Source organism: Oncorhynchus tshawytscha, linkage group LG16, assembly GCF_018296145.1.
Source record: "Oncorhynchus tshawytscha isolate Ot180627B linkage group LG16, Otsh_v2.0, whole genome shotgun sequence".
Taxonomy (NCBI): domain Eukaryota; kingdom Metazoa; phylum Chordata; class Actinopteri; order Salmoniformes; family Salmonidae; genus Oncorhynchus; species Oncorhynchus tshawytscha.
The window spans coordinates 43,095,540-43,167,628 of NC_056444.1; the positions used below are offsets into that span (position 1 = coordinate 43,095,540).

At 43.3% G+C, this 72,089-nt stretch overlaps 2 protein-coding genes across 4 annotated transcripts; both read right to left on the reverse strand.

Annotated features, from left to right (window-relative positions):
* Positions 1 to 5,488: 5,488 nt before the first annotated feature.
* On the reverse strand, positions 5,489 to 31,560 carry LOC112215707 (serine/threonine-protein kinase PRP4 homolog). The gene is made up of 15 exons (XM_024375003.2): positions 31,442 to 31,560; positions 25,671 to 26,888; positions 25,247 to 25,405; positions 24,753 to 24,917; positions 24,569 to 24,650; positions 24,120 to 24,327; positions 17,658 to 17,725; positions 17,372 to 17,465; positions 16,955 to 17,102; positions 16,458 to 16,595; positions 16,077 to 16,230; positions 11,427 to 11,541; positions 8,030 to 8,181; positions 7,796 to 7,882; positions 5,489 to 7,507 (listed from the first exon to the last, which is right to left on the reverse strand). The coding sequence occupies exons 1-15, from the start codon at positions 31,501 to 31,503 to the stop codon at positions 7,304 to 7,306; spliced, it is 3,054 nt and encodes a 1,017-aa protein (XP_024230771.1). The 5' UTR covers positions 31,504 to 31,560; the 3' UTR covers positions 5,489 to 7,303.
* Positions 31,561 to 42,287: 10,727 nt separating this feature from the next.
* LOC112215708 (cyclin-dependent kinase 13) lies at positions 42,288 to 58,124 on the reverse strand. 3 transcript variants are annotated; one of them, XM_024375006.2, is made up of 15 exons: positions 58,011 to 58,115; positions 55,703 to 57,279; positions 49,052 to 49,615; positions 48,778 to 48,948; positions 48,476 to 48,615; positions 47,598 to 47,768; positions 47,208 to 47,397; positions 46,933 to 46,989; positions 46,682 to 46,783; positions 46,462 to 46,539; positions 45,641 to 45,757; positions 45,390 to 45,521; positions 44,614 to 44,813; positions 44,020 to 44,472; positions 42,288 to 43,849 (listed from the first exon to the last, which is right to left on the reverse strand). In XM_024375006.2, the coding sequence occupies exons 2-15, from the start codon at positions 56,842 to 56,844 to the stop codon at positions 43,164 to 43,166; spliced, it is 4,203 nt and encodes a 1,400-aa protein (XP_024230774.1). In that variant the 5' UTR covers positions 56,845 to 57,279; positions 58,011 to 58,115; the 3' UTR covers positions 42,288 to 43,163. The 3 variants fall into 3 exon arrangements, with proteins under 3 accessions (XP_024230774.1, XP_024230773.1, XP_024230775.1); XM_024375005.2 differs by lacking the exon at positions 58,011 to 58,115 and adding an exon at positions 57,560 to 57,662; XM_024375007.2 differs by lacking the exon at positions 55,703 to 57,279 and having other exon boundaries at positions 58,011 to 58,124.
* Positions 58,125 to 72,089: the final 13,965 nt, after the last annotated feature.

Sequence of the window (72,089 nt, forward strand, 5' to 3'; positions counted from 1 at the left end):
AAGCTGACGTTAGATTGTCAGAATGGGTAACGTACTTTGTAGGTACACAATCATTTCAAGTAGGTACACCTCAAGATACATTTCCTTTAACTAGCGAAATCCTTTATAACACCTAGTAATTACATTGTACAGATATTACATGTACTCTGTGGGGTACTAGTTTGTTTATCCTCACACTTGGATGCCACTTTCCAGAAGCTTTAACATAAGGACCAGGTTAAAGGATGGGTAATGTCCTGAAGTATATAAGTACCAGTGGCAGTCAGTGCAGTTTAAGATGAGGGAGGACAATTTTGTTTTTCATGAGCATGGCCTTATTTCTATTACAGCATATCAGATGACTCTCATTCATACTCCATTCACCCAGTTCAATGTAACAGCAATAGGTTTAGGCTATTCGATGATACTCAAATTTTTCCTATACCCATCATGAGGTTGCTAAAATCTAGCCTATGAATTAAAGTTTACAACATAGGTGCGCACAGGTCGAGCGACAAATTTGAGGTGACAGACAGTGACATTCAATACCGCCTTGCACACTCTTTGCCATTATCTATCTGATATAAGGGTGTAATCATAAGTCCAACAGTTGCAAATTAGAGTTTCTATTGGACAAATGTAGGGGTTTGTCCCCATTTTGTTCCGTTTGCTTCCGTGTTAAGAAACGTTTTCAACAGAATCTGCAAAATTAATACACCCCTAATCATGCGTAAACACAGTTCACTTTCATGGCAGCCACGTTGTATTCCTTTTCGCATCCATGCGCTCTCCTTCTCACCTGTTCCCTTCGCTTGTGGACTTCAATGCACAACACATCAGCTGTATGTGATCAGGCGAAAAAAAACATTTCCAAGCCAAACCGCTACACAGAGCCTACATCGTTGTCACCATATTAGCTAAGGTAACGTCATAGTCAGCATACGTAGCTACTGGAACTAATGCATTAGTAAACCCGCTACAATCATGCAGTAACGTTACAGTGTACAGTTACACCGGCAGGCCCCGGTGGCAATAAATTAGTAATACCAAAGCTTACCTTGACTTGGAAGACTTCCAGTGTTGTGTTGGAAAGTCACAGCCAGCTAGCTAACACAGCAACCCTCTGTTTGAGCAGGATGCTCCAGTAGGCTAAACTAGCTAGCTGCATTTGCTAGCTAAGTAAGTGAAACTGAAAATGAAAAAAAATGCTTCTCCTTCATTTTGGAAGAAATTAATTTGTTCCAAACTGTTAAACTATTGTCTTTCTCTTTGAGTCAACTACCCACCACATTTTATACACTGCAGTGCTAGCTAGCTGTATCTTATGCATTCAGTACTAGAATAATTATTTGATCCTTTGATTGGGTGGACAACATGTCAGTTCATGCTGCAAGAGCTCTGATAGTCTGGAGGATGTCCTCCGGGAAGTTGTCATAGTTATTATGTAAGTCTATGGAAGGGGGTGAGAACCATGTGCCTCCTAGGGTTTGTATTTAAGTCAATGTACCCAGAGGACGGAAGCTAGCTGTCCTCCAGCTACACCATGTTGCTACCGTACAGAGTGCTGTTGAGGCTACTGTAGACCTTTGCGAAATAGTGTTTTAATCAGTTATTTGGTGACATGATTATATTTTGTGTAGTGTTATCTAAAATGGATAAATTTTTTAACGTTAAACATTTTATGATATTCACTGAGGATGGTCCTCTCCTTCCTCCTCTGAGGAGCCTCCATTAATAAGTACACATTAATTACAAGTAAGTACCGCTCAAGATACACAATATTTAGCTACATAAAATGAAGTGTAACATCTAGTAATCTAATATTATTTATGCAGATATGCCATGGTGTTTATCCTCTCACTTGGATGGCAAGGAGGTTCAGGTTGTCATAATGGGTAACACACACATTAATTCAAAAAAAAAAAAAATCATAATCTGGGATGACCCCCATATGGTAGACCCCAGTCAGTGAGGTTGACCTATATTGAGTGCACAATTTGAAACACCTGCTTTTTCCATGACATAGACTGACCAGGTGAAAGCTACAGTATAGTGTCACTTGTTAAATCCACTTTAAATCAGTGTAGTTGAAGGGGAGGGGACAGGTTAAAGAAGGATTTCTAAGCCATTCTTTGATATGGAATAGTTTTGGTAGAAAATCCCTAATCTTCTCTAATACACTGAAATTCTTGTATTTTGACCAAAGGTTTTCCCTCTGAAGATTCCCTGTGGCTCCAGAGATCACAGGCAATGGATCATCTTGTCCCCTTGTGAGAGACTCTCGGATTGACCTCCTCGCCATTTCACAATGCCCATAATTTACCAATCCTTTAATGTGGCAACTCAACCCATTAGCACCCATTTCAAATCCTTTCGGTGCCCTTGACATAAGTAGAGCTATGCTTCATTTTATTTCACCTCTCCCCTGGACTTTGTAAGACTTCCTAAATGCTCTCTGCCTTTTAGAAGCCAGTGACTGAACACGGCAATCACGAGATGAAATGGAAGACTCTCAAAAGGGTAGCATCAGAAGACTGGACACGTGAGATGGGCACTTTGACTTTGAAGCTCCCAGGCTGCAAATGTTTCAGACAAGAACAGTTCCCTTCAGAGTCATTTCTATCCCCTTTTGACTCTGTCTCTAGTTTTCCTCAGTCTGTCTGAAATGGTAGGGGTGTCAGGGGCCAGCCTGTCAGGGCCCTGGTTGGTGCTCTCACAGGGAAAGAACTTCAATGCTAAATGGAGAGAAATGGGGATACCTGTCAATCTGAATTCATATTTTCACAGGTCTCCTCTTCCTCAGTCAGCATCCAAACCTTAAGAGAAACTCAACTTGTCTTGCATAGAAAATACAATGAAGCCCCCTATCCAGTTATCGATTTTCCTTAGCCACAGCACCACAAAAATCAATTCGAACGCAATGCTCAATACAGGAAATAGATATTGGAGAAAATACACTGTGCTGTACATTTGTATTGTACTTGAGAAAAGAGGAGCACCAAAACAATATTGAATATGAAATATTTTATTACTAAAAGTTTTGGTACACTGAAGGTGCTCTATTTACATCAGCTGAAACTCAATTCTTTACATAAATCACATTTTTTTCCCTCCGTGAAAAAACAAATGAATCAAACATAAAAATCTTTAAAATGAAGACGATGATAACAATGGAATATACACTGTTTATTAGGTACACCATCCCATTCCCAAAATAGATCACGCCTATAGACAGTGAGTCATGTGGCAGTGGCTTGATACAGTGCATTCGGAAAGTATTCAGACCCCTTCCCCTTTCCCACATTTTGTTACGTTACAGCCTTATTGTAAAACGGATTAAATAAAAAATGTTCCTCACACTATACCCCATAATGACAAAGCGAAAACAGGTTTAGATTTTTCTGCAAATGTATTAAAAATAAAAATACCTTTATTTACATAAGTATTCAGACCCTTTGCTGTGAGACTTGAAATTGAGCTCAGGTGCATCCTGTTTCCATTGATTATCCTTCAGATGTTTCTACAACTTAATTGGTGTAAATTAAATTGATTGAGGCACAGATCTGGGGAAAGGTACCCAAAAATTTCTGGAGCATTGAACGTCCCAAGAACATAGAGGAACCACCAAGACTCTTCCTAGAGCTGGCCACTAGGCCAAACTGCACAATCGGGGGAGAAGGGTTTTGGTTAGGTAGGTGACCAAACCCGATGGTCACTCTGACAGAGCTCCAGAATTCCTCTGTGGAGATGGGAGAACCTTCCAGAAGGACAACCATCTCTGCAGCACTCCACCAATCAGGCCTTTATGGTAGAGTGGCCAGACAGAAGCCACTTCTCAGTAACTCACATGACAGCCCGCTTGGAGTTTGTGGAAAAGGCACCTAAAGGACTCGCAGACCATGAACAACAAGATTCTCTGGTCTAAAGAAACCAAGATTGAACTCTTTGGCCTGAATGCCAAGCGTCATTTCTAGAGGAAACATGGCACCATCCCTATGGTGAAGCATGGTTGTTGCAGCATAATGCTGTGGGCATGTTTTTCAGAGGCAAGGACTGGTAGACTAGTCAGAATCGAGGGAAAGATGAACGGAGTAAAGTACAGAGAGATCCTTGAAGTCCTGCTCTGGAGCAGGTTCTCAGACTGGGGCGAAGGTTCACCTTCCGACAGGACAACGACCCTAAGCACACAGCCAAGACAAAGCAGGAGTGGCTTCGGGACAAATCTCTGAATGTCCTTGAGTGGCCCAGCCAGAGCCTAGACTTGAACCCGATCGAACATCTCGGGAGAGACCTGAAAAATGCTTTGCAGCGAATCATTGTTCTTCCTCTGTCAACAATGGTTACCTGCAAGGAATCACGTGCCATCATCATTGAGGGTTTCAAGGATATTGCTGCCAGTAAGATTTCACCTAAATCAACCATTTATCGGATCATCAAGAACTTCATGGAGAGCGGTTCAATTGTTGTGAAGAAGGCTTCAGGCCGCCCAAGAAAGTCCAGCAAGTGCCAGGACCGTCTCCTAAAGTTGATTCAGCTGTAGGATCGAGGCACAACCAGTACAGAGCTTGCTCAGGAATGGCAGCAAGCAGGTGTGAGTGCATCTGCACGCACAGTGAGGCAAAGACTTTTGGAGGATGGCCTGGTGTCAAGAAGGGTAGCAAACAATTCAATTCTCTGATATAGACTGATATTCTGCAAAAGGTACAGGGATTGGACTGCTGAGGACTCTCTGATGAATCCCCTTTCCAAATGTTTGGGGCATCCTGAAAAAAGCTTGTACGGAGAAGACAAGGTGAGCGCTTACCACCAGTCCTGTGTCATGCCAAGAGTAAAGCATCCTAAGACCATTGGGGTTGCTTCTCAGCCAAGGGAGTGGGCTCACTCACAATTTTGCCAAAGAACACAGCCATGAATAAAGAATGTTACCAACACATCCTCCGAGCGCAACTTCTCCCAACCATCCAGGAACAGTTTGGTGACGAACAATGCCTTTTCCAGCATGATGGACCACCTGGCCATAAGGCAAAAGTGATAACTAAGTGGCTCGGGGAACAAAACATTGATCTTTTGGGTCCATGGCCAGGAAACTCCCCAGAGCTTAATCCTAGTGAGAACTTGTGGTCAATCCTCAAGAGGCGGGTGGACAAACAAAAACCCAGAAATTCTGACAAACTCCAAGCATTGATTATGCAAGAATGGGCTGCCATCATTTGGCTCAGAAGTTAATTGACAGCATGCGGGGGCAGATTGCCGAGGTCTTGAAAAAGAAGGGTCAACACTGCAAATATTGACTCTTTGCGTCAACTTCATGTAATTGTCAATAGAAGCCTTTGCCACTTATGAAATGCTTGTAATTATACTTCAGTATCCATAGTAACATCTGACAAAAATATCTAAAGACACTGAAGCAGCAAACTTTGTGGAAATTCATTTTTGTGTCATTCTCAAATTTTTGGGCCATGACTGTATATAAAGCAGGCAGACAGGCATCGAGGCATTCAGTTACTGTTCGGTTGAACGTTAGAATGGGCAAAAAGAGTGACCTAAGCGACTTTGTATGTCATATGATCGTCGGTGCCAGGAACGCCGGATCCAGTATCTCAGAAACAGCTGCCTCCTGGGCTTTTCACACACAACAGTGTGTAGGGTGTCCCGAGAATGGTGCGAAAACAGCTCATTGGTGAGGGGCCGAAGGAGAATGGCAATAATCGTGCAAGTCAACAGGCTGGCCACAAGCAGACAAATAATGGCACAGTGTGGTGTGCAGAAGGGCATCTCGGAGCGCAGATCTTGTCGATTCCTGTCACGGCTGGGCTATTGCGGCAGACGAGCACCCCGAGTTCCACTCCTATCAGCTAAAAAGAAGAAGAGGCTCCAGTGGGCACGCGATCACCAACACTGGACAATTGAGAAGTGGAAAAATAGGGCCTCCCGAGTGGCACAGTGGTCTAAGGTACTGCATCGTAGTGCTAGCTATGCCACTAGAGATTATGGGTTCGAGTCCAGGTTCTGTCACAGCTGGCCGCAACCAGGAGACCCATGGGGCGGTGCACAATTGGCCTAGGGTGGTCTGAGTTAGCGATGAGACAAGACTAACTACCAATTGGATACCATGAAATTAGGGCGAAAAAGGGGTTAAAAAAAATATAAAAAGAGGTGGGAAAAAATCCTGAAGCGTCATGCTGATGGCAGAGTCAGGATTTGGCATACGCAGCAGGACCCATCCTGCCTGGTGTCAACGGTACAGGCTGGTGGCGGTGGTGATGCCATTGCGTAGCAAGGACCAACATCCCTGTGGAACGTTTCAGACTTGTAGACCCACGCCCCAAATAATCCAGGCTGTTCTGGAGGCAAAGGGGGATCCGACCCGGTACTACATGGGTGTACCTAATAAACTGTGTGAACACAACATAGGAGAGCAATGAGGGAGAGTGGTGGCTTCCACAAGCTGGCATTTTTATGTGTTTTACACACAAGGCTCATGCACGAGGCTGAGAGCCTATAGCCAGGACCATGTCAGAGAGAGAAAAAGTGAGAAATAAAGAGAAGTTGCGAAATCATTGGAGTCAATCGAGGCTGTTCTGTAAAATAACACAACGACCGTGCTTGAAATGGAACATTCCTATTTTTCTGAGGAGAGTCCATTCCTTAAGCACAGGCCTGGGACCTGTGAAATTGGGCTTGTGCTGCCATTACATATGGGACATAATTGCTGCTACGCACACAGAGCATTTACATTACACAGGCCTGCGCTACACACATCTAGGGCACAATGAAAGAATACACATTCAAAAGCATGCATCGTAGCAGAATGAGCTATGTTTGTAATCATAAAAAAGAAACTGCAGAAGATGTGCCATTATGTATCATCTTCTTGATGCGACTAGTACACGACCCAAATTTCTAGACTGATGAACACTGATTCTTCCAACAACGCAATAGACATATTTACAGTAATTATATTCTGTCAATGTCTGTCATTTCATTGCCAGTTAAAACATTTTTTTGAATGTCAATTTTCAATGACCTATTTACAATAAAACTAGATACCAGGTTATAGTACCCATCAATCAAAATAAGGGGAGGGAAAAATATACATCCATAACATTCTTAATGAGGAGTCTGGTCTTGTCTTTTTGGCTGCCATACTGCAGTATTTGACCTGACATCGCTGCTCTGGGTGGTGGTATAGTAGCCTGGTCCCAGATCTGTTTTGCCAACGGTTGTTGTTGTCATGCAATTGACATCAGAATGACCATAGTTGGCGAAACAGCACAAATGGATCTGGAACCAGGCTAGTGGTATAGTGTGAGCTGGTCTGAGGTCAGATTTTCTCCTGGATGAAGGGGTGCTGCAGGGCCTGATTGATACTGATGCGTTTGGCCGGGTCCAGCATCAGAGTGCCGTCGATCAGGTCTTTGAGGATCAGGACCTTCTTCCTCTGCTCCTCGGGCAGCCGCTGGCCCCCCACCATGTCACACAACAGGTCCTTGGTGGGGTTGATGGTGCTCATCACTGTCACCTTCTCCTGTGGACGGGACGGTGAGGGGTGGATGGAGGGAGGTGGAGGTGGAGGGGTGGAATGGCGGTAGGTGGAGGGGGTGGAAGCAGAAGTGAGATTTTTTGTAAGATAGTGAAACCATTCAAAAACCATTAAGCAACTGAATGAGCCTTCATGATTAGTCCTGGCAAACCTAGCAAGTTATTTATGCTTGAACCACAGACTGAAGATCGATAGAATCAGGGAACCGCTTTGCCCTCTTTCTTAGATTGTTTCCTGAAAACGTAGCAGGTGAAAAGTAAAACATATACAAACCCTTTCAGTCACTTTATCTACTTCAATGTAGAGGAAGTTGAGGTTCTGATCAAAGTGCTGGTCTTTGAACAGGCCTTTCCGGATCATCTGAGAAGAAAGGAAGAAACATTACATCATCTATACCTTACATCACAGTGTACAATGCCCCAGGTTATGACTTCCTCTCAAAATCTAAATTTGAGAAAAATGTTGAGGCTAGGAAACCAGCCAGGTCCAGTAATGTGGACAGTTTACCTTGTTGGGCATCTTGCCCTTGAGGTCCATGGCAAGTTTTATCATGTGGTTGTTGGAGGAGCCGGGGAACAGGATCTTGCCAGTGTAGAGTTCGTATAGAGTGCAGCCCACCGACCACATGTCTATGCTGTAGTCGTACGGCTTCCCAATGACTGTGATAGAGAGAGACATCATAATGAATGTGATCCAAATATGTGAGACCATCATTCAGCGATAAAAACTGGTGAGGGCCCAAAAAGGTGAGAAAAAGAATCTGCAAGGAAACACTCAAAAAAATCTGTGTAAACTGCAATTTTCAGAGTGGGGTTAATCACAAAACCAACATTTCACTAACGATGTGATACTAGGTTAAGTATCACGATACTAAGTGGAAGGGATGCACTATATATCGGTTAACATATCGGAATCGGACGATATTAGCTAAAAATGGCAACATCGGTATCGGCCCGATTTAACGGCGATGTTAAAAACCAATGTCAAAGCTACCGTGCAAACCTATATAACGTAGGTACGTGACGTAATGACGCCACGTAAAATGTTGCGCTACACGTGCAACACAGCATTTCTAACCTAGCCCACAATGTCGGTTGTGTGGATCGAGCAGTCAACAAATCGAGCAGCCATTTGAAAGAGTAAGACATTTTCAGCGATACAACTGAAAAGGTGAAAGCCATTAAGCCAAAATAATGGAATTCATTGCACTTGACAATCAACAGTTCTCTGTCGTGGGTGATGTTGGCTTTCGCCGACTGGCCGAGCACCGGTACACACTAACGTTACCAAGTGCGCTATTTTCAGATGTTGCCCTACTGGAGTTACACAGTAATAGCGTCACTGCTATTAGCTTCACGACATACATACTATGGAACGCCGTTTGGGTCTTTGCTTGTCAAAAAAAGATTCAGTAGCACCGTCAAAGCTGTATAAAAAAGTCTGCAAACAAACAAACACCGGCCACAAACGATGTGTTTAACCGTGTTGATAATAAAGCAGCATTTGTTCGACCGCAACTTCTGGGGTAGCTAGCTTTAGCTTGGTACCTAGCTAGCACCAATACAACCAGCCTGAAAACAATGACCAGTAGAAACTGTAGTAATTTTCATTATTCTTTGCAATGATTCAGGAATCTTTGTGAGCAAGTATTAGCTGGGATGTCACTTGTTCCCCTTTGAAATTGAACTTCAGTTCATGAAAATAAATAGCTAGCCAGCTACTTAACCCTGTTACCCAAAGCTAACTTTATAAGCAGCCAGCTAGCTGCTATAAGATAGCAGCTGCCTAAGAATTAGGTTCAATAGTGGAATTTGCAGTTTGCCTTCAAAATAAAAGTATATAATTGACAGTGATGCAAATGAATATAAATATTTTGATGGCTAACTGCAAAGTCCACTATTGTGGCTAGCTTCACATAGATGGGTCCGACCACCATTAATCAAATAAGAACTGTCTTTTAAATTAGGGTTATTTTAGATGATGACACCTAGCTGTATAGTTAGGCAGCTAACTATAGCTACTGAAACAGATTATGTCGTGTTATTTGACGCGTATCTTTTTTGACACGCAAAGACTCAAAAGGCATTCCATAGAAATCCTGGTTGAGGATGAAACGACAAAATTGAACAATGAAATAGCACAGCAAATAAATGAAAGAAATAGGTTTTGATTATGTTTTACTGGTAATGGGGACATATGTAAATGCCAACAAAATAATGTTTTTGTTAGTGTGGTGTGTGTGTAACCATTATTTAACTAGGCAAGTCAGTTAAGAACAAATTCGTATTTACAATTACGGCCCGAACGACGCTAGGCCAATTGGGCGCTGCCATATGGGACTCCCAGTCATGGATGTGATACAGCCTGGATTCGAACCAGGGACTGTAGTGACACCTCTTGCACTGAGATGCAGTGCCTTAGACCGCTGCGTCCATGTGTGTGTGTTAACTATTTAACTGTACTAGAATGCTTAAAAGGCCGCTAAAATTTGAAATATCGGTTATGGTAGCGTTTCTTTTGGCGAGGAAATGATCGGTATCTGCCAAAAATGTCATATTGGTGCATCACTACTAACTAGTATTGTGATACCACAGGGTTTGCCCTGCCACCCTGTTCCCGTGTTCTATATGTTCTGCACACAAACCTGTCCCTGATATTCACACCAATACAACAAATTTAATTTAACTTCACACTTTTTTAGTGTATATTAGAAATCGGCTACTGCAGAAAATGGCTGATTTGCTCATATCCAAAGACCTACCTGTGATTGGGCAGTAAGGAATGTAGAAAGGAGTATAAATGCATAATGATCTTAATTTTCATTGTGGCATTAAGGAAAAAACACACTAGGCCTATTTGAAACCAACTTTACACACACACAGACACACACACACACGATGAAGCACTCATTCTGATAGGACATACTGTATATTATTTTTCGATTTGTAGTTGACGTATAGGGATGCATTCTGTGCTCAGTAATGAATTTTGATATGAGAAACATACATTATTTAGTGATCACACAGGGACAGGGCTGGTTATAGCAAGATTTGGTTGCCCCCCCCATCATGTGTTGGGCTGGGGCACTAGGCGGCCGCTTATGAATGCACAGGGAGAAGAAGTCAAGAAGATCTGCTCACGCCTATTTTATAGCTCAATGGGTGATAAACTTTTTGTCAGACAGATCAACACAATTCACGTGGATGATTTATCTCCATCTCTTCATTCAAAAACTCAATCATGGACACTTACTGACAGTATTTATATGTATATATTCTTATTCCATTCCTTTACTTTACTTAGATTTGTGTGTATTAGGTAGTTGTAGAATTGTTAGATGACATGTTAAGATATTGCTGCACTGTCGGAACTAGAAGCATTTCACTGCACTCGCAATACCATCTGCTAATCATGTGTATGTGACCAATAAAATTTGATGGGACAGTTGTGGCTGCTTCGCGTGATATATTGTTGTCTCTACTCTCTTGTCCGTTTTTGCTGTTTTCTCTTTCCAATAATGTTTGTACTATGTTTTGTGCTGCTACCATGTGTACTAAGTTGTTGTCTTAGGTCTCTCTTTATGTAGTGTTGTGGTGTCTCTCTTGTCGTGATGTGTGTTTTGTCATATATATTTTTATCCCAGCCCCCGTCCCAGCAGGCCTTTTGCCTTCTGGTAGGCCGTCATTATAAATAAGAATTTGTTCTTAACTGACTTGCCTAGTTAAATAATGGATACACACACACCACACTAACAAAAAAGTTATTTTGTTGGCATTTACATATGTCTCCATTAGTTAAATAAAGGTTAAATAAAAATATATTTTGAGATCAAAGCAGGTTTAAGGTGAAGAGTTTTACATCCCTGATTATTACAGAAAAATCTTCATAGTCAAACACAACTTACTGATTTCGGGAGCTCTGTAGAATCTGCTGACGAGGTACGGTGTGATGTCGTTGTCCGCCACGTGGGATGCCGAGCCAAAATCGCAGAGTTTCAGGATGGTCTTCGACTCATTCACCTTGTGGGGAGAGATAGAGAAACAGACACGATCAAACCAGGATCTTATTCATTAGGGCAGTGTAGCAAAACGCTTAAATAAAAATAAATTTAAAAAAAACTACAGAAAACGAGAAAGAAAAAAAACCAAGTGATTCTTATAGGACGAATCCAGGCAGTCCCTCCCTGTTTCAGTCCGCTTTCTTCCAAATCAAAATCAAATCAAATCAAATTTTATTTGTCACATACACATGGTTAGCAGATGTTAATGCGAGTGTAGCGAAATGCTTGTGCTTCTAGTTCCGACAATGCAGTAATAACGAACAAGTAATCTAACAAACAATTCCAAAAAACTACTGTCTTATACACAGTGTGAGGGGATAAAGAATATGTACATAAGGATATATGAATGAGTGATGGTACAGAGCAGCATAGGCAAGATACAGTAGATGATATCGAGTACAGTATATACATATGAGATGAGTATGTAAACCAAGTGGCATAGTTAAAGTGGCTAGTGATACATGTTACATAAGGATGCAGTCGATGATATAGAGTACAGTATCTACGTATGCATATGAGATGAATAATGTAGGGTAAGTAACATTATATAAGGTAGCATTGTTTAAAGTGGCTAGTGATATATTTACATCATTTCCCATCAATTCCCATTATTAAAGTGGCTGGAGTAGAGTCAGTGTCATTGACAGTGTGTTGGCAGTAGCCACTCAATGTTAGTGGTGGCTGTTTAACAGTCTGATGGCCTTGAGATAGAAGCTGTTTTTCAGTCTCTCGGTCCCAGCTTTGATGCACCTGTACTGACCTCGCCTTCTGGATGACAGCGGGGTGAACAGGCAGTGGCTCGGGTGGTTGATGTCCTTGATGATCTTTATGGCCTTCCTGTAGCATCGGGTGGTGTAGGTGTCCTGGAGGGCAGGTAGTTTGCCCCCGGTGATGCGTTGTGCAGACCTCACTACCCTCTGGAGAGCCTTACGGTTGAGGGCGGTGCAGTTGCCATACCAGGCGGTGATACAGCCCGCCAGGATGCTCTCGATTGTGCATCTGTAGAAGTTTGTGAGTGCTTTTGGTGACAAGCTAAATTTCTTCAGCCTCCTGAGGTTGAAGAGGCGCTGCTGCGCCTTCCTCACGATGCTGTCTGTGTGAGTGGACCAATTCAGTTTGTCTGTGATGTGTATGCCGAGGAACTTAAAACTTGCTACCCTCTCCACTACTGTTCCATTGATGTGGATGGGGGTGTTCCCTCTGCTGTTTCCTGAAGTCCACAATCATCTCCTTAGTTTTGTTGACGTTGAGTGTGAGGTTATTTTCCTGACACCACACTCCGAGGGCCCTCACCTCCTCCCTGTAGGCCGTCTCGTCGTTGTTGGTAATCAAGCCTACCACTGTTGTGTCGTCCGCAAACTCAATGATTGAGTTGGAGGCGTGCGTGGCCACGCAGTCGTGGGTGAACAGGGAGTACAGGAGAGGGCTCAGAACGCACCCTTGTGGGGCCCTAGTGTTGAGGATCAGCGGGGAGGAGATGTTGTTGCCTACCCTCACCACCTGGGGGCGGCCCGTCAGGAAGTCCAGTACCCAGTTGCACAGGGCGGGGTCGAGACCCAGGGTCTCGAGCTTGATGACGAGCTTGGAGGGTACTATGGTGTTGAATGCCGAGCTGTAGTCGATGAACAGCATTCTCACATAGGTATTCCTCTTGTCCAGATGGGTTAGGGCAGTGTGCAGTGTGGTTGAGATTGCATCGTCTGTGGACCTATTTGGGCGGTAAGCAAATTGGAGTGGGTCTAGGGTGTCAGGTAGGGTGGAGGTGATATGGTCCTTGAATAGTCTCTCAAAGCACTTCATGATGACGGATGTGAGTGCTACGGGGCGGTAGTCTTTTAGCTCAGTTACCTTAGCTTTCTTGGGAACAGGAACAATGGTGGCCCTCTTGAAGCATGTGGGAACAGCAGACTGGTATAGGGATTGATTGAATATGTCCGTAAACACACCGGCCAGCTGGTCTGCGCATGCTCTGAGGGCGCGGCTGGGGATGCCGTCTGGGCCTGCAGCCTTGCGAGGGTTAACACGTTTAAATGTCTTACTCACTTCGGCTGCAGTGAAGGAGAGACCGCATGTTTTCGTTGCAGGCCGTGTCAGTGGCACTGTATTGTCCTCAAAGCGGGCAAAAAAGTGATTTAGTCTGCCTGGGAGCAAGACATCCTGGTCCGTGACTGGGCTGGGTTTCTTCCTGTAGTCCGTGATTGACTGTAGACCCTGCCACATGCCTCTTGTGTCTGAGCCGTTGAATTGAGATTCTACTTTGTCTCTGTACTGGCGCTTAGCTTGTTTGATAGCCTTGCGGAGGGAATAGCTGCACTGTTTGTATTCAGTCATGTTACCAGACACCTTGCCCTGATTAAAAGCAGTGGTTCGCGCCTTCAGTTTCACACGAATGCTGCCATCAATCCACGGTTTCTGGTTAGGGAATGTTTTAATCGTTGCTATGGGAACGCGACATCTTCAACGCACGTTCTAATGAACTCGCACACTGAATCAGCGTATTCGTCAATGTTGTTGTCTGACGCAATACGAAACATCTCCCAGTCCACGTGATGGAAGCAGTCTTGGAGTGTGGAGTCAGCTTGGTCGGACCAGCGTTGGACAGACCTCAGCGTGGGAGCCTCTTGTTTTAGTTTCTGTCTGTAGGCAGGGATCAACAAAATGGAGTCGTGGTCAGCTTTTCCGAAAGGGGGCGGGGCAGGGCCTTATATGCGTCGCGGAAGTTAGAGTAACAATGATCCAGGGTCTTTCCACCCCTGGTTGCGCAATCGATATGCTGATAAAATTTAGGGAGTCTTGTTTTCAGATTAGCCTTGTTAAAATCCCCAGCTACAATGAATGCAGCCTCCGGATAAATCGTTTCCAGTTTGCAGAGAGTTAAATAAAGTTCGTTCAGAGCCATCGATGTGTCTGCTTGGGGGGGGATATATACGGCTGTGATTATAATCGAAGAGAATTCTCTTGGTAGATAATGCGGTCTACATTTGATTGTGAGGAATTCTAAATCAGGTGAACAGAAGGATTTGAGTTCCTGTATGTTTCTTTCATCACACCATGTCACGTTGGCCATGAGGCATACGCCCCCGCCCCTCTTCTTACCAGAAAGATGTTTGTTTCTGTCGGCGCGATGCGTGGAGAAACCCGCTGGCTGCACCGCTTCGGATAGCGTCTCTCCAGTTAGCCATGTTTCCGTGAAGCATAGAACGTTACAGTCTCTGATGTCCCTCTGGAATGCTACCCTTGCTCGGATTTCATCAACCTTGTTGTCAAGAGACTGGACATTGGCAAGAAAGAATGCTAGGGAGTGGTGCACGGTGTGAAAAATTGCAAAAAACAGCATTCCATTGTGAGATAGAGCATTTGATTGTCGATAGATAGGCCTAGTGCACGGTTCTGACTATGTCTACCTGGTGGCCGACCTGCCTATACTGTGAAGCTCCCCTCTCTCTTCGTCCCTCGCTATGAAAACATACGATTGTTTGTGTTCTTGGAAGTACAGCAATTAATAAGGCTCCTCCGTTTCAAAATGACTGAATCTTAGGAGTCGGTTCCTTGCAGAAGATGCATTTTCTTTAGACTAAATGTCTTGTTAAGTCACGGTATTTAACCAACTTTGAAGTACATTTTTAGGAGAGAGTGGTCTGCATGCAGACAGGTCAAGATTATTTGTAATTTTTTAATTTCACCTTTATTTAACCAGGTAGGCCAGTTGAGAACAAGTTCTCATTTACAACTGCGACCTGGCCAAGATAAAGCAAAGCAGTTCGACACATATAACAACACAGGGTTACACATGGAATAAAATAAACATACAGTCAATAAAACAGTAGGAAAAAGTCTATATACAGTGTGTGCAAATGAGGTAGGATAAGGGAGGTAAGGCAATAAATAGGCCATGGTGGCGAAGTAATTATAATATAGCAATTAAACACTGGAATAGTAGATATGCAGAAGATGAATGTGCAAGTAGAGATACTGGGGTGCAAATGAGCAGGATAAATAAATAAATAAATACAGTATGGGGATGAGGTAGTTGGATGGGCTATTTACAGATGGGCTATGTACAGGTGCAGTGATCTGTGAGCTGGGTCTTTTAACTTCTGGTCGCCTATTGATGGACATTAGTCCCGCTTCAGAAGCAGCATTCCTTTTTCAGATAAGTAAAATGCCCGTTCAGTGGTGTTTCGAAACTATATCCAGAGAAGGTTTCGCGTTGGCATTTAAAAAGCCGTAGTATACCCTTATAGACAAACAAACATACCGTAACCAAGACGCTTTCAATGGTATATCTGACAGCGGAAGATATTACTTTATTGCCCGGTACCTAGCGGTCATACATGCGTAATAGGACCATTATTCTGCATTGTGAATTAATGTGGAATTTTATTATTAATTTTTTTTTTTAAACTGAAAACCGTAAAAAAAATGCAGTTTAAAAGTTCAGCAAAATGTTCCATATGTCACATTCCTAATATAGTGATAGTATGGGCCTCGTACCAAGATGTTGTCGGGCTTGATGTCAGCGTGGAGGATGTTGCACCGTTTGAGGAGCTTGAGGGCCAGGAAGAGCTGCTGGGTGTAGGAGCGGACAGCCTTGATGTGGAGGCCCACATCCTTACCATACTTCTTCAACACCTCGCGCAAGTTCATACTGGGAAGAGAAAGACATGAGTTACAGCCAGTGAAGCCGTGTGCTAGATGACAAACACGTTGCAGTGTGCCATTAAAGCCACTAAGGACATACGGTGTGTCTGAAAATGCACCCTATTCCCTTTAAATTGCATTAATTTTGACCAGAAGTGCCCTATAATAGGTCGCCATTTAATACATAGCCATAGTGTGGTGACAGTGCAGTAGTGGTAGTCTCCCAGCCAGTACCTGAGGGGCTCAAACACCAGACACAGGTGCTGCTTGTGGTAGAAGTGTCTGAAGAGGCGCAGGCAGTGGAACTTGTCGTCGGGGTCGGCGTCGTTGAGCCTCTTGAGGAACTCCAGCTCCTTCAGGCCAGTCTTCTGCCTGGAGACCCAAAACAAAATCAGCAAGGTAAGCATTGATTGTTTTTTATTTATTTGTATAAATAAATCAGATAAATTCCCCTCGTTCAAGGAAACCCCGGATGCTTCACATAGATGTAGATGGAATACTTATAATGAGAGTCCACATTCAAATGTATGGGTGGTAAAGGCAATATGCTCCCATAACAATAAATGAAACAGAGACCAGACAAACCCAAATGGCACCCTATTGCCTATATAGTGCACTACTTTTGACTAGAGAGCTATGGGCCCTGGTCAAGAGTGCTGGTCAAAAGTAGTAGACTATATAGGGAATGGGGTGCCATTTGAGTCCTGAGGCTTGCCTGCATGAGGACCTACATGAGCTCGTTGTTGCGGATGATCTTGACAGCCACATCCTGTCCGGCGCGGGCCGTGTCCCTGCCCCTGATCACATTGCTAAACATTCCCTGGCCTGTGTAGCCATACACGTCGTAGCGCTTGTCCAGCGTCTCCCCGATGTTCACACCTAACATACAGGTGGCACACAGAGGGAAGAGATGAGGGGCATGTTTATAAAGTGTTGGACATTTCTCAATGAGATATCCAGTTTCCAGGCCTAAAATAACACTATATTGAATGATCGTGAAATCAAAGGACCACACTGAATACTGTAAGACTACATGGACTGTTTCCAAACAGGGCTGATTTATAGAGAAAAGAAAGCTCAGCAGCCTTTAATTGATGAATTAGTGAATGACAGTAACATTTGTACAGTGTACAGTCAAGGGCACTTACGGTAGTAACCCTCTGCGTCGGTCCAGTTGTCCCGGAGGTTGGGGTTCTCTTTGAAGTCCTTCCCCCCCACACCTGCTGCTCTCATCCTGGCACTCTGTACAGAGATATATATGACCAATGGTTCAACCACAACATGACCAAACATTCAACCACACTCACATAATGATCTACTGCAACAGACAGATCATTCAGAAGATAAGGACGGGCTTGCGTGTCTAGTCCAGAGTTGCACTCTAAAGATCAGAGATACAAACATGGAGGGGAATGAGGCACCTGTAAGACTTACATCAATGGCTGCTTCAAACATGTCGTCCGATTCTGTAAACATATCAGGGGCTGAGGGCTTTTTGAGTCCTAAAGGAAAGAGGGAGGAGGAAACAAGATTTTGTTTTAAAATGTTACATTTGTGAGTTATTAGTAGAAACATGCTCCGACTGGCACATGTTTTGGCCTAAAAATATGACCTGAAGGAATGCAACTGAATGACTATAGGGGACCGAAGACTAATTTACAACCCCTGCATTGGTCAATGCTAGTCGTATGTGTTAAGTCACTACTGCATTGTCAGCTTTCTCCCAAGCAGACAGATTAAATTTCAGATCAACTTTATTATCCCACTAGGGGGAAATTCATTTGGTCATGTGCTTACATGAAAACACAGAAACTACACAATAGAATCATTACGGCACTGTCAGCAATTTTCATGCTGCAGGCGGGAGCGGGCAAATACTTTTGTTGTCCGCCAGATTATTTGTAAACGGTCGTCTATCTGATTTGTATGCGTTATCCTACGGAATTGTATTAAAAGCACATATTTTTCCGCATTATTCAACTTCAGTAGCCTAACTCCCTAATAGCGCGCCTTGTATGTGTGGTCTCAGGGAAATAGAGTAGGCTGTCTATACGAGCGGAGAATCACGTGGCTGTTAACTTAAATATGATTACACTGTAGTTTACTGGTGTCTGCAAATAAATACTGATAATGGAAAGTGGAAGGCGCTCAACCAACATGAGTCGACGTGCAATCAATTTTTTAAATCATCATTGAAAAGGCAAAGGCACAACGCACACATAGGTTAGGCTACTATGGTGAGTGAGTGTTGCGCCTTTTCATTTTCAATAAGTATTGACTACCCATTTATTTTGTCTCTGCCTGAAAATCGTGCTCCTAAAACCTAGGCTATATCCTATATGCAAAACGTAGCAAGTGTGGCTGTCATCATTCCTGCTGCTTCCAGTTCAGTAGCCATACCTGCGAGACCAGGTGCGTGTGTGTGGTCTCAATTAAGTATAGTAGGCTATAGCCTATGCATGGTCATAGAAACACAGGTCAGTTATCTTTCCAGGGACATGTACTTCCTAAATATGATTTGGCTATAGTTCACTACATTGCTTGGAAATAAATATTGATCATCATATTTCTCAGTCTGAAAACATCCCACTCCTAAAAGTTTGGCTATAAAAATAGCTTGAAAGAAATTAAGTCTGCTCCCTTCAAACTACATCTATCATATGACTGTTACACCCCAGTAATGCAGAAAGCCTAATATAAATGGGCCACGTGAGAATCTCAACCTATTTCTTAAGGTATTTTTGCACATTTGATATTGCCCATTGGACGGAAAATTGCTGGCAAGTGAGCTGTGTCACATAAGCCCTAAAATAACATTGCGCGACAGCGGTTGGGAACAGTTCTTTTTTATTTGTTGTATTTTTCTTATATTTTCCACTAACTCGATGACCCCTTCCCTAATTGGACTAAACTAATGAACAACACTTAGGCTTCTACTTCCAGTTCATACATACTATATACATTTTACGGACACAATCTATTATATAATAGTTATACGTTGTTTGTTTTTACACCTATCCTTCCGCTACCCTCAACCCCTCCCATCTATCTCTGAAGACCATCCAGTTTCTATTTGCCATATATTATATACACACAAAAAATATATAAAATACAGTTGAGTCGGAAGTTTACATATTGGAGTCATTAAAACTAGTTTTTCAACCACTCCACAAACTATAGTTTTGGCAAGTCGGTTAGGACATCTATATAGTGCATTCCAACAATTGTTTACAGACTGATTCTTTAATTTATAATTCACTGTATCACAATTCCAGTGGGTCAGAGGTTTACATACACAAAGTTGACTGTGCCTTTAAACAGCTTGGAAAGTTCCAGAAAATAATGTTATGGCTTCAGATGCTTCTGATAAATGATGTCAATTAGCCTGAGTCAATTGGAGGTGTACCTGTGGATGTATTTCAAGGCCTACCTTCAAACTCAGTGCCTCTTTGCATGACATCATGGGAAAATCAAAAGAAATCAGCCAAGACCTCAGAAAAAAAATTGTAGACCTCCACAAGTCTGGTTCGTCCTTGGGAGCAATTTCCAAACGCCTGAAGGTACGATGTTCATCTGTACAAATAATAGTATGCAAGTATAAACACACTGGGACCACGCAGCTGTCATACCACTTAGGAAGCGTTCTGTCTCCTAGAGATGAACGTACTTTGGTGTGAAAAGTACAAATCAATCTCAGAAAAGCAGCAAAGAACCTTGTGAAGATGCTGGAGGAAACAGGTACTAAAGTATCTATATCCACAGTAAAACGAGTCCAATATCGACATAACCTGAAAGGCCGCTCAGCAAGAAAGAAGCCACTGCTCCAAAACTGCCATAAAAAAGCCAGACTACGGTTTGCAACTGCATGCACATGGGGACAAAGGTCATACTTTTTGGAGAAATGTCCTCTGGTCTGATGAAACAAAAATAGAACTGTTTGGCCATAATGACCATCATTTTGTTTGGAGGAAAAGGGGGGAGTCTTGCAAGCTGAAGAACACCATCCCAACCGTGAAGTACGGGGGTGGCAGCATCATGTCGAGGGGTGCTTTGCTGCAGGAGGGACTGGTTCACTCCATAAAATAGATGACATCATGAGGCAGGAAAATTATGTGGATATATTGACGCAACATCTCAAGACATCAGTCAGGAAGTTATCATCAAGGAACCCACCAGGTACAACCCTAACTCTGTAAACAAGGGCACCCTCATAGACGTCATCCTGACCAACTGGCCCTCCAAATACACCTCCGCTGTCTTCAACCAGGATCTCAGCGATCACTGCCTCATTGCCTGTATCCGCTACGGAGCCGCAGTCAAACGACCACCCCTCATCACGGTCAAACGCTCCCTAAAACACTTCTGTGAGCAGGCCTTTCTAATCGACCTGGCCCGGGTATCCTGGAAGGACATTGACCTCATCCCGTCAGTTGAGGATGCCTGGTCATTCTTTAAAAGTAACTTCCTCACCATTTTAGATAAGCATGCTCCGTTCAAAAAATGCAGAACTAAGAACAGATACAGTCCTTGGTTCACCCCAGACCTGACTGCCCTCGACCAGCACAAAAACATCCTGTGGCGGACTGCAATAGCATCGAATAGTCCCCGTGATATGCAACTGTTCAGGGAAGTCCGGAACCAATACACGCAGTCAGTCAGGAAAGCTAAGGCCAGCTTCTTCAGGCAGAAGTTTGCATCCTGTAGCTCCAACTCCAAAAAGTTCTGGGACACTGTGAAGTCCATGGAGAACAAGAGCACCTCCTCCCAGCTGCCCACTGCACTGAGGCTAGGTAACACGGTCACCACCGATAAATCCATGATTATCGAAAACTTCAATAAGCATTTCTCAACGGCTGGCCATGCCTTCCGCCTGGCTACTCCAACCTCGGCCAACAGCTCCTCCCCCGGCAGCTCCTCGCCCAAGCCTCTCCAAGTTCTCCTTTACCCAAATCCAGATAGCAGATGTTCTGAAAGAGCTGCAAAACCTGGACCCGTACAAATCAGCTGGGCTTGACAATCTGGACCCCCTATTTCTGAAACTATCCGCCGCCATTGTCGCAACCCCTATTACCAGCCTGTTCAACCTCTCTTTCATATCGTCTGAGATCCCCAAGGATTGGAAAGCTGCCGCAGTCATCCCCCTCTTCAAAGGGGGAGACACCCTGGACCCAAACTGTTACAGACCTATATCCATCTTGCCCTGCCTATCTAAGGTCTTCGAAAGCCAAGTCAACAAACAGGTCACTGACCATCTCGAATCCCACCGTACCTTCTCCGCTGTGCAATCTGGCTTCCGAGCCGGTCACGGGTGCACCTCAGCCACACTCAAGGTACTAAACGATATCATAACCGCCATCGATAAAAGACAGTACTGTGCAGCCGTCTTCATCGACCTTGCCAAGGCTTTCGACTCTTGTCAATCACCATATTCTCATCGGCAGACTCAGTAGCCTCGGTTTTTCGGATGACTGCCTTGCCTGGTTCACCAATTACTTTGCAGACAGAGTTCAGTGTGTCAAATCGGAGGGCATGCTGTCCGGTCCTCTGGCAGTCTCTATGGGGGTGCCACAGGGTTCAATTCTCGGGCCGACTCTTTTCTCTGTGTATATCAATGATGTTGCTCTTGCTGCGGGCGATTCCCTGATCCACCTCTACGCAGACGACACCATTCTATATACTTTCGGCCCGTCATTGGACACTGTGCTATCTAACCTCCAAACAAGCTTCAATTCCATACAACACTCCTTCCGTGGCCTCCAACTGCTCTTAAACGCTAGTAAAACCAAATGCATGCTTTTCAACCGATCGCTGCCTGCACCCGCATGCCCGACTAGCATCACCACCCTGGATGGTTCCGACCTTGAATATGTGGACATCTATAAGTACCTAGGTGTCTGGCTAGACTGCAAACTCTCCTTCCAGACTCATATCAAACATCTCCAATCAAAAATCAAATCAAGAGTCGGCTTTCTATTCCGCAACAAAGCCTCCTTCACTCACGCCGCCAAGCTTACCCTAGTAAAACTGACTATCCTACCAATCCTCGACTTCGGCGATGTCATCTACAAAATGGCTTCCAACACTCTACTCAGCAAACTGGATGCAGTATATCACAGTGCCATCCGTTTTGTCACTAAAGCACCTTATACCACCCACCACTGCGACTTGTATGCTCTAGTCGGCTGGCCCTCGCTACATATTCGTCGCCAGACCCACTGGCTCCAGGTCATCTACAAGTCCATGCTAGGTAAAGCTCCGCCTTATCTCAGTTCACTGGTCACGATGGCAACACCCATCCGTAGCACGCGCTCCAGCAGGTGTATCTCACTGATCATCCCTAAAGCCAACACCTCATTTGGCCGCCTTTCGTTCCAGTACTCTGCTGCCTGTGACTGGAACGAATTGCAAAAATCGCTGAAGTTGGAGACTTTTATCTCCCTCACCAACTTCAAACATCAGCTATCTGAGCAGCTAACCGATCGCTGCAGCTGTACATAGTCTATTGGTAAATAGCCCACCCATTTTCACCTACCTCATCCCCATACTGTTTTTATTTATTTACTTTTCTGCTCTTTTGCACACCAATATCTCTACCTGTACATGACCATCTGATCATTTATCACTCCAGTGTTAATCTGCAAAATTGTAACTATTCGTCTACCTCCTCATGCCTTTTGCACACATTGTATATAGACTCCCCCTTTGTTTTCTACTGTGTTATTGACTTGTTAATTGTTTATTCCATGTGTAACTCTGTGTTGTCTGCTCACACTGCTATGCTTTATCTTGGCCAGGTCGCAGTTGTAAATGAGAACTTGTTCTCAACTAGCCTACCTGGTTAAATAAAGGTGAAATAAAAATAAAAAATAAAAATAAAAAAGCTTGGTCGCAAATGGGTTTTCCAAATGGACAATGACCCCAAGCATACTTCCAAAGTTGTGTCAAAATGGCTTAAGGACAACAAAGTCAAGGTATTGGCCATCACAGTGGCCATCACAAATCCCTGACTTCATAGACAGAACTGGAAAAGTGTGTGTGAGCAAGGAGGCCTACAAACTTGACTCAGTTACACCAGCTCTGTCAGGAGGAATGGGCCAAAATTCACCCAACTTATTGTGGGAGGCTTGTGGAAGGCTACCCGAACGTTAGACCCAAGTTAAACAATTTAAAGGCAATGCTACCAAATACTACAATTCTGACCTACTGGGAATGTGATGAAAGAAATAAAAGCTGAAATAAATCACTCTCTCTACTATTATTCTGACATTTCACATTCTAAAAATTAAGTGGTGATCCTAACTGACCTCAGATAGGGATTTTTTACTAGGATTAAATGTAAGGTATTGTGAAAACTGAGTTTAAATGTATTTGGCTAAGGTGTAAGTAAACTTCCGACTTCAACTGTATATGCATTTTATGGACACAGTATATTTTACATTAGTTACCTTGTTATTAGTCCCACCCTTCAGCTCCAGTCAACCCCTTCCATCTGTCTCTTAACACAATCCATATTGGATTTCTATTTGCCATATATTTTTCAACTGTTCTGTGATGTTTCACAAAAGTTCTGAACCTTTCTATTGTCATAGTTTATACAGATTGTAAATTAAAGATAAAAATGTTTGCTTAAAAGTATTAATATTGATTGATTGACTATGACTTTTTAGATCACCCAGTAGCGCTTTCTGCAGAGTTAGCTCCAAGTAAATGTTGCAATTGTACAGCCATCCCTGGACATGCAACCAAAAACAAGCAACATATGGAGAGTACCAAAACATATAATCTAATGATTCTGTCTCTTCACAGCAAAATCTGCAGAGCTGGGATGGTTGTATCAACCATATACTGTAGGAAATAGGGCGCATATATTTTCACCTTGCCTGACCCTTTACTCACCATCCTTCTCCTGTGTGATGAGGCCTTGCTTGGCCTTGATGTTCTCCTCAAACGTGTCCAGGTTCTCCAGCTCGTACTCCTTCACGTCGGCCGCCACGCGCTCCAGGATGTCGTCTGGTGAGGGCGAGCGGCTCCGCGTGCTACTCTGGGGGCTACTGGGATCCGACGCCATAGACGTCATGCTGTCCTCGTTGCCGCCACGGTATTTCTGCGCAGAGAGAAAGGTGTCAGGCATAGAGAGGTCACAACAATGGAGATCCGGAAAAATAAGATATTGGTTTGGATGTAGGACAATTTCAGCGGTGTATCATGAAAAATCAAATCGTGAAAATTCCCATATCTGAGTAGAAAAAAATAGAGGATGTGTCTGTAAACAAACGAAACACTGGACTTGGGGATCCCTGAAACAGCTATGGACAGTCCAACAGCAGAGTGAGAGAGGAACTGACCTGGACGATAGCTAGACGCTGCTGGCGGCGCTGCTCTATGAGGGCCTCTTCATCCACCTCCTCACCGTCAAAATCCTCGAACCTGAGCACAAAATAAACCCACTTACAAGAACACACAATCACCCAGAGAATTACCATATTGCCGAGTATAGCATTTGTGTGTGTGTGTTCTCCCTCTACTCACACTTCCTCTTCGGAGGACTCCTTGTCGGCCTTCATGCCCTCAGAGAGGCTGCCCTTGAATTTGTCCTCGTCCCGGCCATGTCTCCTCCTCCTCCTGTCCCGGTCCCGGGAGTTGGAGCGCCTGCCGTACTGTCTGAGACGGCCGTACCTGTCCCTCTCTGGTGACCTGCAGCGCAGAGCAAAGGAAACGCTCTGTGTTGTTCTGAATGGTTTGTTAAACACTTAACAAACCCTTAGACAACCTTGGCTTACGAGCCTCCTACTCTGACATCACTAAAGCTTCATCAATAGAGCCAGACAGAATCTGAAAGGGAATCAGTCGGAAAGGAACTAGCTATACGAATCTAGTATCTTCAATAATAATACAGTATTATTACTATAATTATTTACAGGCATCATCTCAATACATTTCTAAAGGATTGAGGAAGAACTCTTGCAGATTCCATTTTGCCCAGCTCATCCACACACACAAAGTTTCAGCTCGTCTCGTCTAACCTGCGTCTCAGTGGAGATCTACTCCGTCTCCGGAAGGGCGAGGGAGACCTTCTTCTGAAGGGAGAGCGGCTCATCCTGCGACCTTGGGGAGCACCTCTGGGGCTGGTCTCCCGTGACCTCGCTCTACCCCCTGGTCCTGCTTCTGGCCGTATTCGCTTCCTGTAGGAGAGAGAAAGCTTAAAAGATCAGTGGTAGATAGTAGCACATTCTTAATGCCCAATCCTAAAACACAAAAGTAATAGTTGTCCTTGCCATGTACAGACCTCTACTGCTGTTCATTACGGGACAAGAAACAGGCACTGCATAAACATTTCATAATAATATAGGCTTAAATAAATGATGGCTCATTAAAAAAAATAAAAACATTGGGACTCAAAGTTGGAGAAATAGGGGGTGGACTGCAGGTTATTCCATAGTAATGGACCTTAGTGGTGAGGAGCCCTGTCTGTCAGCATCCCTCCTCCTGGCGTCTATGGAGCGACTGCTGCCTCTCCTGGCTGGGGACCTGGCTGCTCTGGAAGGAGAGCCCTGTTTGGAGGTAGAGGCTGAAGCTGATGCCCGGTGGGGGTCTCTGGTGGAGCGTGGGGAGGTGCTGCGTCTCCTCTGGGGGCTGCTGAGCTCCCTTCCTCCTCGCCTTTGGGGAGAGCGATTCTCTTTCCCTGACGAGGTGTCCTTAAACGGGGACTTGGTCGGCCTCTTGTCCGGCTCTTTCTCCGCCTCCGATCGTCCTGGACGCTCCCGTGATCTGGACTTCCGGCTGCCATGCACCGCGTTTGGCCTGTCATCGTTCTGGGGCGAAGAGCGTTTATCCAAGCGGCCGCACCTCTGCTCTGATCTCCTGCTAGAGGGGGAAGGAGACTTCTTGCTTCTCTCTTTGGACCTGCTCCGGGAGCGTTTCCTCTCTTTTGATTTGCTGCGGCCACGGTCTTTGGCGGCGGTGTTTTTGGTGCCTTTGGTCGTTTTGTCTGACTTGGACTCCTTGCCAGTCTTCTCCCTGGACTTGCTCCGACTGTGGCGCTTGGAGCTGGACTTGCCTGCTTCTGTGGTGTCCCGTCTGGATTTACCACTCCTACCCCTGGGGGAGGGGGGCTTTGCCATGCTGCCCCTCTGGTGCTGCTCCCCATTCCGGACCCCCCCATCTCTATCTCCCTCCTCAGAGCCAGAGTTATAACCCTGTAGGATGAGGCCCATGCCTGACTGCACCTTGCCCCCCTCCATCATCTGGCTGTCTAGCTCTGCTTTGATCATGGCCCTCTGTTTCTCCAACTCCTCCAATAAAGCCTTGTCATCAGATATAGGGGATATGTCCGTTTTTCTGTGGCTGGAGGAGCTGTTGATGCCAGGGGCGGATGGAGAGGAGCCATCTTTACGTTTGTGTTTCTTGTGTTTGTGTCTATGTTTGCGCTTGCGGTCCTTGTCCTCTTCGGAGGCGTGTTTGTGTTTTTTGTGCTTGCTGCGGTGTTTGTGCTTCTTTTTCTTGTGTTTGCTGCCACTGCTGTAATGTTTGGACCTCTCTGCTGTCTTTTCTCCATTCATTTCAGCTGCCCCCTCTCCAACCTCTTTATCGTCCTCTTCATCTTCAGAATTTTCAACACTCTCCTCCTCGCTCCCACTCTTCTCATTGCTCTCCAAATCTTCTTTCCTGTGGAGATAAAAAGAGATTGGCCAAAGATATAATTTAAAACATTAACTTTTTTTTAACATGGTTAGCGACAACATTCATCGACCAAAACATTACTATCCTGCTTCCTGACTTTACCGCCATTGCTAATGTTACTTAGCCTACTGCTAGCTGGGTGATTCTCATGAAACCAGTTTTAAACATATCTGTAGAAAATTGAGTTACAAAACTATGATGCATATGCAAAAAACTATCATTCTGAAGACTAAGATGTCAACTTTTTTGCCAAAGTGTCTTATTTTAAATAAATTAATATGCACATTTTTAACCCAAAATTCTCATTACTGAAATACTTTCGGATTAAATTCACAGAACATTTTTATAAAATGTTACTTTCGAAAAACCTAACTCACTTGAATAAAACACTAAATATGTTGCTGAATTTTGTCCATAAATCATAAAAATGGTATACTCGTTGAAGTTTACATTAAACTATAATATTTATTAGGTAAAAACACTGACTGTGGACATGTCTCATTATACCGCACTCCTCTTGTTGGTGGATAATTTTTGTAGCAGGTTAAAGCTTATCTCCTGCAATTCTACATATTTTGTCATGGGGTGCAGATTTTTTTTGTCTGTTTTAAAGGCAATTTCCTACAATTCTACATGTCTTGTGTGTTCATGTGATATTTGAGTAAGTCAATTACAACAAAATGGGCTAGTTGATCTGTACATTTATGAAATGTTATAAATAGGTCTGTAATAACTGACATGACAAGGGGAAAACTGATGATGCACTACCCAATTTAAAACTTGCACATTCTACTATTACAACTTTCAGGAGTAAGTTGAAATTTTGTTCAAGGTCATGAACAGTAAAAATCACGTTTTTCATGAAATTGGATGATATTTGGATGAAACCAAAATAAAGTGCAATAGGGCGACGCACAATTGGTCCAGCGTCGTCCGGGTTAGGGGAGGGTTTGGTCGGGGTAGGCCATCATTGTAAATAAGAATTTGTTCTTAACTGACCTGCCTAGTTAAATAAAGGATTTTTTTAAAAAACAAGTATAATTACCAAAGTATGAAAAATCACTGTTGCTTCTACATTGATGAAGTTTGATCATAAAGTTACTGGTCCTCTTCCCCATGTCAAACACTTGGATTCAGGAGGCGGGATTATTAAGGGGATAGGGTGAAATCACCCCAACTCTCATTTTAATACATCAATGGTAACATGATATTCTCTTACCGAATTTAAACAAGTACAGCCTTGTAACCAACATCGGAGAAGGCGTGTTTGCGGAGGGGCGTGGTTTATAAGCTAGATACTGTAGCTACTCTACTGGTGCCAACATTTGACTGTAGGGTGTCAGCAAATATAATGAATCATGAATGAATAATGAATATGCCAAATCTAAGGTGCCACCAACTTCCTGTGTTATATGTCTCCCCTTTCATCTGTGTCTGGTGTTAGACAGTTACTGGCTAGCTAGGTCTTCAGCCAGCATGGAATAAAAAGGGGGTGACGGGTAGTTCAAAACTCTGACACAGTTGTCATGTCAACACATCTGTCAGTGCTGCTGTGAACCGCATCACAAGAGACATGTCATTAATATAAGCTCCCCGCCCTCTCAGTCTCTTTTCAAACTTCCTGGTAGTTAGCCATGAGAAAGCAGTACTTTCCCACATTTTTTGGGGCATTTCTATCTCCCAAAATATTTTCCCCACGGGTGTACCCCAGAGTTTCTGAACCACTAATCTAGAAGGGTAGTCCTTAGATGAGCACAAATTGTTAATTTAATCACTTATATGCCTTCAAAATGAGATTCTTATTCTCAAACACCCCCTTGGACTTCTCATTACCAGCATGGCAAAAAGCTCAAATTGTGAAAAAATCAGAACCATTACCTTACCAACATGGAGGTGTGAATGGGTCAATTGTTTTCTGACTCATAATGGCTGTCTCCTATTATTTGCATATTGAGTTAAGGTACTCATTACCAAAACACATTTCTCAATACAACATCATTTTTAGGTCAGTTTAGATAATAAGAACCTTAATTTCAGTAATGATAATAAATTAAGTCTCATTTATAGTCAATTGGTGAGCTGTACTGGAAACTTTATCTATTTACTAGGCCCATTCCTTAAACCTTGATTTTTTTGTAAAAACAACATTTGATTACGTACAAGAAATATAACTTACTTTAAGCCACAATCGGCAGTTCGTGTTTCAGCAAAGAGCAACCCAAACACTTAAAGTAGGATATCCACCATTTTTACATCTGTACTTGTTTTCACACTCACCTATAGTGGCAAGAAAAAGTATGTGAACTCTGGAATTATCTGGAATTCTGCATAAATTGGTCTTAAAATTTGATCTGATCTTCATCTAAGTCACAACAACAGACAAACACAGTCTGCTTAAACTAATAACACAAATTATTGTACTTTTCTTGTCTATATTGAATACATAATTTAAACATTTACAGTGTAGGTTGGAAAACGTATGTGAACCCCTAGGCTAATGACTTCTCCAAAAGCAAATTGGAGTCAGGAGTCAGCTAACCTGGAGTACAATCATTGAGACGAGATTGGAGATGTTGGTTAGAACTGACCTGCCCTATAAAAAACACTCACAAAATTTGAGTTGCTTTTCACAAGAAGCACTGCCTGATGTGAACCATACCTCGACCAAAAGAGTTCTCAGAAGACCCAAGATTAAGAATTGTTGACTTGCATAAAGCTGGAAAGGGTTACAAAAGTATCTCTAAATGCCTTGATGTTAGTCAGTCCATGGTAATACAAATAGAGAAAGTTCAGCACTGTTGCTTACTCTCCCTAGGAGTGGACGTCCTGCAAAGATGACTACAAGAGCACAGCATGCTTAATTGGATTTATCTTCATTTAACTAGGCAAGTCAGTTAAGAACAAATTCTTATTTTCAATGACGGCCTAGGAACAGTGGGTTAACTGCCTGTTCAGAGGCAGAACGACACATTTGTACCTTGTCAGCTCGGGATATGAACTTGCAACCTTTCGGTTACTAGTCCAACGCTCTAACCACTAGGCTACCCTGCCGCCCCATGAAATTTCTGGAACATGCTAACATCTCTGTTGACGAGTCTACGATACATAAAACACTAAACAAGAATGGTGTTCATGGGAGGACACCACAGAAGAAGTCACTGCTGTCCCAAAAAAACATTGCTGCACGTCTGAAGTTTGCAAAAGAGCATCTGGATGTTCCACAGCGCTACTGGGAAAATATTCTGTTGACAGATTAAACTACAGTTGAGTTGTTTGGAAAGAACACACAACACTATGTGTGGAGAAAAAAAGGCACAGCACACCAACATCAAAACCTCAAAACCATCAAAACCTCATCCCAACTGTAAAGTATGGTGAAGGGAGCATCATGGTTTGGAGCTGCTTTGCTTTTGAAAATATATGCATGTGATTACAGTACTTGTACTGAAATTAAGGGGTATTTTAGTAAATTGCATTAGTGATTTTAGTATTATGCAAATCATTTGGGATGAACAAATTACTAAATCTCAGAGAGATCAGTAGAGTTTTTCAATGGCAAACTATCCAACACTCGTTACCGAAACATGCAGTCTCCAAAACCTGCTCATCATTACCATAATGCACCATTTGTTTTTGAAATATTAGGAAAAATAAAACTTTGGCTTAATCTAATAGTTTTACTTTTGTTCTTTATCCAAATATGTGTACATAAAAATAAACATGTATACACAAGTGATGACAAAATATTAAAACCGCTATGTTACGGTAATGAGAAATTACAAAATACATAAAAATAATTGTATTTTTTATATTTTTTATTTTCAGTGCTATGTTTAACTCAGGCCTTTTCATTACGGGAAAAGAAAAATATTAATGTAAAAAAATATATAAAATATGGATTTGTCTAACTTTTTTGGACTGAAAACTGTTAGTGTAACGTTACAGTATGGAGCATTTTTGTATTGGTAGTTGTGGAAATGTAGGTAAAATGCATAACTTTAAAAACAAAACAAAAAAACATAAGAATAATCATGAAATAGATAAGTACATATCCTAATCTCAGTGATCCAATATAACATTTCGTGAAAAATGTCAATTGTTTGGTCAAATGTCAAGTTTTGTGAGAATTACCCAGCTAACGTGTTAGCTTGCTCGCAAACACTGGCTAGCTTGCTACCTTAACTTCTTACTGATGCAATTGGTATTGTTAGCTAGATAGTTAGCGAGCAAAATAGCTAGAATATAAAGTCACATGTTATGGCACTAGGGTTTGGATGGTTTATGGTATAGTTTATCTGTGGTTTATGTATGGAAAACATGTAAACATGTCAGTAAACATGTCAGCAAACACGTTCGACCACTCGGTGCTCGCTAAGTCGAGATGGCAGGCTAGCTCTATATAGTTACCAAGCTAGCTAGCCTAGTACTGTTTTAATGCTGAAGAAAACAGATACAACGTTGACTTGCCAAAATCACTGAGCCGAATAAACGTACAACAAATAAATTGCATGACTGTGTAATCTTCTAAAATGTCTTACACGTGTTCGTTCCCATTATTATTCATTCTTGTAGACTCGATTTCCAGCTCTACGTCGGCCATTTTCCTCAGCCGGGGAAGGCGGGGGTCCTTCCTTCAAAGTATTGTACACTGTACACACAACTGCAATAAATTGTACATCTGCCCTCTACAGCACCGGCGACGTACTGTGTTGACTGAAAATGCAAACGTTCTACTTCTGTTCACCAGGGGACAGTGATGTATCAGAGTATGCTGACAGTGACAAGGAGAATGAGGTACATTCTCTACTAGTCTTAGCCTTTGACTTTACCCAAGTGTTGGTCTATTTTTTATTTATTTCACCTTTATTTAACCAAGTAGGCAAGTTGAGAACAAGTTCTCATTTACAATTGCGACCTGGCCAAGATAAAGCAAAGCATTTCGACACATACAACGACACAGAGTTACACATGGAGTAAAACAAACATACAGTCAATAATACAGTAGAAACAAGTCTATATACGATGTGAGCAAATGAGGTGAGATAAGGGAGGTAAAGGCAACAAAAAAAAGGCCATGGTGGCAAAGTAAATACAATATAGCAAGTAAAACACTGGAATGGTAGATTTGCAGTGGAAGAATGTGCAAAGTAGAAATAAAAATAATGGGGTGCAAAGGAGCAAAATAAATAAAGAAAATAAAATAAATACAGTAGGGAAAGGGGTAGTTGTTTGGGCTAAATTATAGGTGGGCTATGTACAGGTGTAGTAATCTGTGAGCTGCTCTGACAGCTGGTGCTTAAAGCTAGTGAGGGAGATAAGTGTTTCCAGTTTCAGAGATTTTTGTATAGTTTTTCATAGTTTAAAAGCAGAAACCTAAGACCAGGGTAATCTCTCAGGTGTTCCCACCACTGGGATTTGTCACTCACAATCCATCTCTGATCTAATAATATCAGCCCAACACAATTGACACAATGTTATTACATCTGACTGCTACCATCTGAGAGGTCAAAGAGCAGAGCAAGGTGATCATAATCAAGCATTTATGTACCACTTCACAGTTAGTGCTTGACTTGGACTAAAATAGGTGGCGGAACTCAGAGTTAAACCCTGTAGGTTGTTATTTTTAGCTAATAGGTTTATATTTAGCTAATATGTCAATATTTAGTTAATAGTATGTAAGAGGTGCAGGAAATAAAGTAGTAAGGTGTCCGTACTCAGTTCCGGTGAGCTCCTGCCCAAGTTAAGCACCGTTCACAGGACAGTTACAGTCTAAGTTTGAGGTTACATATAAATTATCTTAATTTTAGCCAGTTTGTTACAACAGGTAAATAATCCTGCAGCAACAGTAAATGTAAATTATTATGTGGATTATAGTTAATGGGCATTTTTGTAGGGGTAGATACATGTTTCATAAGGAAAAATCAAGTCTCAAATAAAGTGGAAATTACAAATGTCCGAAGCCTTTAACCTCAAATACACTACCAGTTTTAAAGAAGTCCTCCAGCTATTTTTGAACTTTTACTGTTGAAAAGCAATATCCCAAGTATAAATACAGTAAAGGACACACACTAAAGGGTAAAAAATGTATATGTTTTGAGCAAAATATAGTTTTTTAGACAAACTTCAAGGAGTAGGGCATTCAATGAGTTGGTCAGATAGGAAAGCGTAAATGTTTTTAAAAAAAGTGATGTCATCAGCCTCCCCTTTGCTTGAAGAACAATAGTGGAGCAATAGAGAACAAAAGAGGAAAGACTGGAGTGCCACTTTAAATTTCCTGCATTGCAAGAAAGTTCCCCTGCAACAGGGTGCAACAGGGTGATCAAATTAAAATCCTACATCTGTAGGTTCAAGTTTTTTTTAAATCTAGGTTCCTGCTGTTCTAGGGAGTTTTTCCTAGCCACTTTGCTTCTACATCTGCATTGGTTGCTCTTCTGGATTTTAGGCTGGGTATTTCAAATCATATAAAATTTTATTTGTCACATACGCCGAATACAACAGGTGTAGACCTTACAGAGAAATGCTTACTTACAAGCCCAACAATGCAGTGTTAAGAAAAAATAAATACAAAATAAATAAAAGTAACAAATAATTAAAGAGCAGCAGTAAAATAACAATAGCGAGGCTAAATACAGGGGCTACCGGTACAGAGTCAATGTGGGGGGGGGCACCGGTTAGTTGAGGTAATTGAGGTAATAAGTACATGTAGGCAGAGTTATTAAAGTGACTATGCATAGATAATAAACAGAGAGTAGCAGAAGCGTAAAGGGGGGGGCAATGCAAATAGTCTGGGTACCCTTTTGATGAGCTGTTCAGGAGTCTTATGGCTTGGGGGTAGAAGCTGTAGAAGCTGTTAAGAAGTCTTTTGGACCTAGACTTGGTGCTCCGGTACGCTTGCTGTTCGGTAGCAGAGAGAACATGTGTCAAGTTCTGGCCTTAGTTCCTTTGTTTTGTCTTTGTTTTAGTATGGTCAGGGCGTGAGTTGGGTAGGTTGTCTATGTTAGTTTGTCTATGATTTTCTATTTCTGTGTTTGGCCTGGTATGGTTCTCAATCAGAGGCAGCTGTCAATCGTTGTCCCTGATTGAGAACCATATTTAGGTAGCCTGTTTTCCATTGTGTTTTGTGGGTGGTTGTTTCCTGTTTAGCGTTTTTGTTTCACCTTTCAGGACTGTTTGTTTGTCGTGTTTGTTGTTTTGTCTAGTGTTGCATATTTCATTAAATAATATGAACACTTAACACGCTGCACGTTGGCCCTCCTCTCCTTCCCCAGACGACAAGCGTTACAGAACCACCCACCAAGAAAGGACCAAGCAGCGTGGTAACGGGCAGCAGCAGCGGCCAGGAATCGCAGGACTCCTGGACATGGGAGGAGATTCTGGACGGCAAGGGACCATGGGCACAGGCTGGAGAATATCACCGCCCCAAGGCTGAGCTGGAGGCAGCGAAAGCTGAGAGGCGGTGGTATGAGGAGGCAGCACGGCGGAGCGGTTGGAAGCCCGAGAGGCAGCCCCAAAAATGTCTTGGGGGGGAGGCACACGGGGAGTGTGGCTAAGTCAGGTAGGAGACCTGAGCCAACTCCCCATGCTTACCGGAGAGCGAGAGGGACCGGGCAGGCACCGTGTTATGCCATGAGGCGCACTGTATCCCCGGTGCGTGTGCATAGCCGGGTGGGGTACATTGCAGCGCCTCGTATCGGTCAGGCTAGAGTGGGCATCGAGCCAGGTGCCATGAAGCCGGCTCAGCGCATCTGGTCTCCAGTGCGTCTCCTCGGGCCAGTGTACATGGCACCAGCCTTACGCATGGTGTCTCCGGTTCACCAGTACAGCCCAGTGCAGGCTATTCCACCTCGCCGCACTGACCTGGCTACGGGGAGCATTCAACCAGGTAAGGTTGGGCAGGCTCGGTGCTCAAGAGCTCCAGTGCGCCTTCACGGTCCGGTCTATCCGGTGCCACCTCCACGCACCAGCCCTCCGGTGGCAGCCCCCCGCACCAGGCTGTCTCTCGGTCTTCTCCCTACAGGTGCTCCCGCCTGTCCAGCGCTGCCAGAGCCTCCCATCTGTCCTGAGCTGCCAGAGCCTCCCATCTGTCCTGAGCTGCCAGAGCCGCCAGTCTGTCCTGAGCTGCCAGAGCCGCCAGTCTGTCCTGAGATGCCAGATCCGCCAGTCTGTCCTGAGTTGCCAGAGCCGCCAGTCTGTCCTGAGCTGCCAGAGCCGCCAGTCTGTCCTGAGCTGTCAGTCAGCCAGGAGCTGCCAGAGCCGTCAGTCAGCCAGGAGCTGTCCGGCGCTGCCGGAGTCTCCCGCCTGTCCGGCGCTGCCGGAGTTGTTCTTCACTCCGGCGCAGCCAGAATCTCCCGTCCATTCGGGACCCGTGGCTAGGGAACCCAGTCCGAGGTCGGCGGCGAGGGTCACCGCTCTTAAGAGGCCACGGAGGAGGTTAAGGAGGCGGAGAAAGACTATGGTGGAGTGGGATCCACGTCCCGCGCCAGAGCCGCCACCGCGGACAGACACCTACCCAGACCCTCCCCTATAGGTTCAGGTTTTGCGGCCGGAGTCCGCACCTTTGGGGGGGAGGTACTGTCACGTTCTGCCCTTAGTTCCTTTGTTTTGTCTTTGTTTTAGTATGGTCAGGGCGTGAGTTGCGTGGGTTGTCTATGTTCATTTGTCTATGATTTTCTATTTCTGTGTTTGGCCTGGTATGGTTCTCAATCAGAGGCAGCTGTCAATCGTTGTCCCTGATTGAGAACCATATTTAGGTAGCCTGTTTTCCATTGTGTTTTGTGGGTGGTTGTTTCCTGTTTAGTGTTTTTGTTTCACCTTTCAGGACTGTTTGTTTGTCGTGTGTGTTGTTTTGTCTAGTGTTGCATATTTCATTAAATAATATGAACACTTACCACGTTGCACCTTGGTCCTCCTCTCCTTCCCCAGACAACAAGCGTTACAATATGACTAGGGTGGCTGGAGTCTTTGAACATTTTTAGGACTGTCTTCTACACAGCCTGGTATAGAGGTCCTGGATGGCAGCAAGCTTGGCCTCGGTGATGTACTGGGTCATGCGCACTACCCTCTGTGGTGCCTTGCGGTCAGAGGCCGAGCAGTTGCCATACCAGGCAGTGATGCAACCAGTCAGGATGCTCTCAATGGTACAGCTGGAGAACTTTTTGAGGATCTGAGGACCCATGCCAAATATTTTCAGTCTCGTGAGGGGGAATAGACTTTGTCGTGCCCTCTTCATGACTGTCTTGGTGTGTTTGGACTATGATAGTTTGTTGTTGATGTGGACACCAAGGAACTTGCAGCTCTCAATCTGCTCCACTACAGCCCCGTCAATGAAAATGGGTGCGTTTCCTGTAGTCCACAATCATCTCCTTTGTCTTGATCACGTTGAGGGAGAGGTTGTTGCCCTGGCACCACTAGTCTCATTATTGTCAGTGATCAGGCCTACCACTGTTGTGTCATCGGCAAACTTAATGATGGTGTTGGAGTCGTGCCTGGACATGCAGTTGTGAGTGAACAGGGAGTACAGGAGGGGACTGAGCACGCACCCCTGAGGGGCCCCATGTTGAGGATCAGCGTGGCGGATGCGTTGTTACCTACCCTTACCACCTGGGGTGGCCAGTCAGGAAGTCCAGGATCCAGTTGCAGAGGGAGATGTTTAGTCCCAGGGTCCTTAGCTTAGTGATGAGCTTTGAGGGCACTATGGTGTTGAACGCTGAGCTGTAGTCAATGAATAGCATTCTCACATAGGTGTTCCTTTTATCCAAGTCAGAAAGGGCAGTGTGAAGTGCAATATTGATTGCATCATCTGTGGAATTGTTGGGGCAGTATGCAAATTGGAGTGGGTCTAGGGTTTCTGGGATAATGGTGTTGACGTGAGCCATAACTAGCCTTTCAAAGCAGTTCATGGCAACAGTTGGTAGTTATTTAGGCAGGTTACCTTAGTGTTCTTGTGCACAATGGTGGCTATGGTTGGCTGCTTGAAACATGTTGGTATTACAGACAGGTTGAAAATGCCAGTGAAGACAGTTGCCAGTTGGTCAGCTTATTCTCGGAGTACACGTCCTGGTAATCGTACTGGCCCTGTGGCCTTGTGTATTTGTATAGCACTTTGTGACAACTGCTGATGTAAAAAGGGCTTCATAAAATACATTTGATTGATTGATTATAGGCCAACAGACAACACAGCTGTCTAGAAAATGAAACAAACCTTATACCATAGTGGAAGTGTGAGTACATTAGGGCACTATACTACTAAATCATTTTTGTTCCCTTTTCCTAAAAACTGGAAGTGAAAAGAATACAATCTTGAAATAAGCTCGGTCAGTTCTTAACCATAAGAGAAATATCTCAGAGCTGTTCCCCAAAAAGTCCCAAGATAATACTGAATGGCCATGAACCAATGGGGTTTGAATGCTTACTTTCCATATCCATTATTGAAAAACCCAATAAAACCCCCCACTGCTGCTACAATTCATTTAGACTTTAATCTATCCTCAACAATACATGGTGTCCAGTTAAACTATGGATTGGGGTGATGCTTGCAGGGCAGAGGAGACGGAGACACAGGATGTTTCTCAATATGCATACTACTGTGTTCCACACGCTCATGCTCCAAGTGCATTCTTAGAGGACGTTCTCTTGAGTACGTTGTTGTGAGGAAGAGAGTGTGGAGAACACTAAAACATTTAATTTGAGAAGCGCTCGCACTCCCCCCTACTGTATTACCTCACGCTGCATCTCCCCATTCACCGAACCTTCTTCCAGCCAGGACAAAGGCAACATTAGAGACGAAACAAGATATACACAAAGTAACCATTTTACTTCATAATTATCAGCTAGATACTGTATATCTGAATAATAATAATGTAGCTAATCAGATGATTTAACAGGAAATAATGACCTAAAACCAATGTTATCCAAGGTAGCTTCAAAATATGTACAAACGGAATACGCAATCGAGAAGTGTCCTCCATGCTCCGTTTCGCATACTTTGATTTGGACTCATACTCATGACTTTCCAGTTCTCCAATTTGCATGCTCGGAGCAAGGTAGTATACATTTTGAGAAACAACCACAGAGTATTCATCCCAGCTTGGGCTACATGAGACCCAAACCTTTGCCATGATTCTCTTCCCCTTTTTGAACATTCAAATGCTGCTCATTGAGAGCACCTCCCATGGCATTTGAGGGGCCCTCCCTCCACAATTTCATTAAATCAGTGCCTGTCTCTACTAACCCCCTCCTGTCCTGCAGTCCCAAGCTTCTTTTGCTTTCTCAAATGATTTTTGGGACATTCTCACTTAGAGATTTGACCACCATGTAGTGTAAATAAATGGAGTGCATTTAATGTGTCTAAATAGGCAGAGGTCCAACTGAAAAAAGGGACACGTTATCCCTAGGTAGAGATGAAGTCTTAGCCAAATACATTTAAACTTTTTCACAATTCCTGACATTTAATCCCAGTAAAAATTCCCTGTCTTAGGTCAGTTAGGATCACCAATTTATTTTAAGAATGTGAAATGTCAGAAAAATAGTAGAGATAATGGTTTATTTCAGCTTTTATTTATTTAATCACATTCCCAGTGGGTCAGAAGTTTACATACACTGTCACACCCTGACCATAGTTTGCTTTGTATGTTTCTATGTTTTGGTTGGTCAGGGTGTGAGCTGAGTGGGCATTCTATGTTACATGTCTAGTTTGTCTAGTTCTATGTTTGGCCTGATATGGTTCTCAATCAGAGGCAGGTGTTAGTCATTGTCTCTGATTGGGAACCATATTTAGGTAGCCTGTTTGGTGTTGGGTTTTGTGGGTGATTGTCCTTGTTCTGTCAGTATTTGCACCAGTATTAGGCTGGTTCGGTTTTCGTGTTGCGTTTTTGTATTTGATTCGTGTTTACTTTGTCTCATTAAACATGGATCGCAATAGCCACGCCGCATTTTGGTCTGACTCTCTTTCACATACAGAAAACCGTGACATACACTCAATTAGTATTTGGTAGCATTGCCTTAAAATGGTTTAACTTGGGTCTAACGTTTCGGGCAGCCTTCCACAAGCTTCCCACAATAAATTGGGTGCATTTTGGCCCATTCCTCCTGACAGAGCTGGTGTAACTGAGTCAGTTTTGTAGGCATCTTTGCTCGCACACGCTTTTTTAGTTCTGCCCATAAATTTTCTATAGGATTGAGGTCAGGGATTTGTGATGGCCACTCCAATACCTTGACTTTGTTGTCCTTAATTCATTTTGCCACAATTTCGGAAGTATGCTTGGGGTCATTGTCCATTTGGAAGACCCATTTGCGACCAAGCTTTAACTGATGTCTTGAGATGTTGCTTCAATATATCCACATAATTTTCCTCAATCATGATGCAATCTATTTTGTGAAGTGCACCAGTCCCTCCTGCAGCAAAGCACCCCCACAACATGATGTTGCTACCTCCGTACTTCACAGTTGGGATGGTGTTCTCCGGCTTGCAAGCCTCACCCCTTTTTCCTCCAGACATAAGATGGTCATTATGGCCAAACAGTTCTTTTTTTGTTTGATCAGACCAGAGGACATTTCTCCAAAAAGCAGTCCTCTTCTGGATGTGCCGGGTGGAGATTATAACAGAACATGGCCAAGATGTTCAAATGTTCATAAATGACCAGCATGGTCGAATAATAATAAGGCAGAACAGTTGAAACTGGAGCAGCAGCACGGTCAGGTGGACAGCAAGGAGTCATCATGTCAGGTAGTCCTGGGGCATGGTCCTAGGGCTCAGGTCCTCCGAGAGAGAGAAAGAAAGAGAGAAGGAGAGAATTAGAGAACGCACACTTAGATTCACACAGGACACCGAATAGGACAGGAGAAGTACTCCAGATAAACAACCCTAGCAAGCTGTACAAGCTGTACACTCACTACTTTAGAGTGTCATTTCTTCAATGTTGTCACATGAAATGATATACTCAAATATTTACAAAAATGTGAGGGGTGTACTCACTTTTGTGATATACTGTATATCCCATATCTGTGCAAAAGTGAACACTCTCGCTCTGTCACAACTCCTGTTCCTACACACACATGGGCTCTGGCATGTGTGTGTGGGAACAGGAGTTGTGACAGAGCGAAAGTGTTCACTCCCCTCACATATACTCCCGTACATACCCTCATACTGTGCCTTTTATGTCATCTGTTTGTCATGTTTTTATTTCTACCTTTTTGATTCCTGCCTAATTTCGTGCTTTGTACACTTTTGTGTTTCAGTTCCTTGTATTTGGGGATTTATTATTTCATGAATTGTCCTATCTTTCATATATTTATAAATACTATACATAAACTTGAATAGTATAGTGTATTTATAGTTTCTCTATTAATTGTTGAATTGTGTAATTTCCTTATTTAAATTTTTTTACAATCCCTAGCATTAATGGTGTTAGAATAGCCATGGAGTGGTCTTGGTGTCTCGGAACAGTTGGTTATCAACGTATAGGTTGTTGACTACGAGAGCTACACACACGTCTCCCTTTTAGTCTATTGTCTTCAAAGAGTGGATGCAGTACTTTGTTTCTGCGATTCTTTCTGCGATTTCCTTTGCCCGTTCATGTCTGATCGTTCATGTCTATTTTAAAGCCAGCAAGTCTTGTAATTTCCCAAGCCATGTATTTCTTTTACATGTGATAAAAGTATTAGGCAATTCTGCCCTACAAAGAAAATAACTCTTGCTAGCAATTAAATATAGATGCTGTATCTTTAAAAAACTATATTAAGCTTTCTTTAATAATTTTCAAAAATGTCACCTTTCATTCAATAAATGGAAAAATGCTGGGTGTTCACTGCCTGACAATCAGTCACTGTAACGATGGTCACAATGACAAAGAGTTCATACAAACAAATATAAGACAGTTTGAGTTCATCAACATGCCCTTCTGCTATAGTAACTGCCCCAGATTCAGCAACATCAATAGTGTCTGCCCCATACACTATAGTACCTGCCCCAGAGGCAGCAACATGAGTAGTATCTGCACTTACGATGGTTATTACCCCAATGGCAGCAAAATCAATACAATCTGCTCTTATGCTATAGTACCTGCGCCAGGAGCAGGAACATCAAAAGTACTTATCTCGTGGGCAGTAACATCAATATAATCTGCCCTTGTGCTATAGTAACGGCAACAACAAGTCTGCCCTTTTGCTATAGCACCTGCACAAGAGGCAGCAAATCAAATCAAATTAAATGTTATTTGTCACATGAGCAGAATAAAACAGGTGTAGTAGACCTTACCATGAAATGCTTATTTACAAGCCCTTAACCAACAATGCAGTTCAAGTAAGAGTTAAGAAAATATTTACCAAATAAACGAATGTAAAAATTATCAAAAGTAACTATAAAAGAAAAATAACGGTCCCGAGTCAATGTGCAGGGGTAAAGTGACTATGTATAATGTTAAGTAGCCTTTTGGTCCTAGACTTGGCACTCCGGTACCGCTTGCCGCCTTGCCACCTAGCATTTAGTCATTAAACACAACCGAAGCCACAGTTGTGTTTAATGAGTCTTTCCTTCCCACACAGGCCATCAGCCTTGGATATGTCGACATTTCTACCAAAATCTTGACTTACTCCATTCAGCTCCTAGTGGAACAAAGGGGCCTTAACGGTGTATCTCCAGTGAACTCTGTCCTGGGTGGCTTTCTTGACTTCATCCCAGGTGGTTCCTGCCTTCATCTCATTCTCATTCATCCATCCATGCCTTCTTTTGGCAGCAAAACTACCAACCCAAATTAGTATTGTATAGAATTTTTTTTTTTAAACGAGCATCTAATCACTGTCATTCATCAGTTTGTCTTTTCTAGGCGATGAATTTAAATTGTCTGTTTCTCAGACAATTGTCAAATTTTTGCTCAGTTGTTGTTTGACTTACACTGCACTCCAGTGGTTAGTATGTTCAGGTATGATAACAAAGCCAGTACAGTATGAAGACAGGCTAAAACTACTTCTCCAATAGAAATCCCAGATCACACTTGTAGGCGATGTCGGCTAGCTAAACTCATGCATAGAAACACGTCATCAGGTCTAATGGTCATCTCGCGCCAAACTGCACATGTGCAGGCTTTCAAATCATAGACACTCGTTTGATATAAAAGCTCATGAAAATGTTAGTTTGTCACTTTCACAAGGTTGTAGTAATAACATGTTCAACGATTTAATACATTGACTGGAATATAGGTTGTGCCTTTAGACTGAGAAAATGTAATAAAAGGATGAATTTTTCACTTTTCCCACTGTCTTCTCAAACCCCGGCCTGGTCTGTTTTGCAAGCGTTCACGTAAGTCCTGCGATGTTGCAACTCTGTGTTTAGAGAAACCGATGATACCTCATGACTATCGTTCATCAAAAAAGTACACTCAAAGAAAGCATTGTTGGTATTTTTTTAATAAACATTTGCCAAATGGGAAAAAAAGAAAAAAAAATCACATTTTAGTACAAAATGACAGTTGCTTGTCTCCTTTTTGAACTTGGGTTACATCTCTTTTTGTTTTACATATGATTTTACAATGGCAATTGGCAGAGGGCTTGTGTAATTTAAAGTGAACACAGCCTTCCATCAAGTCATTCAGTAGCTATCAGTTTTACTGCATTCACCCAAGTGCTACCAGTCTTTCTGGAACCAATGATCTCTTCACTGTTGGGTAGAGCTTGCAAGTTAAGCATTTCACTGTACTTGTGGATGTGACAATAACACTTGAACCTTTCATCAAAAACAAGCCCAGAGAAGCCTTATCAACTGAGACCTCCTGGTTGCAACATATTCTTAACCCCCAAAAACTACATAACTGGTCTTTTTAGAATTGTGCAGATATAGCACTTCATTCATTTCATACCTAAATTGTTCTCGCCTTCTTTAGTCAGTAGTGCAAAAAATATGAATTAGTCTGCTCGGGAGTAATTAAAGAACGGCTAAAGTACATATTTAAAACGCATACCTAGCCTGGTACACTTGAAAAAGGTGTGTTTAATTTAAAAGACAGAAGTAGAATAGATTACCAAAAAAAATACAAAAAAATGGTACGAGCAGGAAAAGCCCACTCCTGCAACATACCCCACATTCCAGATAAATTAGGACTACAATGCTTGACACAGATTTTAATTTTTTTTTAATTACAAATCAGGTGCACATTTCCAGATCCCTCTGGTCAGCCTGAGAGAGTTTGGGGCTCAGTTTCTTTTGAGTCCTCAAGTCTGGGGTGTTTCCATCATCACACCCTGCCCCGTTCACTATGCCACAGCCAATCAGAAGGGGAGGCCTCGCCCTCGGATGGCTGTTGAGTTCACATTTGTGTTGAAGCCAAGGGGCAAAGATGGGGCCCCGGCCTGGGAAGGGGAGCCCCAGGACTGGCCCGGAGGTGGGATGGGCGGGGGAGGTGTGGCATGGTTGTAGAGCTGGATGGTGGTGGGGTTGACCTGCCCTTCCACAAGCAAGGAGTGGCTTTGATTGTACTCAAAACGGTGGTCTTTGTCCCCGCTGAACACCATGCTACTGCCACCTCTACCTCCCCCTGTGCCTGAAGGGTAGGGCTCCTGGAGTGAGGGGGCCAGGGACCCGGCAGCTGAGGACAAGCCGGGGGTTGGATCGCTGCTGGTGAACACCTCCCTCAGGGCGTGGGGGGGCAGGCCGCCCCCCAGCATGTGGCCCATGTAGCTGTTGCCAAAACCTGCAGGAGGGAAGGGTGGAGGGGGTGGGCGGCTGTAGTCACCGCCATAGCCCGGTCCTTCTGCGCCGGGGTGTGGTGAGTAAACTTGCTTCGGGAACCTTCCTCCCTCACCTGAGATCAGCATGGGCGGCAGGTGGCCAGTCTTGGGCTCCATCTTCTGCCGGTAGTCCAGGTCCTCGCAGCAGGGAGGGGGCTCTGGAGGTTCAGGAGGTCTCTGGTCAGGGGGTAGGATGGGTCTGGAGGAAACTCCACTCCCCTCAGACACTAAGGGGGAAACGCACAAGACATGATGTTAATTCAATGCAAAGGGATAGTTCTAGTTGGAGTTCTATCCAACATTAAATTAATTGTGTACAGAAATTAGAGCCAGATAAGCCTACTGGATGGTCACAACTGTCACAACTAGCAAAATGTCTATATAGGAGTGTAGTTACCTGGTGAGACAGGGATGGGCTCTGGGGGCTGCTTGGGCTCAGGGGGTGGCGGAGGCCGTCCTGCTAGTGGGTTTCTTCCGACTGCCTCGTCCCTGGCCTCTTGCCTCTGTTGGGCCTGGAGGAGCTGGGCCAGCAGCATGGTGACCGCCGTCTGGGTGGCTGACGATGCTTCACCTTCAGGCTTCCCCTGCGAAACCGACGAGGGAGGTGGTGATGGGAGCTTGGGCATGGGGGGCGCTCCACCCAGCAGAGGGGGCTTGGGCGGAGGGGGTGGCTCTGGGGGCTGGTTGGAATCAGAGGGCGCTGGTGGCAGGACCTTGGAGAGCTGCTGCAGTGTTTCCGAATTGACCTTAGCGATCTGGGCTGCATTGACAGTGCTCTTAGACTGGCCAAGCAGCTTGAGGAGGACCGCCAGCTGTTCCTGGGTCAGCTGGCAGTTGGGACCTTTTGGGTCTACGGGAGACAAAGGAAAACGTGATTTACTAAAAAGTAACTATTAATTCACTCCAAGTTGTTGTTAGTGTGTAACTGACAAGGCATGAGGCAAGTATGGTGGGTTGACTTTGCAGTACTAGACTAGAGACAGTCACTCACCCAGTAGGGCCGAGGCAGCCACAGTCTGGGCTTTGAGCCCCCCGGGTGGAGGGAAGCCCTGGGGGGTGTTGCTACGACTGTCGTCTCCCAGCCCCAGCTCCTTACGGGGGGCCTTGGGAGCTGACAGCTCCTCTGGCATTTGCTTCTGTTTCCGCCGCTTCTTACTCCACAACTCATGGCAGTCCTGCCACAGGGGGAGACTGGAAAGGAGCAATGGGGACAAGATCTTCAATTTCTCGCATGGAATAGCCTTCATTTCTCAGAACGACAATGTTTCAGAAGAAAGTGCTTTGTTTCTGGCTATTTTGAGCCTGTAATTGAACACACAAATGCTGATGCTCCAGATACTCAACTAGTCTAAAGGCCAATTTTATTGCTTCTTTAAATCAGGACAACAGTTTTCAGCTGTGCTAACAATTACAAAAGGGTTTTCAAATGATCAATTAGCTTTTTAAAATGATAAACATGGATTAGCTAACACAATGTGCCATAGGAACACAGGGGTGATAGTTGCTGTAAATGGGCCTCTGTACGCCTATGTAGATATTCCATTTAAAAAGAATCTGCCGTTTCCAGCTACAATATTCATTTACAACATTAACAATGTCTACACTGGATTTCTGATCAATTTGATGTTATTTTAATGGATTTTTTTTGTTGCTTTTCTTTAAAAAACAAGAACATTTCTAAGTGACCCAAAACTTTTGAACGGTAGTGTACAATTCTACAGTGATGGATCACAGACACTGAGGTGTAACGGCTTTTCCCAAACATACTCTGGTGGGGGCATCTTGGTTGGGTCCACGTCTTTGAGGAATTCACTGCTTAGCGCCGCCTCGGCTGCGCAGCGCTTGCTGGGGTCCAGTGACATCATGTGGTCAAACAGGTCCAGGGCTGAGGGTGGAATACTGACCAGAGAGAAAGACCAAGTGATTAGTCAAACACTGCCAAAGACTAATACTATGTATTATTTTCATACGTCAATGACGAACCCATTTACTGAATTCAAACAAGATGATTGACTCACAAAGCATACTCCTCTCTGAGCCGCCGCCGGTACTGTTTCTTTGGTTTCATGGTGTTGAAGTAGGGCAGCTTGATGACGTCTGGCCACACGGCGGGGCAGGGGCTGCCACAGATACGACTGGAAGGGAGAGAAGCCATCAGTTTGGGCTAGAGTTCGGTAATGTGCCCCATTTGGGAACACTGTCAAACGAGATAGCTGAAGGCCTTTCAGACAGTTAAAGCTGCAATAATGTACATTTTTGGGCGACCTAACAAAATTCACATAGAAATGTGAGTTATAGATCTGTCAATCATTGAAAGCAAATCTAAGAAGTGGTAGATCTGTTCTGTGTGTGCCATTTCTATGCTTTTGTTTTTAAGTTTTGTTTTTGCGTATTTTACTTTCAGATTTGTACACCAGCTTCAAACAGCTGAAAATACAATATTGTTGGTTATGGAACATATATTTCACAGCAGTTTAGATGGTAGAATGATTCTCTACACCAGGGCTCTCCAACCCTGTTCCTGTAGGTTTTCGCTCCAACCCCAGTTGTAACTAACCTGAGTCAGCTTATCAATCAGCTAGTTATTAGAGTCAGGTGCGCTAGATTAGGGTTGGCGTAAAAACCTACTGGACTGTTGCTCTCTAGGAACACGATTGGAGAGCCCTGCTCTACTCTTTATTTTCTTGTTTTGTCACATACTGAAATTCGGCGAACTATTAAAATTTTAGCAAACAGGAAATGACGACAGAGCAATTTCTTAATAGTGAATCTTTAAACAAATACTGAGAATAAGACAATGACAGATTTATAGTACCCGTTTCCTCTGACCACAATGTACCTGATCAGCTCTAACTGGGCAAGCTCCTGGTTGGCTTGGAAAATGGGCTTCTTTGTGAACAGCTCCCCCAGAATGCACCTGGATTTCAGACAAAAACAGAATGAATACATTATCATCTTTATAGAACCATGACCCATCACCTGTCCTTGGTTCAAGAATCATGAATCTCATAAGCCAGTGAAACACCACACCGAATGTCAACGCAATGTATGTCTCTTACCCGCAGCTCCACACGTCAATGGCAGGTGTGTACCTCTCCTCCCCCAGCAAAAGCTCAGGGGGTCTGTACCACAGGGTGATCACCTTGTTGGTGTACGGGCGGCTATTACAAATGCATCAGTGTCAATAATATCATCCGGAACAAAACACAGTTGAGACCTATATGTTTGATGAAACATATATACAGTAATACATCTGAAAATCCAATAACTATGGGCAGTAATCAACTGTAAGCCATATCGGGACACTTACCTCTCATCAGAGTTATAAAGTCGAGCCAGTCCAAAATCTGCCAGCTTTATTTGACCCCTGGCGGAGAGAACAGAACACGGCTTTAACTTGACCTCCAAACCCTTTTTGTCAGACACTGCCACCGCAGTGGATAGAAACAGGTTCTTTGACGTTGGCTACCCTTTAGCATGGTCCCAGATCTGCTTGTGCTTTGGCGTGACAATGACCATAGGAGTTGACAAGACAGCACCGACAGATATGGGACCAGCAGGCTAGCTATCCTGAGGAGCACTCACTTGTTATTGAGCAGGATGTTGGAGCACTTGATGTCCCTGTGCAGAAAGTTCTTTTTGTGGCAGTAGTCAAGGCCCTCCAGCAGCTGCCTCATGAAGGACTTGATGTGGCTCTCGTTGAAGTGGACCAGGCCTGACTCCAAGAGGCCCATCAGGTCATGGTCCATATACTCAAACACCAGGTAGAATGCACCTGTAGGAGGAGGATGGATCATATAGAAGGGAAACAGATGCATAGATAAACATAATGCAGACACATGGGGCTGCGTCCCAAACGCTTTTCCCTATAGTGCACTACATTTGACCAGGTCCTATAGGGCTCTGGTCAAAAGTGGTGCACTATTTAGGGAACGGAGTGCGGACATGCTAATACAGAGGGTTTGTCATATGGACCTTTGTCGTTCTTGAAGTCCAGGGCATCCTCCTTGTCGGTGACTATCTCCTTCATGTTGATGATGCTCTTGTGGTTGAGCTGCCGGAGGATCTTGATCTCCCTGATGGCGGTGATAGGGAAGCCCTCCTTCTCGTTGTCCAGACGCACCTTCTTCAAGGCCACCATCTCAGCTACACCATGGGGATAGAGATAAAGGGCAGAGTATATTGTAAAATACATTGTGGCAGACGGCAGGGAGAGGTGAGGGGGTGGTAATTGAGGAACGATAGCTTGCAGGCTCTACCCACAAGCCTTAATATGGACTTCCTGCCCCAACGAGGCAAGACTGAATTGTTAAGCCAGGGAGTGCTTGTGGATTAAGAAGGGAGCAGCCTACACAAAGGGGCAGAGGAGCTGAGACAAGAAAGGTATGAAGAGTGAGAGAAACGAGAGCAAAATCTGTGTGAATGCCCATTGTGACCTGGGACTACCCCCCCATGTACCAGACCAGATTGGCTGAGAGCCCGAGTGTGAGGATTACCCCTGGAAAACGGAACGGCTTGTGGACTGTGAGGTGATGGGTGAATTCCCCCTTCTTTCCCCGTGTACCAAAATCCCTAATAAACTTCCCCTTTGCATTACATTTGGGCTAGTGGTGGTGCCTGTTTTGTTATTGAACTTGGTGATGTGGAAACCCCACACCCTTGATCCTGCTACAACATGTTCACACATAATAGATACATAGGGCATAGAAAGACTTCAATTTTGAGTAGAGCGAGTTTTTGCTTTAAAATGTTGACAGTGAAATAATTATTATAATATGAGCTACCAGGAAGATAGGGCGTAGCCTATGATCTACATGAAATGTTGAAGAAAGAAAGCATTAAGTAGTCCTCACCTGTGTCTTTGTCTTTTGCCTTGTACACCTGGCCGTAGGTGCCCTCTCCCGTGATGCCGATAATCTCAAACTTGTCCACGCACCGTTTCCCCCAGTCTATCTCAGTCTCCTTGATCTCCCCAAAACGTGGGCCGCAGATCCTGGGAGACAAACAAACCAACTAGAGATTAGGTCAAGCAGTGGTGGTCAACACCAGGCAGTAGAAACTCAAGGAGCATTAAGAAGCATAGGCCATGGAAGAGGTAGGGTGAGTATAATGGTTCCACAGAGCAGACACGGAAGGCCAAGGGGCCCACACATACTTGGGCCGGCGGTGAAGCGTGGTGGTCTTCTTCTCGTTTAATGGGCTGTGGGGGGAGGAGGCGCCGCCTCCGGGGAGCTCAGGAGGGAGGGGCAGGTCGGCAAGGAGGTGGCGGGCCTTCTGATGCTCTGCTGGCTTCTTCCCTGAGAGCGAAGGTAAGACCTCCTTCAAGCTGCACAGGGGAAGAAGAGAATGAGAAGTTAGGCTATGGAACAGCACAGAGGTAGAGTGATGAAAACAATAATAAAAGGTATTTTCTATTACGTTCCATTTACCTGTCTGCTCCATCTAAGTGCTCGAGGACGTGCAGGGGCAGGAGTAGAGATGTCAGTGTAGAGGCAGTCAGGGCAGCTACTCGCCCCTTCTCTTTGACCTGTCCAGATGCTGGTGCTTTCCTCTTGTCCCGTTGCACAGAGGGGTGCCGCTCTCTGTCCCTGCTGGGCTGATGGGGCTCTGTGCTCCTCTTGGAGGTTCTGTCTGCAGGGGACTGGGGCTGGCTCAACACAGGGGTCCTGGGACACTTCTCGGGAGGTGGTGGGGAAGGGGGCCGGCCCATCTTGATGATGGGGTTGGCCTTGGGGCTGGGCTGGTGGGAGCCTGTAGAGGGTCCCTTGGTGGAATTGGAGGCGTTGCTGGAGCTTTTGGCCCGGGCAGCTGCCTCGGCAGCTTTTGCCTTCTTTTGCTTGCTGAGCTCGGCCGCTAGGCTGCTCTTGAAGGTCAGAGTGCTGGGGGAGAGGCTGGAAGGTCGACTGTGGGAGCAAGAGTGGCGGTGGCGGCTGCGTGAGCGGGAGTGCCTCAAGGAGGAATACGGGCTCCTGCTTCGAGACTTGCCAGATCGCCTGGAGAAAGGAGACACACAGGTTGTATGATGAACCTTTATCACAGGAGACAAGTTCTCATTAAAAAGGTGCATAATGTCTACCTAGTGCAAATCTAGCAGACTACTGAAATGGACATTTATATTCAGAGCCATTAAAAGCATCATTACAGCCTTAATCACAATCTAGTAAAACAGTTCTACTAATATGTTTCACAAAGCAGAGCTCTCTCAGGCAATCCAGATTCCACCCTGACCTCATATTTACACCAATGTCTCTGAGTAGCTAGGTTTCCATCCAATTGGCCACAGATTTATGCAAATATATATATATTTTTTAATCAGCATGAAAACAATATGCACTTTTTCCCCACAAGAGATGCGTTGCCATCAAATTAACTTGTTGTGGATAAAATGCTGGGCGTGGTGATGTAGATTCTAAGCTAACATATAAAATTGTTTAATGATGGTCATACCAAGGAGAATTTACCCATTTAATTTTGAATTTTAAGACCCCTTTTTATTTTATTTCACCTTTATTTAACTAGTTATTTAGGCCAGTTGAGAAGTTCTCATTTACAACTGTGACCTGGCCAAGATAAAGCACAGCAGTGCAACAAAAACAACACAGTTACACATGAGATAAGCAAACGTACAGTCAATAACACAATAGAGAAGTCTATGTACAGTGTGTGCAAATGTAGTAAGATTAGGGAGGTAAGGCAATAAATAGCCAATAGTGGCGAAATAATTACAATTTTGCATTAACACTAGAGTGACAGATGTGCAGATGATGATGTGCAAGTAGAGATACTGGGGTGCAAAATAGCAAAAAATAAATAACAATATGGAGATGAGGTAGATGGGTGTGTTATTTACAGATGGGCTGTGTACAGGTACAGTGATCGGTAAGTTGCTCTGACAGCTGATGCTTAACGTTAGTGAGGGAGATATAGGTCTCCAGCTTCAGTGGTTTTTGCAGTTCGTTCCAGTCATTGGCAGCAGAGAACTGGAAGGAAAGGTGGCCAAAGGAGGCGTTGGCTTTGGGCTTCACCAGTGAAATATACCTGCTGGAGAGCGTGCTACGGGTGGGTGCTGCTATGGTGACCAGTGAGCTGAGATAAGGCGGGGCTTAACCTAGCAAAGACTTATAGATGACCTGGAGCCAGTGGGTTTGGCGACTAATATGTAGCGAGGGCCAGCCAACAAGAGCATACAGGTCGCAGTGGTGGGTAGTGTATGGGGCTTTGGTGACAAAACGGATGGCACTGTGATAGACTACATTCAATTTTCTGAGTAGAGTGTTGGAAGCAATTTTGTAAATGACATCGCCGAAGTCAAGGATCAGTAGGATAGTCAGTTTTACGAAGGTATGTTTGGCAGCATGAGTGAAGGAGGCTTTGTTGCAAAATAGGAAGCCAATTCTAGAATTAATTTTGTATTGGAGATGCTTAATGTGAGTCTGGAAGGGGAGTTTACAGTCTAACCAGACACCTAGGTATTTGTAGTTGTCCACATAAGTCAGAACCGTCCAGAGTAGTGATGCTAGGCGGGTGGGCGCAGCAATCGGTTGAAGAGCATGCATTTAGTTTTACAAGCTTTTAAGAGTAGTTGGAGGCCACGGACGGAGTGTTGTATACCATTGATGCTCGTTTGGAGGTTTAACACCGTGTCCAAGGAAAGGCCAGATGTATACAGAATGGTGTCGTCTGCGTAGAGGTGGATCAGAAAATCACCAGCAGCAAGAGACACATCATTGACATATACAGAGAGTCGGCCCGAGAATTGAACCCTGTGGTACCCCCATAGAGACTGCTAGAGGTCCGGCCAACAGGCCCTCCGATTTGACACACTGAACTCTGAGAAGTAGTTGGTGAACCTGGCAAAGCAGTCATTTGAGAAACCAAGGCTATTGACTCTGCACCCCTTGATGAAATACTGAATTTGGCATTACTGCTATTATCCAATTGAAACGCATTGAACAGATTCACTAATTAAACTATATATATATATATATATATATATTTCCATTCATTTGTTGGATGTTGTTGTTGCTGGTACTGGGGAACTTCAGACAATGGATTGAGAGGTGGCCCATGCAAAAAACATCTCCCAATCTTAAAAACAGACGGATTTGATGGGGATGTTATTAAATTGATTTCCACAGGACTGCGGAAATTGTAGGCTAAGGGTTAATAAAGTGTTTGTAATTCAACAAGAAGCACTTAAAAAAACAAAAAAAAAAACATCAAATTTAATGCCAGATTTCTAGAATTTTCAGACTATTTTGGGGAAGTGTATACTGGCTCCTGAGTCAAGATGGTCAAACAGTACTATTGCGGTTTAATTGTAAAAAAAATATATATATATATATATATATATATAGGGGGGTGCCGGTACAGAGTCAATGTGCAGGGGGCACCGGTTAGTTGAGGTAGTATGTACATGTAGGTAGAGTTGATTAAAGTGACTATGCATAGATGACAACAGAGAGTAGCAGTGGTGTGGAGAGGGGGGAGAAGGGCAATGCAAATAGCCCGGGTAGTCATTTGACTAGATGTTCAGGAGTCTTATGGTTTCGGGGTAGAAGCTGTTTAGAAGCCTCTTGGACCTAGACTTGGCACTCCAGTACCACTTGCCATGCGGTAGCAGAGAGAAGTCTATGACTAGGGTGGCTGGAGTCTGACAATTTTTAGGGCCTTCCTCTGACACCGCCTGGTATAGAGGTCCTGGATGGCAGGAAGCTTGGCCCCAGTGATGTACCACTGTTGCGTCATCAGCAAACTTAATGATGGTGTTGGAGTCGTGCCTGCCCGTGCAATCGGGGCGGCAGCGTAGCCTAGTGGTTAGAGGGTTGGACTAGTAAACGAAATGCTGCAAGATCGAATCCCTGAAAAATGAAAGAGAAATGCAAACGACAGCAGCAGAGTCCTGTATGGCAATATATTCAGATGTTAAATGGGAAGGAAATGCAAACTTTAAAATTGTAACACCCCTAGTATATATAGTGCCTTGCGAAAGTATTCGGCCCCTTTGAACTTTGCGACCTTTTGCCACATTTCAGGCTTCAAACATAAAGATATAAAACTGTATTTTTTTGTGAAGAATCAACAACAAGTGGGACACAATCATGAAGTGGAACGACATTTACTGGATATTTCAAACTTTTTTAACAAATCAAAAACTGAAAAATTGGGCGTGCAAAATTATTCAGCCCCCTTAAGTTAATACTTTGTAGCGCCACCTTTTGCTGCGATTACAGCTGTAAGTCGCTTGGGGTATGTCTCTATCAGTTTTGCACATCGAGAGACTGACATTTTTTCCCATTCCTCCTTGTAAAACAGCTCGAGCTCAGTGAGGTTGGATGGAGAGCATTTGTGAACAGCAGTTTTCAGTTCTTTCCACAGATTCTCGATTGGATTCAGGTCTGGACTTTGACTTGGCCATTCTAACACCTGGATATGTTTGTTTTTGAACCATTCCATTGTAGATTTTGCTTTATGTTTTGGATCATTGTCTTGTTGGAAGACAAATCTCCGTCCCAGTCTCAGGTCTTTTGCAGACTCCATCAGGTTTTCTTCCAGAATGGTCCTGTATTTGGCTCCATCCATCTTCCCATCAATTTGAACCATCTTCCCTGTCCCTGCTGAAGAAAAGCAGGCCCAAACCATGATGCTGCCACCACCATGTTTGACAGTGGGGATGGTGTGTTCAGGGTGATGGGCTGTGTTGCTTTTACGCCAAACATAACATTTTGCATTGTTGCCAAAAAGTTCAATTTTGGTTTCATCTGACCAGAGCACCTTCTTCCACATGTTTGGTGTGTCTCCCAGGTGGCTTGTGGCAAACTTTAAATGACACTTTTTATGGATATCTTTAAGAAATGGCTTTCTTCTTGCCACTCTTCCATAAAGGCCAGATTTGTGCAATATACGACTGATCCTATGGACAGAGTCTCCCACCCGCAGCTGTAGATCTCTGCAGTTCATCCAGAGTGATCATGGGCCTCTTGGCTGCATCTCTGATCAGTCTTCTCCTTGTATGAGCTGAAAGTTTAGAGGGACGGCCAGGTCTTGGTAGATTTGCAGTGGTCTGATACTCCTTCCATTTCAATATTATCGCTTGCACAGTGCTCCTTGGGATGTTTAAAGCTTGGGAAATCTTTTTGTATCCAAATCCGGCTTTAAACTTCTTCACAACAGTATCTCGGACCTGCCTGGTGTGTTCCTTGTTCTTCACGATGCTCTCTGCGCTTTTAACGGACCTCTGAGACTATTACAGTGCAGGTGCATTTATACGGAGACTTGATTACACACAGGTGGATTGTATTTATCATCATTAGTCATTTAGGTCAACATTGGATCATTCAGAGATCCTCACTGAACTTCTGGAGAGAGTTTGCTGCACTGAAAGTAAAGGGGCTGAATAATTTTGCACGTCCAATTTTTCAGTTTTTGATTTGTTAAAAAAGTTTGAAATATCCAATAAATGTCGTTCCACTTCATGATTGTGTCCCACTTGTTGATTCTTCACAAAAAAAATACAGTTTTATATCTTTATGTTTGAAGCCTGAAATGTGGCAAAAGGTCGCAAAGTTCAAGGGGGCCGAATACTTTCGCAAGGCACTGTATATGCCTTAATACATTTTTTAAATAGACTCAGCTTTCATTTGACACCCAATTTGACATACTTCTATTTACTTCACGTTGGTGCTTATGAGTCCTTTAATATGGAAACATGAACATGAAATATTGCAGTTGTAAATAACTGCTACTGAACTAAAAATTAAGAGCTGAGAAATAAAAAGAATACCTACAGAAAGCTGTCAACAGGAAAGCATTGCTTTGCCAGCAATTGGATTTTAAAATATTATACAATCAGAGCATTTTCCCCCCCGGGAAAGGAGCGAGAGGCTCGCTCGAAACAGCAGCAGACCCTAGTGAAACAGGTACCGTGACAGGCAGACACTTTCATTACTGGAATCATGAGGATTTTAGCCTCCTAAAAAATGGGAAGTTTTGGGTGAGGTGACCATGTAGAATGTGCAGCTTTCACTGATGCAACCAATTACATGTTTTACTCGCACAGCCAAGTCAAAGGGTGCGACTAAAATGTTTGCAGTCTGGAGCCTTGAGGTGGCATGTGTAGTCCACTGTGTAGCCTTACTTCAAACATTGAAACTTTAGTAAATAAAAACAAAGAAAATGGATGATTCAAAATATTAACTTTGTAACCATTCCCATTTAATCCCCTCAAGCCAGTGTTGCATAACTTTAGTCAACCAAAGCAAAAGATTTTGAAACTCTGGTGTCTCCCAGTGGCTCCTGTGGATGAAGTCAGCACACAACGTGACAAGCAGCAGAAATAATGTATCCGTCAGAATGTATGGAATACATCAAAGTGACTAGCTAGCTAACATTTTTTATCATGTTACAATGCGTATCTAGATACATTGCACTTGTACATTTGGGTACTGATACAATGGCAGGCAGCATTTAAAGCACCTAGCGGCCCCATGACTGAGAGTACCAGTCAAGCGCTTACTTACTATTGATAAGCCAAATGTGCATGCTGTTACTGTCACCGTTTCCATGTGCCAAGATAATTCAACACTTTGTAGGCCAAACCGTTCTGTTGTCTTAAGCCATCTTGCATTTTGAAAAGGAGATGGCCTCTCTTCCAAACTAAGGCCTTCTGTGTAATCATATTTACATAATGAGGAAGTATGTGTAACGGGGGTCAGTGTGCTGCTCACAGCTTAGCTTCCTCCACTGTACATACTAGACTCGAACCAGTGATGCTCTGCTTCACAACACATGTAACCGGCCTCCTTGACAACATTCCAATGGGTTGAGCCACCCAAAGGATACTGATTGGATGGCTCCATTTGCAACATTGCAAGCTAGCTGTGCAGTGAGCTTTACAGCACGTTTTTAACTCAGCAATCCAAGAGCATAAATCACAATATTGAACATGATCACACAAGAGAAGTTAAAACACGGGTCCATATCAGTCAGATAGGTAGTTAGACGATTGACACGTGAAATTATACCAGACGTGTTATCTTTGACTTTAATACAGGTACAGTACCATCTGATTGACTGCTTACCTTATGACTGGACTTGGGCTGAGTGACTTTCGGTATGGACTTCGTGATCGCCGATGGGTACCGTAGGGACTTGAGACAAGTTCTCCCTGTTCAAATGGACTATGTCGGCCATAGCTTGGAGAACTGCGCCTGTTGAATGGGCTCATTGGAGACCGCTTTCTTTTGTTGCTTGAGTATGAACTGGGCGACTTTGAAATGTTGTAGGCGCCATAGACCTCAGCATCTCGGCTGTAGTATGTCAAACTAGGGGACAGCCTTTTGTTCCCATAACTGGGACTTCTTCTACATATAAACTGTTTATTATAACTACCACTGGGAGACTGGTAACCATAGGAATAAGATGTCCCATGTGGACTTTCTGCCTTGAAACCAGGACTTCTTCTGGAGGCTCCGAGTTCTTCACAGTCATCTCGGTATGATTGTGGTGCATCCCTGTATGCAGTCAGGGCCTCTTTTTCAGACCGTGACTTACTTTTGTGCCGTTTAGACTCCCTTTTATCCAAAGACATGGGCGGCAATGTCGTAGACGTCTTCTTGCCGTTGCTGTCACTGTTTCTCGCACTATCTCGGTTGTTTTTGGTGGCACTAAGGCTACTTCCGCCACGAGATTTCGAAGAGTCCCTCTCACCGCTCTGGCGTTCCTTTCTTTTCGGTTCCTTCTCTTGTCTATTCCTCTCGGATGAACCACTGGTTTGTTCATCCTTCCTGAGATGCACTATATCCCGGTCTCTTCGAGACCATCTCTCTCGGGATGTCGGTCCGTTGATGTCTGTAAACTCAATTTTGCTAAATCGATCGGCCGAAATCCGAGCATGCGGTTCTGGTTTAGGTGAAGGGCTCCCAGAAAAGCGTTCCGATTGGGAACTCACGTCGTCATATTCCACCAAAGTCCGAGGTTCACCTTCTCTTACGAGAGTGCTTCTCCGTTCACTGCCTGGTTCATCTGGCGTATGCCATGGTTCTTTCTCCCTAGCGTGACTGTGTTTCTTTCTACTAGACGACAGCCTCTTCTCCCGGTGTTTCTCTCGCTGCTGAGTAGCACCGCTTATAGTTCTAACGCTACTGCGCCGCTCCGGTCTGTCACTTCTCTGTGCCGATGGGCTTCTTCCCCGACCCTCGCGAATTACCACCGAGTTAGGCATTTATCAAAAATATGTGATATATACTTTTGGTAACATTGGTTGTCTTCAGTGTTATGTTCCTTGGTACACAAAACATTTGCAACAAATTGGCTAGCTAGCAAACTAGCAAGTTAATATAACTAGCTAGTCAGACGGTAACCAGCAGTGAGCTATTACAAACGACAATCCATCGCATTCATCATCTCCCAAAAAATCCATAATCTGTTTCCCTCGATTAAATTAATTTCATATGACAAATAAATCAATGATTATAATCCGGGACTGTAAGATTCCAAAGATGTGCCATCTAGCTAGCCAGAGCTAGCTAGCTAGGCAGTGTCTCGTAACTGCATTCCATGTTGAGTATAGCAGGCCCGATATCTCCTGCTCGAAAGGAAATGTTTCTTGGTAGAAAATCGCAGCTCACGTCGGCTTTAAAAATATATTCCCAAAGTGCTGAAAATAAGAAATAAAAACATTTCACTTTTTAGTAATGACATTTCTTTACGCTTGCCATAACAATCCAGTTTGGACGAACAAGGAAGTGGCTAGCACGCATCAAACTATGCTAGCTTTCTTTCTCCTTGGGAGTTCAAATCAACTCCGGTAGATTCAATAAAACAAAACTATTTTAAAAATCCACGGACAGTTTACTTATTTTAGTGGATAGCCGTATTATCACATATTTATATAAATTCAAATATTATATTTAGAGTTTTATTGGTTATATAATTACATTTTATAACCGATATGCACCGAACATAATTCGTCAACAAGATAACGTTAGATTGCCGGGCCCTCCAGTTTTCAAATTGAAGGGCTGCTGCTACTAGTACAACTACTATTACTTCTTCTTCGATGAGATTTAAGGGTGGTTGGCATCCAATAAATGTTGCATTACTCCCACCTACTAGACTGGAGTACAACTCCCTATACTTTGCTTGAAAAAATGAATAAACGAATACCCTACCATCGAACACTACACACACACACATATTTTTATAATAATAACAAAACACCCACCCTTCTCTATTATTTAAATCTATTTAGTCCTACCTCAGGCCAACAGACTGAAAGGAGGGCACAGCACCACTTAACACACCCTGTAACTATTCAGACGTAAAGTCTTGCACACCCAAAATACTTCTCTGCAGCTGCCACCACAACCTCAATTGTCTGCGACTTACATTCCATCCCTTAAGTACAGTTGATAACCATTGCTATAAATGCAAAAAAAATCCAATCAATCTTCATGAAACATATATCACTTGCTGGTTTAACCCTCTGTACTTGTACAGATCTAATACTCACACCACTCCTCTTAAGATCCCTCCCCCTTGACCCATCTTCCTCTACTTTCTTAACTGCCTCAGCATATGACAACATCCGCACTACTCTAACCCTGGAAATCTCAACCTGCCTCTCTCGCACAGGAAATGTCTGATCCCAACCCTATGGGCAGCCCTACAATTAACACATGCCACTACCTTCCCCAATGCTACACATTCCTTTGTCTCATGTCCTTCTGCATATGTCTCACACCTAGGAACCTCCCTCCTACACACTGCTGCCACATGCTTGACACCTGTAACAACGGGATGCACCCCTTGGGATGTAGCGTTTAACAGTGCATCCCACCTGCAAAATCGGCAGTGTATCAAATACTTGTTCTCCCCCCACTGTGTGTGTGTGTGTGTGTATACAGTGGGGAGAACAAGTATTTGATACACTGCCGATTTTATACTTACAAAGCATGTAGAGGTCTGTAATTTTTATCATAGGTACACTTCAACTGTGAGAGACGGAATCTAAAACAAAAATCCAGAAAATCACATTGTATTATTTTTAAGTAATTCATTTGTATTTTATTGCATGACATAAGCATTTGAAACGTCTGAAAAGCAGAACTAATCAAATGGCTACCCAGACTATTTGCATTGCCCCCCACCTCCCCACGCTGCTGCTACTCTCTGTTATTATCTATGAATAGCCACTTTAATAACTCTACCTACATGTACATAATTACCTCAATTACCTCGGCACCGGTGCCCCCTGCACATTGATTCTGTACCGGTACCCCTGTATATAGTCCCGCTATTGTTATTTTACTGCTGCTCTTTAATTATTTGTTTTTCTTATCTATTACTTTTTTAGGGATTTTCTTCAAACTGCATTGGTGGGCTAGTAAGTAATTTTACTGTAAGGTATTCTGCGCATGTGACAAATATAAAATTAAATCAAATTTTATCCTAACGTCACTTTGTCGGGCAAAGACTAAACATCAAAACTCAAAAGAATAGACAACGACCCTTCTGTTTCACCACTCACGCCACCCATTCTGCTTCGCACCAAACGACGAGCGTCACAAACATCGGGAATCTTCCCCTTCATTTGGTAAACTTTTACATTTACCGTTACCCATTTCAATTTCACTCTTTTCTTGAGAGCAAAACAATTCACATATCTTGCCCCCATTCGTCCCTCTGACCAGCAGAAACACAAACAATTATCACAAGACCACTTCTGGTTACCCTCACCGATTCCACAGCACCCAACTCTGTTTTCACCCACCGTGAAACCACAAATGGATCAGCCAAAAAGCAAGGGTCCACTTTTTCAAAAGACTTCACTCCTACTGTCACAGACTCAAAGCCTCAGGCTACGAGAACTTCACCACACCTATCACCTTGGAAACTCCGCCCTCATTCACTTCCATTTCTCTTTCAGTCTTCAGTTCACTCTGCTTACACCACTTTAACAAACCATCTCCCCCTTTCTGCCATTTTTAACTGACTCAAACTCAACCCTTCCTCCCTCTCTCTCTTATACCTCCTCTGCCTCTCTTTTCCCTCCATTCCTCCTCCATATTCTAAGTATACGTCTTCTGACATACATCTTGTTCTTGGATGCCATTTAACCGGCTGTCACAATCTCTTTACAATCAGCACGAACCCCTCGGGATTTAGCGTTTAACAGTGCATCCCATTTATGAAGTAAAAAGAAGGCCTACTATTCTGTTGTTACATCCAGTGACGTGCATAATCCAGACCAGTGGTTACGTCACTGCCAAAGGAAATCCCTGGCACACAGATTAACGGACAGCTACAACCGGTTGTGAGTGTAGGAGCAGGTTAGGAGAGCATTTTACCCTAAACCTTTACTATAACCCTAACCCTAAGCCTCCTAACCTGCCACGTTAATTATCCTAACCTGCTGTGTAAATTCTCCTAACCTGCTATGAAAAAGTATGTTCTGGTTGTAGCTGTACTCCATCTAGTCAGAACGTTTTACAAATTCCTCCACATTGGAAATAAATTTTTTATTTTCAATGAATCTAATTTTTTTTACCATTGAAATAATTTTTTTATTCCAAATATCTGATTTTGTTACTTTATATCGGCTATAGCCAGGCCATAACAAGTTACAACCCCTGACAAGAATGCACCAAGAACCAAATCGCATGGCAAGGGCCAATAACACTTTGAATGTGAGACGGGGAGAAAACATAGCCTTCATGTCATTGGGGAAATGGAGAATGCCAAGAGTGTGCAAAGCTGTCATCAAGGCAAAGGGTGGCTACTTTGAAGAATCTCAAATATAAAATATATTTTGATTTGATTAACATTTTTATTTTTTTATTTCAATGTTTTGATGTCTTCACTCTTATTCTACAATGTAGAAAATAATACAAATAAAGAAAAACACCTGAATGAATAGCTGTGTCCAAACTTTTGACTGGTACTGTACATAAACTTTTCTATTTACATTAGCAATGGAATGCGAAGTGGCGAGAGGGTTCGGGGGTTGGTGATGCAACATTCTTGCTCCACAGCTCAAATTTAGTGGAAAGATTTCAGTAGCCACAAGCCCAGTAAGCATGTGTATTTTAAATTGTTATATCTCTGCCAATTTTTATGGCATGTCCCCCTCCATCCTTGACTTTTCCTAAATAAGTATTTTGAGTACACTGATGTTGTTAGAATTTCACTAGTCCAAACAGACAGAGGTGTCAAGCACCACAAAAATTTGAGGGGGCAAAAGTACGTGAGGATGACTGGGGGGTGGTCCGGAGTGCGGCTAGGCCCCCCTTCCTTATTTTGCACTTTTTAATAAAAAATCCAGAGGCAGCTTTTTCCTGTGATCTAGAGACATTATCATTATGCTTATTCTATGGGGAAAAAAACATGTATATTTCTGCATATCTAAACATACCTCTTGAGCTGTCTGTATCTTCTTGACTGGTGCTGCGGTAACGAAATTTCACCAGCCTGTGATTGTCAAGCAAATAACTGTCGGTCTCAAGCTAATTTACCTTTAATTAACATAAACACATTTAGCATCTCCTGGTTTCCACACATCCTACAAGCCATTTTAAAAAATATAATACATCCATGTAATATAGCCTACACCTTCACAATAAATCTATTATTTATTTTAGACAGGTCTAAAGGAGCATTATATGAAGAAAATGTAGTCTATTTCAGAAAAGAATAGCATGCTTTTGTCCTTATGTTAGGTACTGATGTGGCTATGCCAAATGGCTGTGGGCTACACTAGTTCATTTAACAGACAAGGTTTGTTTATAATTTCATTGCATTATTTTATTTTATAGTATGAAGAATACAATTGAACAAAGCTGAATAAAATATAAATATTTTCTCCAAACGATTTGAGGGAGTGGGCACATGCGGCTATTCTGTGTTGAGCGATTAGCAAAGTATAGGTACTCCTATAGCTTAATTTAGAGTTATTAATGCAACTTTAGTTGTTCTACAAACATCGGGCTATATGTTATGATTTTTGATACATTGTAAGGCTGCATGGCGAGACTCTAATGATGATTTTTTTAAAGTCGCTTGAAAGATTTTAGCTCTGCTTCGTTTTTTGCACAGGCTGTGCACACTCCAATAGTCTGTCATTTAAATTTGACAAGCACTTGATAAGGCCTCGAATTTCACAGCGGCATCCCCTTTGTGGCCGTAATGCACCCTAAAAAAAACATGCCTTTTGCAGCCTGGAGTGGTGCATTGTGCCCTTCTACCTTAATGTGCTGCGCAATCCGAAGTCTCTCACTCACGTGGCTCTTGTTCACGTGATCGGGTCTTTCTCACAGGCAACATACAAGTGACACATCCGAGACGCAACTGCACGCGTCCTTATCCAATTCCGAGGTGCATATTGAAGATATTGGAAGAATGTTCCACATTTACTTTTCGTCAAATGACAGGATGAGTAGGCATAACGTGTCTATGGGGTCATATTGCCCTTCCTAAGGCTTCCACTAGATGTCAACAGTCCTTAGAACCTTGTTTGAGGCTTCTACTGTGAAGTGGGGGTGAATGACAGGGGATTGGGTAAGGTCTCTCCCATAGTGCCATGAGCTGACCACGCGCATTCATGTGAGAGTTAGCTTGAGTTCCATTGCAATTCAAAAGACAAAGGAATTTTCCGGTTGGAACATTATTGAAGATTTATGTTAAAAACATCCTAAAGATTGACAACAAAAAGGAGGTATTTGGACATAATTGATGGACTTTATCAAACAAATCAAACATTTATTGTGGATCTGCGATTCCTGGGAGTGCATTCTGATCATCAAAGGTAAGTGGATATTTATAATGTTATTTCTGACTAATGTTGACTCCACAACATGGCGGATATCTGTTTGGCTGTTTTGTTATCTGAGCGCTGTACTCAGATTATTGCACGGTGTGCTTTTTCGGTAAAGTTATTTTGAAATCTGACACAGCGGTTACATTAAGGAGAAGTATATCTATAATTCTGTGCATAATACTTGTATCTCTTATCAAAGTTTATTATGAGTATTTCTGTAAATTGATGCGGCTCTCTGAAAATTCGCCGGATGTTTTCGAAGCACAACATTACTGACCATAATGCGCCAATGTAGACATAAATATGAACTTTATCGAACAAAACATACATGCATTGTGTAACATGAAATCCTATGAGTGTCATCTGATGAAGATCATCAAAGGTTAGTGATTAATGTTATCTCTACTTCTGCTTTTTGTGACTACTTTTTGTGAGTAGGCTCTGACCTAACATAATCATATGGTGTGTTTTCGCTGTAAAGCATTTCTGAAATTGGACACTGTGGGTAGATTAACAAGAAGTCAAGCTTTAATTTGTTGTATTGCACATGTGAATGTTTGAAAGTTAAATATTTCTAAAACATATTTTTGAATTTCACACTCTGCCTTTTAAGGGGATGTTGTCGAGGGGTTCCGCTAGCCCTAACAAGTTTTAAACAATTTAAAGGCAATGCTAGCCAATACTAATTGAGTGTATGTAAACTTCTGACCCACTGGGAATGTTAAATAAAAATAATAAATAAATAATAATAATAAATAAAAGCTGAAATAAATAATTCTCTCTACTATTATTCTGACATTTCACATTCTTGAAATTAAGTGGTGATCCTAAATGACCTAAAACAGGGAATATTTACTCAGATTAAATGTCAGGAATTGTGAAAAACTGAGTTTAAATGTATTTGGATAAATTGAATGTAAACTTCCGACTTCAACTGTAATTCACAAGTGACAGGCTAATATTGTCACTCATTAGACTATTCTTGATTTATTATTTTCTTTACATACTAAATAATATATATGTGTGACATTTGTTTCGATTTAGAATGGACCATTATCATGCACCTGTATCGAAACAGGGGCAGCGGGAAAACATATATGTCATCTATGCACTTAAATAACGAATGGAGGGCGCTTTTTCCTGTGGTTTATTTTCATACCAGCCAGATAGGCTATACTCCTGTTGTAAATATAAGCAATGTGCTTAATATTAGGAAAGTGGAGAAATAAATATAGTAGGCCTAGCCTATAGAAAGCTGACGGGATCCTCGTATTTTTATCAGCGGCCATCAATCTCTTTTGTCTCCCAGTTGCATAGCCTATGGAATGTGGCGCAACATAAGCTCATAGGCTCTCATGAAGTGTTTGATTAGATTTTCAATTACATTTGCATTGATGTCAGATTGATTAGAGGGACAATAGAGTGCTGCGTACCAGGCAGTTATCAAGTTTGTAGGCTACTAATGACCATCAGCAGCATCAGAGCTTGGAGAAACCTAATTACCAAAACTAAACGGTCATGTGGAATTTGACTGCCTTCATGACTCGACCGCTGGTGTAAACAGCCAGTACCAGTCAAAAGATTGGGCACACCTACTCATCCTGTAGTGAGGTGCATACTGGCGGCAGAGAAGTCAGGCGCAGGAGAGCGAAAACTGATTTACAACAGTGTTGTTTAATATCCATAAACCACCGTAAACAGAACAATACAATAAACGGGACAAACAAAACCCTGTAAATACCAGCAAACCATGCATAAGCACTACAAGAAACAAAATGACATGGGTGGGGAACAGAAAATACCGAAAATGACATGGGTGGGGAACAGAGGGTTAAATACACAACATGTAATTGATAGAATTGGAACCAGGTGTGATGGAAGACAAGACAAAACCAATGGAAAATGAAAAGTGGATCAATGACGGCTAGAAGGTCGGCAACTTCGACCGCCGAACGCCGCCCGAACGCGGAGAGGGACAAACTTCGGCGGAAGTCGTGACACATCCAAGGGTTTTTCTTTATTTACTATTTTTTTTACTATTTTCTACATTGTAGAATAATAGTGAAGACATCAAAACTATGAAATGACACATATGGAATCATGTAGCAACCAAAAAAGCGTGAGAGAGATCACCTTACTTTTTTATTGGGGTTTCCCTCTGATGCACTGCACAATCTTCTAAGTAGTGCTGTCATCACACTGTCAGATTGGCAATCATCTGGAAGGGGATAGGAATTCACCTGCCAATATACCCTTTCAGAGAAAGACTGGTTACTCTTTCAGATCATACTCAGGCCTATCATGTTATTCATATTGTAACCAGTTTTGTAACATACTTCTGGCCCTTCCTTGGACACTGTGTTAACTAACCTCCAGATAAGCTTCAATGCCATACAACTCTCCTTCCGTGGCCTCCAACTGCTCTTAAATGCAAGTAAAACTAAATGCATGCTCAATCGATTGCTGCCCGCATCTGCCCGCCCGTCCAGCATCACTAAAGCTCTGCCTTATCTCAGCTCACTGGTCACCATAGCAGCACCCACCCGTAGCACGCGCTCCAGCAGGTATATTCCACTGGTCACCCCCAAAGCCTTTGGCCGCCTTTCCTTCCAGTTCTCTGCTGCCAATGACTGGAACGAACTGCAAAAATCACTGAAGCTGGAGACTCATGTCTTCCTCACTAACTTTAAGCACCAGCTGTCAGAGCAGCTCACAGATCACTGCACATGTACATAGCCCATCTGTAAATAGCCCATCCAACTACCTCATCCCCATACTGTATTTATTTATTTATCTTGCTCCTTTGCACCCCAGTATCTCTACTTGCACATTCATATTTTGCACATCTATCACTCCAGTGTTTAATTGCTGTATTGTAATTACTTCGCCACCATGGCCTATTTATTGCCATACCTCCCTTATCTTACCTCATTTTCACACACTGTATATAGACTTTTCCTACTGTATTATTGACTGTATGTTTGTTTATTCCATGTGTAACTCTGTGTTGTTGTATGTGTCGAACTGCTTTGCTTTATCTTGGCCAGGTCGCAGTTGTAAATGAGAACTTGTTCTCAACTAGCCTACCTGGTTAAATAAAGGTGACATAAAATAACATTTTAAAAATGGGGACTGGGGAGGCGTGGACCTGGCCATTCTGTTAGATATTAATGGGAAGATAGGTACCTTGGAGTTGGCCAGTGGGTTGTTGGTGTAATGGGCCACCAGTGGTGTCACTCCACTCATAGCGATGGCTCTGTGAATCAGGCCCTCAGCCAATGGAGACAGGTCAGGTGATAGACAGAATCATTGGGTCAAGAAATGCTACTATCTTTAGTTTTGGTGACAACCACACCTGTTCTGCACCTGACCATCTCACTGCTGTGTCACATTGTCTCTTTCATACCTACCAGAATGGAGGTACTGTTGGCCCCAGCAGATTGTCCAAAGATAGTGACTGGTCTCCCACAATGTCTTTGATATTATCACAGACCCACTGAATTCTGGTGATCTGGTCCAGGAAACCCCAGGTACCACCTACATGTTAATCTCCTGCAGTTGAAACAAACATTTAATACATCTGATGTCTAAGGTTGCAATTGTTTTGGCACACTTGGCACATCAAATGAGCATTTGAGGCACCATTGTAAAACATAGTAGAGTTCAAGTCACTTATAGTGAATTGGAGTAAAGTAGACTGGTGAAATGTTGTCATGGTCCCATACCAAAACCTAGGCCACTAAGGCAATACTGAATGACAACCACAAACACATTCTGATAGGCAGGGTTGGGGAGTAATGGATAAAAAAAACTGTAACTGTAATCCGTTAATCAGATTAAAGATACTTTTGAAAACTATATGACTTCTTGTAGGATTACTTTTAAATTCAGAAAGGATGTTTTCAAAAAGAATATTTGACACCTCTCTGTTTTCTCAGTGACATTCAAATCAGAATAGAAAAAACAAATGTAAATTTGTTCCACCTAAACAAGTCTGACCACAAGTATAGAGACCACTATGATGGCACACTATATGTGTTTGATGGATCACGGGGAAAGAGCAGGAATACTAAGCTTTTGTAGGCTACAGTCCAAGCTGCAGTGTATGTCTTCCAATGATGCGACTTCTGTCGGCTTCCAAAGATTATCCAACTTGAATGAACGCTTGTAGGAAAGGAAGACAGCAGTGTTGTAGCATAGGGGCGATACGGAAATTCCTTAGGCCAGTGGTCACCAACCTTTTCTGAGATCTACTGCTCAGATTAAAAAAACATGACTTAAGTAATGTAACATTGACCTTCGAGTCCTTAGGAAACTATGCAGCATTTAGTTTTTTTAATGTATTATTTATTACATTGTTACCCCAGGAAATCTTAAGTCTTATTGCATACAGCCAGGAAGAACTATTGGATATAAGAGCGAGGTCAACTTACCAACATTACGACCAGGAATACAACTTTCTTGAAGCGTATCCTCTGTTTGAACCACCACCCATGGAAACATGGCTCTCTTGGGATATGTTGTCGGAATCGTTTCAGCCACCGGGCTTCTCCATGCATCGCGCCGACAGAGATAAACACCTCTTTGGGAAGAGAAAGGTATGGGGTGTATGCTTCATGATTAACAACTCATGATGTTATCCTAACAACAAGTAACTGAAATAACTCAAGTCTTTCTGTTCACCCGACCTAGAATTCCTCACAATCAAATGCCGGCCATATTACCTTCCAAGTGAATTCTCGTCAGTTATCGTAACAGCTATGTACATTCCACCTCAAGCAGACACCAAGAAGGCCCTCAAGGAACTTCACTGGACTCTATGTAAACTGGAAACAATATACCCTGAAGCTGCATTTATTGTAGCTGGGGATTTGAACAAAGCAAATTTGAGAACTAGGCTACCTCAATTCTATCATGATGTAAATTGCACTACGCGCGGGGGTAATACACTTTACCACTGCTACTCTAACTTCTGCGATGCATACAAAGCCCTCCCCCACCCTCCCTTTGGCAAATCCGACCATGACACCATCTTGCTCCTACCGTCTTATTGGCAGAAACTCAAACAGGATCTACCAGTGACTAGAACCATTCAACGCTGGTCTGACCAATCGGAATCCATGCTTCAAGATGGTTTTGATCACGCGGACTGGGATATGTTCCGGTCAGCCTCAGAAAATAACATTGACCTATACGCTGACACAGTGATTTCATTTATAAGGAAATGCATTGGAGATGTTTTACCCACTGTTTTACCCACTGTGTTACCCACGGTGCCTATTAAAACCTACCCTAACCAGAAACCGTGGATGGATGGCAGCATTGGTGTAGAACTGAAATCGCGAATCACCGCATTTAACCATGGAAAGAGATCTGGGAATATGGCTGAATATAAACAGTGTAGATATAGTCCCTCCGCATGGCAATCTCTTCTTCTCCGTGGCCGGCCTGAGTAAGACATTTAAACGTGTTAACCCTCGCAAGGCTGCTGGCCCAGACGGCATTCCTAGCTGCGTCCTCAGAACATGCGCAGATCAGCTGACTGGTGTATTTACAGACATATGCAATCACTCCCTATCCCAGTCTGCTGTCCCCACATGCTTCAAGATGGCTACCATTTTCCTGTACCCAAGAAGATAAAGATAACTGAACTAAATGACTACCGCCCCATAGCACTCACTTCTGTCGTCATGAAGTGTTTTGAGAGACCAGTCAAGGATCACATCACCTCCACCTTACCGGCCATCCTAGACCCACTTTAGTTTGCGTAGCGCCCTAACAGGTCCACAGACAATGCAATCGCCATCCCACTGCACACTGCCCTATCCCATCTGGACAAGAGGAATAACTATGTAAGAATGCTGTTCATTGACTACAGCTCAGCATTCAACACCATAGTACCCTCCAAGCTCATAATCAAGTTGGAGGCCCTGGGCCTCAACCCCGCCCTGTGCAATTGGGTCTGGGAATTTCTGACGGGCAGCCCCCCCAGGTGGTGAAGGTAGGAAAGAACATCTCCATCTCACTGGCCCTCAACACTGGGGCCCCACAAGGGTGTGTGCTCAGCCCCCTCTTGTACTCCCTGTTCACCCACGACTGTGTGGCCATGCACGCCTCCAACTCAATCATCAAGTTTGCAGATGACACAACAGTAGTGGGCAACAATGAGACAGCCTACAGGGAGGAGGGAGGGCACAAGGAGTGTGTTGTCAGGAAAACAACCTCTAGCACCTGATGTCACAGGAAGGCAAAAAAAGATAATCAAAGACAACAACCACCCGAGTCACTGCATGTTCACACCGCTACCATCCAGAAGGCGAGGTCAGTACAAGTGCATCAAAGCTGGGGCCGAGAGACTGAAGAACAGCTTCTATCTCAAGGCCATCAGACTGCTAAATAGCAATCACTAACTCAGAGAGGTTGCTGCCTACATGGAGACCAAATCACTGGCCACTTTAACAAATGGATCACTGTTCACTTTAAACAACGGCACTTTAAATAATGGCACTTTAATCATTATTAAATGTTCATATCTTACATTACTCATATCCTATGCATATACTGTATTTTATAGCATCTATTGTACCTTGCCTATGCCGCTCAGCCATCCCTCATCCATTTATATATATTGTACATATTCTCATTCACCCCTTTTTAGATTTGTGAGTATTAGGTAGTTCTTGGGGAATTGTTAGATTACTTGTTAGATATTACTGCACTGTCAGAACCAGAAGTACAAGCATTTCGCTATACTCACATTGACATCTGCTAACCATGTGTATGTGACAAATAAAATGTTATTTTCGGGAGGACCTTAGGAACAGATCGGGAGGACCTTAAGGAACTTTCCCGTGGTTGAATTGTGCTTCTAACCCTAACGGTTCTGCTGCTGTCATCCAAAAGCACTTGAATTGTAGGCCAGGCTTCACTTTGGGCCTACTTTTTCGCATGGTCAGACCAAGTGAGCTACGGTCAAGTGGGGCATCTCATTGAACTCAGCGCGGCCTAGAGATTATGGTGATGCTATTGCAGGCTCTGTGTATCTTTAAGCCCCACACCGTGTCACTCCATCCTGGCTGTGTGTGTGTGTGAGAGAGTTTTTTCTTGGACATCTGTTGTGAGAAATGACTGATTTACAGTTCATGAGGGTTGCCTAACCTTTTCAACCCTTCAAAACAGCCCCTATGACCCCAATTTAAGGCAGGTCCGGTTGGTACAGGAAGCTGGAAGTGAAAACATTTCCTCCTTGGGGTAGGCTTTTACAGAATCCTGAGTAAAAAGTATTTACGTTATGAACTGACTGATTTACAGAGGGTTGAATGCAGTGTTTTTCACAAACTGCAGGTTGGGTGTATCAAAACCATTTTAGGGTGATTTTAACCACTTCCGGTTGCTCCAGGAAGCTTAGAATCAACACAGGTAGTCCTCATAGTGGCCTGATGGATTGTCATCAAAGACAGTTTGATATGGCATTCATGGCCGACTTAGGTTTCAGGTTGAAGTTGGGGGAGCAGGCAATGTATTCCTATGGGGAGCGATGTCATTGCAAACGGTTAGATTAAAACACCCTGTTTTCACTGTTAAGGGTTAATGCTACACAGTCAAGGTTCATCCTGCACAGATCGGGAGGACCTTTGGAACGTTCCTGTGATTGAATTGTGCTTCTAACCCTAACGGTTCTGCCGCTGTCACCCAAAAGAACCTGAAATTTAGGCCAGGCTTCATTTTGGGCCTACTTTTTAAATACGGTTGCTGCAGTCAGACCAAGTGAGCTACGGTCAAGTGGGGCATCTTGTTGAACTCGGCACAGCCTAGAGACATCCGGGATGCCATTCGCCAACACTTTTAGTGTTGATTTTAGTCTGTCATTTTGGTGGCTCATCACTATGGTTCATCACTGTTTAAACTTATTGCAAATGTACAAATGTCAGCCAGCAAGTCAGAGTCCATCAGTCAATAAGATATAATTCTGACACCAAACTGATACAAACTGACACCAACCCACTTTGTCCAACTCGTTTAGAAGCCAACTATCAGATTTTCAGAGCAGGCCCAATATTCACAGTGCCTTCTGTTTTAACAATAATTACAACTTAAAACACGCAGTTACATTCCAGCTGCGGGTCCAGTTACAACATTGGTGTGTAGGCCTAGCTGAAGCAACCCCGAATCCCGAGTTTCGGCTCGATAGGTCATTTGGTGCCCATGCAACGACCTTATTTAGTACTGAAAATGCACTTTTTTTGCTACGGGGTCCACGAATGAGCTATTGGACAGAAACTTTAGGGTATGTCTCTATGGGCCGAGGCGGTTTCAATGCACCTAGTCTTGTGACTCTGGGACTTTTCTAAATGTCGTCATTTTCAGGATGGTCAAAATGATTTGAAGTCATTGCAAATGTACGAAGCTGTTTCTCGGCCTGAGAACCTTTTAGAGCCACATAACTCACCGTGCACAATCGACTTCAGCTCTAGAACATGTATATAAAGTTTCAGAGCTAAGTCGGGCAAAAGATGGCAGTGCTCACTAGCAATCTCATTGGAATGAAGGCCTCCTCCATTCCTGTCATTATTGAAAGAGATTGTGATAATATCTCACATCTCAAAATAGGACTAATTAATGTTCGATCCCTCACTTCCAAGGCAGGCATAGTAATTTACTAATCACTGATCATACACTTCATGTGATTGGCCTGACTGAAACATGGCTCAAGCCTGATGAATTTATTGTTTTAAATGAGGCCTCGCCTCCGGGTTAAACTAGTGAACATATCCCCCGCACATCCCGCAAATGTGGAGTTGTTGCTAACATTTACAACAGCAAATTTCAATTCACAAAAAAAGGCTGCGTTTTCCTGTCATAAAATCTATGCAGCCTACTCAATCACTTTTTATAGCTACTGTTTACAGACTTCCTAGGCCGTATACAACATTTCTCACTGAGTTCCCTGAATTCCTTTCAGACCTCGTAGCCATGGCAGATAATAATCACATTTCTGGTGACTTCAATATTCCTTTTGTTGCCATCAACGACTCAGCAGGTTATAACCTAGATATAGTTTTGTCCCATGGAATAAATATTGTGGATCTAAATGTTTTTCCTTCAAATCCTGGACTATCGGACCACCATCTATTTGCGTTTGCAATCGCAAACAAATAATCTGCTCAGACCGCGACCAAGGATTATCAAAAACCGCCCTATAAATTCTCGGACAACCGATAGATTCCTAGATTCCCTTCCAGACTGTAACGGCATCCTTCTATCTCCTCCTCTGACGAAGAGGTATAGCAAGGATCGGACCAAAATGCAGCGTGATGATGATTCATGATATTTTAATGAAGGAAAAAACTATACATGAAAAACGACAAAATAATGAAATGTGAAAACCGAAACAGCCCTATCTGGTGCAAACACAAAGACAGGAACAATCACCCACAAAACACTCAAAGAATATGGCTGCCTAAATATGGTTCCCAATTAGAGACAACGATAAACACCTGCCTCTGATTGAGAACCACTCCAGACAGCCATAGACTTTGCTAGATACCCCCACTAAGCCACACACCCAATACCTAACAAAACCCCAAGACAAAACACACCACAATAAACCCATGTCACACCCAGGCCTGACCAAATAAATAAAGACAAACACA

Coding starts and splice junctions, on each gene's coding strand:
- LOC112215708 (XM_024375006.2), bottom strand. CDS start 56,844: ATGCCTAACTCGGTGGTAATTCGCGAGGGTCGGGGAAGAAGCCCATCG. Junction 46,990..47,207: donor AACATCCTGCTCAATAACAA/GTGAGTGCTCCT, acceptor TCTCTCCGCCAG/GGGTCAAATAAAGCTGGCAG. Junction 46,784..46,932: donor CTTTATAACTCTGATGAGAG/GTAAGTGTCCCG, acceptor CATTTGTAATAG/CCGCCCGTACACCAACAAGG.
- LOC112215707 (XM_024375003.2), bottom strand. CDS start 31,503: ATGGCCGACGTAGAGCTGGAAATCGAGTCTACAAGAATGAATAATAAT. Junction 26,889..31,441: donor AATAATGGGAACGAACACGT/GTAAGACATTTT, acceptor TTATCTCCACAG/GAAAGAAGATTTGGAGAGCA. Junction 24,651..24,752: donor GAGTCCTCCGAAGAGGAAGT/GTGAGTAGAGGG, acceptor TTTTGTGCTCAG/GTTCGAGGATTTTGACGGTG.